Source organism: Pelodiscus sinensis, chromosome 1 (genome assembly GCF_052426305.1).
Source record: "Pelodiscus sinensis isolate ZL-2025 chromosome 1, ASM5242630v1, whole genome shotgun sequence".
Classification (NCBI taxonomy): domain Eukaryota; kingdom Metazoa; phylum Chordata; order Testudines; family Trionychidae; genus Pelodiscus; species Pelodiscus sinensis.
This window is the reverse complement of record NC_143052.1, coordinates 265,481,899-265,553,987: the sequence shown is the minus strand read 5'-3', so window position 1 is coordinate 265,553,987 and position 72,089 is coordinate 265,481,899. Positions and strand designations below refer to the sequence as shown.

Here is a 72,089-nt window from a genome sequence, read left to right as displayed (position 1 = left end):
AGTGCCTGAATCACTGGGCTAAAATTTAGAAGGTTACTGTCATCGGCCTTTTCCCTTCACCACTGCTTATTTTGTGAATAGTATTAAATCTTTATGGATTGATAGATTCAACAATCAAATCAATTCAGCAAATTCATATCAAATTTGCAAATAAGTCACAGGTCAACCAGAAAATTTTGTTGGTATTGTTGTGAATAAACTAGATGTCTGAAAAGTTTCACCCAGCTCTAATAACAATGCTAGTTGCTACCCTCCAGTCTTCTGTTATAATAGCTTCCCAGGAGATACAGAATCCCTTCAACTCCCACGGATTTTAATGGGAATAGATTAAATATCTCCGTCCAGTTTTAGTTATAGATCAGTACCAAGCTGGCAGTACCAAACTAACAGACTCCTTCCTCCAAGTCAAAAGTACCAAACTGATGCCTGTATGCCTTTGAAGTGTCATTTTAGCATAATATACTGTAATATATCTTTCACACTTCCTCTCTGAGCAAATAAACTCTCATCAGCAAACCCAGCAATAAAACTACCTTCAAAAACAAAAAGAGCTCTCCAGTGTTGACCTAGCAACAGATGATCAGCACTTCACAAACTTTTGCATAAAAACCATTCAGAAGAAAGGGTCTTAAGGTTCAATCTCCATTTCTGTGGGGCATCAATGCAGAAGATGTTAATTTGTAACTTACAATATCTCATCACTGGCATTAAGAGAGGATTTTCTGTTGATTGTAACAGAACCTGATGCAGATAGAACCAATCATCTCTTATTGAAAAGATTCCTATAGACAGCCCTAGCAGACCCGCTGAAGTTGAACACAGAAGTAAGCACATTTCTGAAAAGCTTTAAGAACTTGATCTATAATATGGAGTGTGGGATTTAAGGCTAGTGCTTTCCCATCTGCCCTCAGTTGTAATTTCTAATAACTGTTTTCTATGGCGTTCAAAAACCATGTTTCTGATTATGACAGCTTGATATTACATGGCATTGAGAAACCTCACATCATTCAGACAAGAATGTACAACTCACCTATTCAAGGGAAGGAATAAAAAAGGCTCCTCAGAACTGAATTTTTAAACTGTATTAGAAGAGATGACTATTGTGAAGTTACTCTGCTTTGTCATTGCCACTGCCTTAGATAACTATTGCAATACCGCTCCAGGACATGAAGATTTTGCTGATACAGAAATAAAAAAGGGGAGGGGGAGACTTCTACAATGTGAACCACATGAAATATCAGAAACATACCCTTACTCCATTTTCATATCAGCTTTGTTATCTGTTTAACAGCTTCATTGAAAATATCTGGGGATCATTTTAAAACATGCCCCGGGAATTAGGCATACAATTCTTACTATAGTCAGTGAAAGTGAGTCAGCTAATTCCCTACACACCATGAAGATAACCTTCCTCCTAAAGACCAGTTTAAGTGTATCTGATGAAGTTAGGTAGAAAAAATAGGTAAGTATTAACATTGCTGGCTTGCTGGCAAGCATCCAGATTTGTAGTTACTTGAATTATTTACATCTATTCAGCACATTTCTAAGTAATTCCCTCCATGCACCTTTTCCTGTCATTTTAGTCAGTGTAAGAGAACAAAAGGCACATAAAAATGTTCACAATGTGGTCTGATGCTTATGAAATGAATAAATACAGTTATTTTCTCAGTTATTTTCTGTGGCACAATACCAAATCAACCATGTTAAATAGTTTTGCATGAAAGACTAATAGTAACTATTTCTGTAAAGGAAAAATACATTACACACATTTGCAGTGGAGATGGGAATTGTAGAATATCAGCAGCATTTTCTCACTCTTGCTCTGTATTACTAACAAGCAGTATATGACCAAAGCAATACTGCTGATGTTGTTGATTTAATTCTTGTTGGCTTTATCTAGAGAAAGCTAACAATGGTATTACTCCGAGGCCTAGTGAAATTCTACAATTAACATCAATCTCTATTTAGCAGTGTACATTTCATCATCACTGGTGATTGTGATTCACCCATACTAAAATAACAAAATAATTACAAGTGAGATCACTAGATGCAATTTGCCCAAGAGAGAGACTTGATTTTCTACCTTATGTTCAATAGCTTTTCAGGGGGCAATTTATTTTACAAAGTGATTTACTTGCAAGAAACAACATGTAAATGACTGAAAGATCAGCTTTTAATAATACATTTTAAAATATAGCATGCTAAGACTGGATTAAACCTTTATTGTTATTGAACTATATTAGCTTTATTGGGTCTAACTGTCTGAGTAAGTGATCATGAGTATGAGCAAAGGTTGCACAATCTAGGCTTATCTAGGGATATATAGTTGTTTACTTACTATTTTCTTTGTTATGAACCTTTAAATTTTTAAGAGTCAACAGAGGCAGCAGCTCATCTGAAACACATATTATGGAGCATTTTGTAAAGACACACACTGCTTTCTCCATCATGCAGAGTTTATTCTTTTCTCTTGTTTTGTTGTTTTCTCCCACAATCTAAACTGGAAGTAATTCAAGCTAAAATCATATAGTTGAATTTTGTGCATGAAAAAAAACCCACCCTCCAATTTATGAAGAGAGAGAGAGTACAAAAAACGATATTAAGAACACAAGTCAAGCATCAAAAAGTTAGGAAATGAGAGATTTTAAGGGTTCTCCATTCACTCAATTATACTCCCTCAGATGCATGATCACAACAGTTTTCCTGTTTTCTTGAAATCTCCTTTTGTAGTAAATTCTTAATGACAATAATCTTGAGGTTAGTCAGAAGGGAACCTCATTAAATTAATAATTGTTGAGAGAGCTTGTATTGCACTGAAGGCTCCAATCTAGTCACTCTCACATCTTCTCTGAGCCAAGCTGCAAATAATCTGTTTTCCAACCACTTACAAATGTAAAAATAAAAATTTAAAATGTCGAGAAACCTCCAAAGGAACTCAGAGAAAGAAATGATAGATGGAATTAAGTTAATACATTTATAGTATTTGTAGTTCTGAATCCGGGAACACCTGTGGTGCTGAGGACAAAGTGGCTCTGTGTGCTACTGCTCCTGCTCCCTGCTGCCCCCAGGTTGGGGAGGGCAGTATTCAGAGCTGTTTCCCATAAGGCTTTTCCCAGCTGCTCCCATAGCACTGGGGGGTAGTGCATGGAAGTGGCGGGGAATACAGCACTATGTATGCTGCCTGGAGTAGGGAAGTAGGTAAGCCCACCTACCTACCCACCCTCACCCCCCCCCCCCCCACACACACACACTCTCTCATGTCCAGCAGGACAGCTCAGTGGTTTCAGCATTGGCCTGTTAAATCCAGGGTTTTGAGTTCAATACTTGAGGGGGTCTACTTAGGGATCTAGGACAAATCTGTCAGGAATGGTACTTGGTCCTACCATGAAGGCAGGGGACTGGACTCAATGACTTCTCCAGTTCTATGAGATAGGTATATCTCTCACAGCACTCATGCTGGCCTGGCAAACTCTTTAATCTGGCATACCATTTCCCAGGGTTGCTGAATTAAAGAGGTTCATGTGTACGTATATATGCATTATAGCTGATCAAAACCACAAGTAAAATATTTAATGAATTCTTGATTAATGTCTTGAAAAACTGGATCTTTTAATCAGCCATAATATTGATACAGAAACATGAAATTAAAATCTAAAGTGTTCTTTTTTATCATTGGATAATTTTAAGTGCAGGAAATGGTAAGCAGAAACACAGTGAAAGAATTTTTGGTTTTATGAAACACTAAGTTTGTGCCTTGTGGATTTTCAAGTCAGATTTCTGCGCTTTCTAAAACTTGCATTTAGAACTACAGTATAATAATAATAATTAAATATAACAATAATTAATAAATAGACTGTTCTATCTTTTCACAAGAGCTAGTCAGAGAGTGTTGTTTTCGTTCCACGGAACACTTTGAATTTTGAGCATGCTAATTAAAAAACAAAACCATAAATCAGAAATGCTAGTGCAAAGTCTCAGGCCCCATTCTCCACTAAAACATAGGGTGCAACAGTGAGGCTATGTCTAGACTACAAGCTTTTTTCGAAAAAAGTTGTCTTTTTTTCGAAAAAAACTTCACCTGTATCTAGACTGCCGCTGTGTTCTTTCAAAATTAAATCGAAAGAATGCAGAGGTTTTTTCAACAGCAGTAAACCTTATTTTACAAGGAAGAACACCTTTTTTCGAAAGAGCTCTTTCAAAAAAAAAAGGCATTCTTGACCACAAACAGGGCTTTTTCGAAAGAGAGCATCCAGGATGCTCTCTTTCAAAAAAATGGATCTTTTTTTGAAAAAAGTTGTGGCTGTCTAGATGATCTCTTTCAAAAGAAGCTTTTGAAAGAGGCTTGTTGTCTAGACATACCCTTAGATTATAACCCTTCTTGATGATATTTTGCAGGGCACCATGAGAGAGGCAATCCAGCCACAGAGCATGACCCATTCATGAGAATGGTAAAGTAAGGTATACCAACTACATGTCGCAGGAGGAACATAAATGAAGAATTCTCTAGATTTTTTTTCTTTTTTGTTTTCAGACAGAAGTTTAGGCTGCTTTTATTTTCAATTGTTCAGTTTTTCCACTAAAATCTGAAGTTTTTCATGGAAAAAATATGTGACTTGTGAAAAAATAAAAGATTTTCAACATATTTAATAAAATCCCCTCAAACTTTGTCCAAAATGAGTTTAATGGAAAGATTTTGTTGAACTTCACTTCAGCTTTGCTGCATTGTTGGGAGTTTTTTTGGAACATAACATCTTTGAATAAATGTTAACTAAGGATGTGTATAGACAGCACTTTCTGTCAGAATAAGCTACACAATTTGCACTATGCAAATTGTGTAACTTGTTCTGAGTCTAAATCGAAAGAACTTATTTTGAAATTTGGCTCTGTCTACCCAGAGCATTCGCCATTTCGGGAAATAGCAGGAGCTTTTAAAGACACAGCATTGCTACTTTGGGATATTTGTGGTATCCCAAAAGAGCAACACAGTCTAGACGTATCCTAATATTAGCAGAGATAAGTAGGGCTACATCTAGACTGCAGGCTTCTTTCAAAAGAAGCTTTTCCAGAAGAGATCTTCCAGAAAAAATTCTTCCTAAAAAATAGTGTCTATACAGCAAAAGTGCATCCAAAAAGTGATCTGTTTTTTTGAAAGATAGCATCCACACTGAATGGACACTATCTCGCATATAAGCTGTGATTATTATGGATGGAGTGGCCACTAGAGCACCTGTGCTTTTTCCTGGAGAACTCTTCTTTTGAAATAAAACCCTATTCCCCATTCACACATGCCTTATTCCAAAATAGATCTTTTGGAAAAAGGCTTCTTCCTCATAGAAAGAGGTTTACTGCTGTTGGAAAAAAAACCTACATTTTTTCAATTTTTTGTCGAAAGCACACAATTGCAGTGTGGACGAAAGTGTAGATTTTCCAGAAAAACTCTGCAGTTTGAACATACCCTATACAAAACTCACACAAGAAGAATAAAAAGCTTTCCATCTGTAGTTGTGGATATTGAGAAGTGATTTTGGATTCATCTATTTTCATATTCCTCTTGCATGTCTTTTCACAGTGATTCAAGTGCCCATCTCTGATTTTTCAGTTTACATACTTCCGTACATGCAAATTGTATATTTGAGTTAATATTACAAGCTCCCTCTGTATAAATAAATCACCTAACTCATCCAGTGTGACCAAAACAGTGTGTAATTATACCTTAAACTGAAACAAAATACAGGACTATGTAGCACTTTAAGGACTAACAAGATGGTTTATTAGGTGATGAGCTTTTGTGGGCCAGATGTGAGTGGCCATGCTTGTGGATGCTCAGGTAATCTAAGCATCTGGTAGCCTGCCAGTGACTAACCCTAATGAAGCACATGCAGCCTGCAGGCCAGAGGTTCCCCACTCTGGATTTAAGTAGTAAAACAGAAGGAATGACAGAGAATCCAGGTTCCTCTGGACTGTAACTTATCAAAGTTAGGATTCCAGGGGTCTCAAACTCATGGCTAGGGTATTGTGTCTATACCCAGACTCTAAGCCCTGCTCCTTGCCATCCCTGCCATGTCCTGTTCTTTCTCCTTATTGCACCCCTTCCACCAAGTCCCTTTCCCTGAGGGATGCAGCCTCAGGGGCTATCAGAGAGGCCTGGTGCCGAGAAGCAGTAGGGATTGCAAAAATGCTTGGGCCATATATGGCAGAAGGAGAATTTAACAATTACATTGATGCTTATGGGATACTAAAAACTGAAGAATTACTACTGAACCTAAGACTCAGTGTCATTGTAGCTGTGTTGGTCCTACGTATAAGTCATTTTGTAGTGCAAAATAGACTATTGTTGGGAATGGGAAAATGTTCTCAATGCAACATTTGTTCATTACAGATGCAGTGGCAGCATAGAGAAGATAGATTGTCAGTTGTAAAGGAAAACTAGGCATTCACCTGGGAAAACCATCTGAGGCACTTTAAAAATAAATATAGACTAGCATGGTGGAAACATGTTAGCAATGTGCAGCAGACCTCTGTCAATACAGCATGAATGGGGAAAGAAAGAGAATAAAATCAGAAGGATGGTAGACCAGTCTGTATTACTGAAGTGTTTACTCCATTGCTGTTCCTCAGTTCTCTAAAAATATAAGCTCTAAAAATAACCTCTAAAAGCATCAGCAAGAAATGTGAAGTTCTGGAATATTCAAGTATCCGCTAGGATATGAGCCATTCAGCACATTGTGTAACTGTAGCTGAAGTAAAAGACAGGACTATGCAGCACTTGAAAGACTAACAAGATGGTTTATTAGGTGCTGAGCTTTTGTAGGCCAGATCCACTTTATCAGATCAAATTGTGGAAGAAAATTGGCATGACCGTATTATACCCAAGGGATACAATCAAAAAAAGTGATTGAAAGTGTTTGAAAAGGTATCTCTACTATCCTTTGTGTTCTAAATCAAATAGGACTCTAGTGTGTTGCATATTTGAGTTCTACAATGAGTCAGTCTCAGATAGAACTATGTGTAGGCTTTCATTACTTTAGGAGCCTAGGACTTTTACTGGGAGGCTTCTTGGTGCTGCAATCTACTCTAGAGACTACAACTCCCATCATACCTTGGGAAAAAAGTAGGGGACTGTTATTCTCTTCTAGGCATTGCAGGGAGGGAGGTGGAGGGCTTCAATTTGGAGAGAGGAGCAAGCTTCCTGGTGTGAAGCCTTTTCCAGTAAAGCAGCTGCTACAGGAAGCTAGAACCTGCTGCTGAGAGCCTGCAGGGGCAGGCTGCTTCCAAGGCTATTGGGGATTGTCCCTGAATGAGAGAAACCCTGCCTATGCCTGTGACTGATAAGGGCCAAGATAGAAGGTACTGTGAGTAAATGGGAAAGTGCTGCCATAGAAGACAAACAGACTCTGGGTCCAAAGAGAGGCAGAGTGATCTGCCCAGTGAAGTAGAGCTGCTGGCATTGGTAGTGCCTGCCCCAGTGTCAGAGGAATTTTGCAATCTGTTGCTGCCTGGACTGACACACACACAACCTGCCTGCATAGTGCTGTTTCCACTCCAGTAAATTTATTTGTGTTTTTTTATAATAATATTAATATTCTGAAAATAGGTAGCTTCCACTTCTAGACACTAGATCTTAATTTATCTTTGTCTGTTAAATCAAAGAACTTGCTACTGTCCAAAATCTTATTATTATTTAAGAACTCATAGACTATGACCAAATCATTTATTAACCTTCTCTTGCATAAATTAAATAAATTGAGCTGTTTTAGTGCCTCATATTAAGGTATTTTTAAACAGACATTGTATTATTCTTATAGCCATTTTCAGAACCGTTTCAAATTTGTGAACATCAATTTTAAAGAGTGTTAAAGTATGCTATAGAAATGGTGCCACTAATACTAAATATACTCAACAAACATGATTATAGCCATATGTATGAAGGAAGTAACACATCCAGGAAAAGTTTCAATGGGACAAAACTAGGAGTCAGTCTACCCCGTAACTCAGATTGCTGCATATCCTAATTGTCGATCTTCTGCACCAGATTCACCAATGATTAATGGAGGGGAAAGATGGTCATGCTGTTAAGTTGCCAGAATGAGACACAGGAAACATGGGTCTAAATCCTAGCTCTCTGACAGCCTAGGTGAATAGTTTTGAGGAGTCATGTAATTCCACTGTGCTCCACTTATCCTTCTGTAAATTGGGGTAATAGTATTTCTCTCCATCACAAGGATATTGGGAGGATAAATCCATTAGTGTTTGGGAGGTGCTTGGATGTGGTGATTCTACGTATTCCATGAACTTCCAAAAGAACAATGAAACTCTTGACCAGTAGGAGAGCTGCCTCTCAGAGAGGTGCCAAACAAAATGTGGATGCCGGTCAAGTTAGTATTGAGAGAAAAAGTAGATTCCAGCGATGCAAAAACATTAAAAAATGATTATTGAAAATTGAAATCTATCCAAAAGATGAAAAAGTGGCCTATTTTGGCAGGAGGCCTGCAATAATTTTTGTTTAGTATTTAAGTTTTTTGGATTCATGCCACAAAATGCAATCCTGCATATGCTGCTGTGGCTGCACAAGGCAGGAATTACACATCCACCAATATCATACAAAATCAACTGCTGAATTAGCCAGAATGGTTAGCATGCACAAGGAAATTTCCTATCATTAAATATTTGATCAATTATCTGCATTCATCTACTTTATCTTAGAAGGCTATATTCAGAATCCAATGTATTGAAAGAATACACCAGTGTATGCCCAGAATAGCTTTTTCCAAATTTATTCCAAATAAGTAAAACTTTATTTCTGCTGTGGTAAAAGAAGACAGATTGCAACATGTTAAAAATCACAAATCAGAACCATGCTTTACAAAAAAATCTAATCTGACACTTCCCATATTATTTTATGGCCTCATCACCTCATCATCCCTGAAGGAATGTAAACTCGTACTGAGATTTCACTGGCATGGTCCACTGTGATGGCAAAGGAGCAAGCAGACTAAGGATTGGAGCTACCAGGCTCCTGTCCTGTACAGGAGTTCCACAAAAATGTTGACCTTTTAATGATGATGGAACTGGGAGTATGTCTACACTATGGAATAAGGTTGAATTTAGATACTAAACTTCAGCTATGTTAATTGCATAGCTGAAGTCGAAGTATCTTAAGTCGACTTTTGCCACTGTCCTCACTGTGGGAAGTTGAAGGCAGCACACTCTCCCTCCAATTTCTCTTACTTCTCAGGACTACCAGCACTGACTGAAATGCCCCTCTCAGTTCGAATTAGTGTGTCTTCAGTAGACCCGCTAATTCAAACCCTGATAGATCAACTGTGGCAACTTCAATCTTCTCTGTAGCGTAGACATACCTTAGATGTGCAGGGGGTGCTGCAGTGCTCTCCAGAGTGCAGTAGTTTCCCTTATAAACAGGGTTTACACTTTACAGTTTTGGTCAATCACTTTCAGCACTCCCACTACACGAATCGTCCCATCTGCCTGTGTTAAATCTTGCATTCCACAGGTGAGAGCGCAGTCTCAGAGAGAGGACTTGTGAGGGGTTGAGTAAAATAGTTGTTTATTTTCCCCTATTAACAAAGTATGCCTTCTCATAACCAGATGGCTAAGCAAAGAAGCTACAGGAAACAAGATTATTGAGCACATTTCTGCTGGAAGCATTCCTATCCTTAGTCCTGAAAAGATGTTATGTAGTCTGATTACAACATTTGATTTATATAAGTTTGATGATGAGTGAGATTAGTTGAATGGACTTTGGGAGAGGAAGTGAAGCTTACAGAATATCCTCTCTCATAAACGTGTGGAAAATAGTGATAATTTGATGCCATTTCAAAGGCAAATAAGAGCTCTGATCTCAGCTTCTTTTTTATGAGCCCAGGGAACAAAACGTATCTACTAGGGATGATTTAAACAATCCCTAAGGGACTTGGATGCAACAAACATAAGGAATTCATCCTGGTTTTCCTCCCCATTTCAGTTAGGTTGTAGAATTTTAACTAGGGTCTCATGAAAGCCCCTATCCAAGTGCACAATATGTCACACACATGAATCCCAAAAAATGAAAACATTTAAAATCATGGACTCCAGGAGAGCTGTGAAAGAAATGAAGGCTGACAAACAGAAGAATATATTATGTGGGCTATACCTGGGGTCTTTATTTATATGCTCTAATTAAACCTGTGCCTGTTTTAATGTAATTCAACATATTCTCCATTTCAGAGTTTTACTATTTCCCATTGTGTGTCATCTTATAGTGACTGATCATTTTCAGTTTTTATTTTGGTAACTCTGACAGCAGTGGCACTGGAATTGTTTTTATGATGGGGATGCTGAGCTGCATCCCCAATGCCACTATTCACACTCCTCACCATCCCTGACTGGGTTCACACCTAGAGTTGCCAGTGCTTCCAGACCAGATGGACTGAATGCTATTGACACTGTTGCTTAAACACAACGCAGAGTGAAAGCTTGTTTTCTTCCACACCACAAAAGGCATCCGGCACATCTGGTCTGGGAGCAACGGCAACATAGCCACAGCTGGAGGTGACTGCAGAGCTCCAGGCCCAGGCCAGGAGCAGAGCCCCAGGCTGGTGGCAGGACCCCAAGTGGCACGCAGACCTTGCCAGAGGCAGCAGATCCCATAGGAGTAGCAGGACTCTGGGGGCTGACAAGACCAGCAGGACCCCAGAAGAGCCTCCCAAAAGCAGATCTGGGGGGGAGGGTGCAGCACCCTTCACACTCCTCCTTCCTGCACCTATGACACAAAGTGTTGTTATTAATATTTAAAAGCTCTCCTGGTCTGTTTATTTGATAACTGTTGCCATTTACAGTTTTTAGGTCATTTTTTTTCTCTTTTCTGCAGCTGCTTTTGCAGGCTTGGCCACTCTGCTTCTGTCAGTGAGCACATGCAACAAAAATGGAAAGTGAACAATTCACTTTAACACCATCTTATTTTAATATGGGCATGTTGCCAGTCTCCTTCTCTCTTGCTTGTCCCACTTGACAATAGTTCAGTCTTAACATTATTAAGAAATAAATTCTGCACCTTAATTTAGTCAACTCGGCATTATGATCAAGCATTACTATACGGAAGCTATCACTGGACTGCATCAATACAAATTAATAACACTGACTTTGCCAGAAGGTGAACTAAGACTACCCATCACATTCCAGCTGAAGGGCTTAAAATACTCACTACTCTTCCTATTCTTGACGAAGTACCTATTGGAATAATCTCCCATTCCAAAAAATAGGTAATACAAACTTCTGCACTGTAGTAAGGGGTTACAGTTGGCCACTCAGGGTACGTCTACACAGTTGCGCATACCTCAAAAAAAGCTCTGGCTCTTACCTAAACTTACTTTCCTCCCCTCTATAATGAGCAGGACTGAGTTGAAAAAAAATCAGTTTTTTAAAATGTTGAGCTTTCTATTTGTTTTTCTCCACAGCCAGATTAATGAAGGAACTTCGGGACTTTTTTTATGACCAACATGAAAGTCTCTGCAGAATATCCTGGTAATTAGGGCCCTTACCTAGGAGGCTGAAAGTTCTAGCTTTAAGTTTCTGCTCTTCTCTATTCAGACCAGTATCCTGAACCTAGGACTTCCATGTATCAGGCTATGTCTACACTACGGGGATCTATCAGAAAAAGGTATGCAAATTGCACTCCACAATTTGCGTAATTTTTTCAAAAGAGGCTTTTCCGAAATTTGGCCTGAATATACTATTTGGTCAGTCTACACTGGGCCAAATTTTGGAAAAGCCTTCTCTTTCAGAAGAGCCCTTTTTCCTTGTTGGAGGAGGAAGCCAGGGCTTCTGAAAGAGCACGTCTGCTGTTCCGCAAAAAAAAGTGGAAGAGCAAACACATTCCCTGCACACGGTGGAGTTTTTCTGGGATACCTCTGGTATCCCAGGAAAATCCCATAGTGTAAACATATCTTAGTTGCATATCCTGACCAATTAACTATGCTGGGGTCTTATTAAAATTCCATTTTCAGAAACAGTCCTAACAATTGTTTAGTCAAAATAGATTTCTGCAAAACTTTTCCATTTTGACAATCATTATTTAGTTGAAAAACTTTGGGTTAGCACTAATAAAGGGCTATGCCAAAGCCCTGCATCTTATCAGTAAAAACTCCAGAACCAACGTTATATATATCTAAATCTCACAAGGATATCTCATGTTATTTGCTGTTCATCTTTATTTGGCTAGTCAACAAATCCCTTGATTGTTTCTGATCTCTTATGGCAGAACTGTGATGGACAGAGAACTTCTGGTGTGAAGTTTTAGAAAAACACTCAGGGCCACTGAATACAATCCTACATATTAGAGCAAACTACTAAATCTGATCACAAAAAATGTTCTCATTTTTCACAGCACTCTTAAGCCGTCTCTAAGGCTATGTTTACATAGCAGCATTATTTCAGAATAATTGACGTTATTCTGAAATAACATAATCGGTGTCTATACACAAGCAGTTATTTCAATATAATGTCAAAATAATGTCGAGCTGGAGGACTTCTTACTCTGACTCCTGTAACCCTCATTATACAAGGTATAAGGAAAGTCAGGGGAAGAGGGCTCTATCTCAAAATAACTGCTATGTGGACAGCACCAAAAGTTGAAATAAGCTATTTCAACTTAACCTATGCAAGCTTATTTCGAGTTTATCCCTGATGTGTAGACATGGCCTTACAGTTATTCCTACTCTTCTATTGCTAATGTAGACACTATCTCCTAAAAAAACAAAACTCAAAACCCTCTACCCCACCTATTTTCTACACATTATTTAAATAATCTACCTTGACTACAGTTCACTTTAGGACCTGTTCTCCTCTTAATGCCTGCAAAATCAGCAGGGAATATATTGCCTAATCCTATACAAGAAGAATAATGACCACCATTCTCATACAGTATTATCAACTGATAATTTCAGTATATTTTACAAATGTTGTAGCTACGCCCGATTGATATTTCTGTCAAGTGCTTCAAATTAAGCTTCAGAATAATAAGAAATATGATCATATTTATCTTCATTTTCTGAAGTCAATGAGCCTTTAGCTATGATCTTTGAAAAATCATGGAAGACAGGGGAGATTCCAGAAGACTGGAAAAGGGCAAATATTGTGCCCATCTATAAAAAGGGGAATAAGAACAACCCAGGAAACTACAGACCGGTCAGTTTAACGTCTGTCCCAGGGAAGATAATGGAGCAGGTAATTAAGGAAATCATATGCAAACACTTGGAAGGTAATCAAGTGATTGGGAATAGCCAGCATGGGTATGTGAAGAACAAGTCATGCCAAACTAATCTGATAGCTTTCTTTGATAGGATAACGAGCCTTGTGGATAAGGGAGAAGTGGTGGATGTCATATAGCTAGACATTATAGCTAGACATTATAGCTAGACATATAGTAAGGCATTTGATACGGTCTCGCATGATATTCTTATTGATAAACTAGGCAAATATAACTTAGATAGGGCCACGATAAGGTGGGTGCATAATTGGCTGGATAACTGTAGTCAGAGAGTTGTTGTTAACGGTGCTAAATCCTGCTGGAAAGGGATAACAAGTGGAGTTCCTCAAGGGTCTGTTTTGGGACCCATACTGTTCAATATCTTCATCAATGATGTAGATATTGGGATAGAGAGTACGCTTATTAAGTTTGCAGATGATACCAAACTGGGTGGGGTTGCAACTTCTTTGGAGGATAGGGACATAATTCAAAATGACCTTATCAAGTTAGAGAAATGGTCAGAGGTAAACAGGATGAAGTTTAATAAAGAGAAATGCAAAGTGCTCCACTTAGGAAGGAACAATCAGTTCCATACATACAAGATGGGAAGCGACTGTCTAGGAAGGAGCATGGCGGAAAGGGACCTAGGGGTCATAGTGGACCACAAGTTGAATATGAGTCAACAGTGTGATGCTGTTGCAAAAAAAGCAAATCTGATTCTAGGTTGTATCAACAGGTGTGTTGTAAGCAAAACTCGTGAAGTCATTCTGCCGCTCTACTCTGCACTAGTTAGGCCTCAGCTGGAGTACTGTGTCCAGTTCTGGGCGCCACATTTCAAGAAAGATGTGGAGAAATTGGAAAGGGTACAGAGAAGAGCGACAAGAATGATTAAAGGGCTAGAGAACATGACCTATGAAGCCAGGCTTCATGAACTGGGCTTGTTTAGTTTGGAAAAAAGAAGATTAAGGGGGGACATGATAGCGCTTTTCAAATATCTAAAAGGGTGTCACAAGGAGGAAGGAGAAAATTTGTTCCTCTTGGTTTCTGAGGACAGGACAAGGAGTAATGGGCTTAAAGTGCAGCAAGGGAGGTTTAGATTGGACATTAGGAAAAAATTCCTAACTGTCAGGGTGGTCAAATATTGGAATAAATTGCCAAGGGAGGTGGTGGAATCTCCCTGTCTGGAGATATTTAAGAACAGGTTAGATAGACATCTGTCAGGGATGGTGTAGACGGAGCTTGGTCCTGCCTTGAGGGTGGGGGGCTGGACTCGATGACCTCTCGAGGTCCCTTCCAGTCCTATGATTCTATGATTCTAATATATTGAATTAAGCATAGTTGTTATGCAAGGGAGTTGTATGGACCCAATGTAATAAACTAAAACGACTATATAATCTGAATATGATTTTTATTACAATGTACACTAATAACCAGTCAAGAAGTTTTGAAGAAATATTGTGAGCGATAGTGACTTTTATATGTTTATATAAATATTTGCTTATTTTTATAATTTTTACTTATAAAAAGCTATTTCTGGAAAAAAAATAATTTTGAGATTATTTTAATAAAATCTAGCTTTATAATTGGGGTAAACAGCAAATTTTGACTTTTTCTTACTATAGTACAAGTCAGACATTCTCTAATTTTGGTTATAATCACAAAGAACAGATGTCTGGTTAAAAGCAAAAATGTAATGTCATGCCATAGCAAAAACAGGGCAGTTTAAGAAAATGACAGCATCCCCATTCTGCTAGCAAGCACTAATAAGATCTGGCAACGTAACAGTTTGTGTCATTATACAGTGTCATCATGAAAAATTATGAGACATACAAACTTTTCAGAATGGTTGCATTTATTCAAGTCCCTACTATTTAATGTATTCCTTGTTTGGTTCCCTTTTGCAAATAAAGGACTAATTTGGAGCTATATTAAAGGAAGTTTTCCCCAGAATTTACACTGAGGACTATTTATTCTCTGTTCAATGCAGCATGTAGAAGTACAAAACTAGACCTGGGAGGGACAGTTTTCCCATCCCATGAAAACTGGAGATTTCAAATAATTTCACATTATACAATGGGTGGAACATTTGCATTTTTAAAGAGATTCACCCAGAATAGTCTCATGATTAGGTCTGCCCTCTAGCAAGTGAGATACTTGGAATTGAGACTCCGCTCTTCCTTATTCAGAGCAAAAAGATCTGAACTTGTTTGGTTCCCTCCCCCCCACCCCCTTCCTCAGCACATCTTTGCCCTGAGAGTAGGGATATTGGTTACTGAGGGTGAGGAGGAAGAATGGGTGAGTGTTCATTCTCTCTCTGAATTCCATATTGGACCCAAGAAACCTTCTCAACAAAAGTTCTTTTTAAAAAAGCATGACAGACTTAAAATTGATAAATGAGCATTTTGCAATTGGAAACGATATTCCCAACAAGCTCTAGACAAAACCATTTCAATAACATGGAAATAGGAGAAAGAGGCCATGAAGTATAAAATCCCTTTTTCACAAAGTCTGCATGTGAAAAACGAGAATCTTTAACCCCCACTCCCAACTCCTGATGACTTCCACTTATGCACCATCATTGACTCAACCCAAAGAGAAGAGAGAAAAATCGGACAAAAAAAAACCCAGGGGTTTTATTTCCTCAACTTCTAAACTTGTTTTGTACAGGAAGGATCATAAGGTCCTTAATCTTTAGATATTCTCAGGTTGCTATGTATGTCAGAGAGAGAGTCTGAGCACTTAATGTTATTTTAGGTGACACGGTACATGTGCACCTAAGAGCTAACAAAGAAATTCACAATACATTTTTACCTTTACCCCTGACACTCGTATGTAGAGAAAATATCTTGTTTACTTGCTTCTGTTACAGTGCTAGCTAAATAGCATCTCATTTCTATTTTCTTAACAATTCCGATCTGAAAGAGAGACTTGGAAAGATTTGTGTACAGTTTACTATATTATGTAGAGTACCTTAGCCTTCACAACAGATGCCTATTTCTAATGACATGAAAGGAAAAAGAAATTACAGGCAGTCTCCGTGTTACGTACAAGATAGGGACTGTAGGTTTGTTCTTAAGTTGAATCTGTATGTAAGTTAGAACTGGCGTCCAGATTCAGCCGCTGCTGAAACTGACCGCCAGTTCTGACTTACATACAGATTCAACTTAAGAACTCCAAGTCAGCTGCTGCTGAAACTGATCAGCCACTGATTCCAGGAAGCCCGGGGCAGAGCAACTGTGCCTCGGGCTTCCTGTAGTCAGTGCTGGTCAGTTTCAGCAACGGCTGACTTGGGGACGCCTGGGGCAGAGCAGCTGGGATGCTGCTGGGTTGCTCCAGTAGCGCCGCTCCTTGGCGCTACTGGACCAACCCAGCAGCACCCCAGCTGCTCTGCCCCAGGCGTCCTGATTCAGCCGCTGCTGAAACTGACCAGCAGCAGCTGAATCAGGACGCCTGGGGCAGAGCAGCTGGGGTGCTGCCGGGTTGGTCCAGTAGTGTCCAGAGCGGCGCTGCGGGACCAACCGGCAGCGCCCCAGCTGCTCTGCCCCAGGCGTCCCCAAGCAGACCAGGGGCACCGGGAGCAGCTTTTCTCGCCCCGGAGGTCGAGGTGGCTGACCGCTGCCTGTGAGCTCCGGGGCGAGAAAGCCCCATTCGTAAGTGTGGATCCAACGTAAGTCGGATCCGTGTAAGTCGGGGACTGCCTGTACTACTGTGTGCAAAGTACAATATTAGTATATAATTTCAGCAAGAACGGTCATCAGAAGATTTAAGAAAAACACTGTTCAACCAAAGAGTGAAGAAAACTGAAGTATGTCATGATTTGATGGACAGCACATGTCTAAGTAGTATTAAGCGTATCTCTAGTTACAGGGTTACTCAGGCACATTACCATCATTAGGTATATCTGGCAAAATATAATTCATTACTTATAATTGATATAATTCATTAATTATATCAATAGTACTGTTGGTCAAAATGTTATATCAGACACATGTTTTGAACTTTCTTAATTAGGCCAAATTCCATGGCATTAATTAGTGCAGAAGCATAGTTAGCACAAAGTTATAGTAACATTAAATTATGACAATCTTTGGCTGAATTAGGGATGTAGAATATGATGAAGCCTACAAATCATTAATCACATTAAATAAAGGAAACAAGAAAGAAACCTAGTTTCCTAAGTATTATTTTAATACATTGGACACAATTCTGAATGGCATCACCTCTACAGTGCAGAGCCAAGATATTTAGAGACTAATTTGAAGTGCAGTTGTAACCCACACACTTAGGGGATGTGTTTCACTGTCTGATGTAGTGACACTTAGACCACTTACAGTGGGAGAGAAGAATGAGTGAGCTCTACAGCCAGCACTCAGAGGTAATGGACTGTATAACTCAAGCTGTAGAGACTGCTACACTAAGTTCCAGAACTTTCAGTTTTGAATCTGCCTGGTGGCAGTTATACAGTGAAGCCCATTGACTTCAGTGGGCTTTGGATAAATCTTTTACACTTGTGAATGCAAAGTGACTACATGAGATGCAAAACAGGAAAAAAGCAGGTCCATTAGTCAGTATTTTTTTCTTATTTTTAAAAAAATAGTTTATTCGGTAAATACATTTTGAATCTTTTGAAAAACGCTGGCTACAAAGGAATCTAATGAGAAAGACAAACAGAAAAATAAAACAATAGTACCTAAGAGATAAAAATAAATTATACTTGAACCTCTTTAAGCTGACAACTTTGGAAAACAGGGTATACTGGACTAAACATTTTGTCATGCCAGGGCAGGTGATGCAAGTTCTGAGCGTGAGGGTGATGGGGTGTGATGCCCTGGTGCCCTGTTCCTGAGAGGCAGATGAGGCTATGCACTACCTGCCACTCCCAGACACCATCCTCTGCCACTATGGGAACATTGGGGAAAAACTGTAGGGGAAGTGCATCTGTGTGCTGCTATTCTCCTAGCTCTAGGGCAGAGGGAGTGGCAGGGTGCAGAGCCGCTTCCTCCTCCTTGCCACAGGTGTTCCTGAATTAGGGACATCCAGTGTACAAAGGTTCAAGTGTAGTACAAAGAGGTTATTTGAACAGAATATATAACATTAATTTAGGTATATGGAAGTAGAAAGATTGATAGATTACTACTGAGTAGCAGGAATGCTTTAAGGGGATAAGGAATGTGAAGACAAGAGTGGTGTTTATCTTACTGCAAGATAATACACTCACAGAAACAAAGAGTCATTGAAACAAACTAAAAATATGGACTAGATCCTGCGACCACTTACATGTATGCTTATCTTTAAACACCCAGGCCGCACAGAAGTCTTACACCTGCACATCAAAAGAAAGCTTAGTATATTAAGTGTCTACAATATAGGGCCTTGGACTGAACCATAGTCATCTGAGCGCTTAGAGGGAATTGAAAAGTGAAGCTGTTGATTCCCTTACAAAAATACACTTCTTACATGGTGTAAATTGTTAACAGTAAAAACAATTATGCATTGGTACAACTTACCAAGGGTTGTGATAGATCAAGTGGGATGTTCATTAAAAATATTCTAGGCATTATTTTGCTGATGTTATATGGCCTGCATTACACCAGAGGTCAAACTAGATGATCACGATTGTCCGCTCTGGCTTAGGAATCTATTTAAAACAATCTTATAATTATGTAACCAGGTTAATCGATCCGACAGAAAAGAAAGCTAAGCTTTTTGCTTGGTGATGAGAGAAGTGGAAAACACTGTGCCAATAAAGGGAAGTGGTGGTGTTCTCTGTGATTGTGCAAACCCTGGGAGATGAAAGGGTGACTAAGCCATTCAGACAGGGCATGAAAGGAGAACTTCTTTGTCTGAATGATCCCCTTGCCTCTTTTCTCTTTTGCTCTAAAAGCATTTGCTGAACTACTCTGGGAGGAAGCAAATGGATTTAGAAACACAGAAGAGGCCAGTATTTCACGCCCATTGCTACTGTGGAAAGTTAGCCTGCTATCATCTCACTGCACTTAGGTGCCTTCAATCCAAAAATGATGTATTAAAATATTTGGGTTCCTCTGTATTCTGGAGACCACTAGTGTGAAATAAACCGGATTAGTATACCCAAAGAGAATAGTGTAGTGTTATTGACAGGCTGAATGGTGTTACTCATCTATCCACTCAAAATCAATCTTCCCCTACTCTCAGTATTTTACTTTATAAATAAAGAGAACCTTGATTGTTGCTTCATCCATTACATAGGTATCAGAAGAGTATATGTACAAGTATCAGGCTAGTCATATTGCGTACCATGTCAGGAACAGTCAAAACCACATAGGGAGTTTGGTAGGTTCCCAAGTACCTTAACAGTCAGATGGAGGCACCACTACACAGCTAAGAACCTAGGTCATTGAAACTTTATGCAGCCGTAGCAGAGGAACACTGGTGATGGCTTCCATTGATCAACTGCCTTTCAGGGCATGGTGACCTATAACATCCCTTTACAATTAGAATAAGCCCATATGCTCGAGGGCTGAAGGTAGCCAACATCACATGTGTCACCTACGCATCCTATCAATTCTGAATCTTCAAATGAGTTGTAGAAAAAATAATCCTTTATTAGAGAGGTTCTCAAACTTGAGCAACCAGAGGGATCCCATTTGATTTAAAAGTTTTGGGGACTCTCTGCATCCCCTTCACTGAGATCCAACCTCTGTCCCACACCTCCTCTGAGACTCTGCTCCCCCACATTCTATCCTCCTCCCTCTGTTGCTTGCTCTATCCCACCTTCACTCACTTTCAATGGGTGAGGTAGGGTGTTGAGGTGTGGAAGTGGGCTGAGGGTTGCAGCTAGTGGTGTGGACTTTGGGATGAGACAAGGATGAAGGGATTAGGGTGTGGGAGGGGACTCTGGGCTGGGACAGGGGTTGGGATTAGTAAGGAAATTTGGTGTGCTGGGTCCTGGAGGCTGTTTATGAGGTTTCCAGGAAGTGGCTGTCAGACCCTGTGGTTAGTAGCCAGATGAGTGGCCAGGGAGGCTCTGCATACAGCCCTTATGCCCAGAGGTCCCAGCAATACAAATCCCATTGGTCTTACTTCCTGGGCAATGGGAGCTATGGAGCTGGCAGCTACACAGAGGCAGGATGTAGAGCAGGGCTACTCAACATGCTGCTGGCCCATTTGTTTGTGGTCCGTGGTGCAGTTTGAATTTACGTGAGGCTCAACACATGACCCGTGGGTGGGAGCCAAAACAAAAAAAATAGTCAATATAATGGTTTTCTATTGATAGGCATTTTAGTAGTTAAATTCCTGGACTGTCATTGCTCATTAAAAGTGCTGTCATATGGGTGGAAATCGGGTAAACATTGTGTTTTGTTAATATCAGAAGAACTGATTTAAATGGGGCCTGTATGTGGTGTAGTCTTGCTTTAATCTTTGTATTCATGCCCATCAGTGTGAAGGAAGCTATTTGCATATATATTTGCATGTATATGCAACCACACTTAAGTTGCAGCCCTTACATGTGCTGTGAGTATCATTGTGACCCCTGCAGCTTCGAAAATTGAGTAGCCCTGATGTAAAGTCTCCTTCGCCACCCGGATGCCTAGGGGTCATAGGGACCTGGTGTCTACTTCCTGGGAGTTGTGTTGGACCAGGGCAGGTAGGGAGCTTGTTTTAGGCATAAAAGGGGGAGGAGTTGATCAGCAAGGCCCTAGGATTTCAAGATATTATTTTAGAACATTCTTTGGAGGAGGATATGCAGCAGAACTAAACTCACAGAATAGGAGTATATTAAAATTCTGGGCCCAGATCCTGAGCAACTGCCAAGGAGTTCTACACAGAGCTGAAAATAGGCTAAGTGTGGTTCATACATGAAGCAGAAAAATGTATTCAGATTGCTTCTGTTATTCTTGTAGTTCCTCACTGTGGGGTGATAGTAGTGAGTGAGGTGTGTGGGAAAGGTATTCAAGAGTCAATACTTCTTGTTTATGATTAACAGGATATACAATTTCTGACCAATAAGAATGTCTTGTCCTGATCCTTTCTTTTATTTACTTTCTCTCTCTCTCCCTCCCCTTACTCCAATTATTTGTTTCCCGTTTTCCCTCTCCTTCCAGCTGTAGGGCCATGTCTACTCTACAGATAACATCGAAACAGCTACACTTGATTTTCTGGGGTTCAAATTAGCGAGTCTACTGAAGATACACTAATTCAAACTAAGAAGGATGCTTTGATTAATGCTGGTAGACCTACTTCTATGAGGAGCAAGTGAAGTCAAAGGGAGAGTATGCTCCCTTCAACTTCCCGCAGTGTGGTTGGTGCCAAAATTCAAGTTAAGATACTTTGACATAAGCTACACAATTAACGTTGCTGAAATTGTGTATCTTAATTCAGACTTATCCCCTAGGGTGTGTCTAGACTACATGCCTCCTTCGACGGAGGCATGTAGATTAGCCAGATCGGAAGAGGGAAATGAAGCCGCGATTAAAATAATCGCGGCTTCATTTAAATTTAAATGGCTGCCCCGATCTGCCGATCAGCTGTTTGTCGGCAGATCGGGGGAGTCTGGACGCGATGCCCCGACAAAGAAGCCTTTCTTCATCGGCACAGGTAAGCCTCGTGAAACCAGGTTTACCTGTGTCGATGAAGAAAGGCTTCTTTGTCGGGGCATCGCGTCCAGACTCCCCCGATCTGCCGACAAACAGCTGATCGGCAGATCGGGGCAGCCATTTAAATTTAAATGAAGCCGCGATTATTTTAATCGCGGCTTCATTTCCCTCTTCCGATCTGGCTAATCTACATGCCTCCGTCGAAGGAGGCATGTAGTCTAGACACACCCCTAGTGTAGACCAGGGATAGGATACACTACTGAACCATACTAAGAGGGTCAGGTAGCAGAGGCAGAATTGCCTGAAGTGGAGAAGGATGTGTAGCATCTGGACTCAATACAGTACTTTCTTTAACTGACTGGAGATATTGAATACTACTGAAACATTTCTGCATGAATCACTTGCATGTCAAAGAAAGAAAGAAAGAAAGAAAGAAAGAAAGAAAGAAAGAAAGAAAGAAAGAAAGAAAGAAAGAAAGAAAGAAAGAAAGAAAGAAAGAAAGAAAGAAAGAAAGAAAGAAAAGAAAGAAAGAAAGATGTTGTTAGAAGCAGTGTTCAGCTAGCACCCTGTGGGCCACACTCCCAACAGTTGGTGAGCCGCAGAACATATTTTGGCCAGATGTCACCTAAAGCATCAACCATAGCTCCTCTTCTAGTGTTAGAAGCCAAGTTGTCACAAACTAATTTAAAATGGCTATAGAAGATTATTGATGCACTTGCTTAAGAAAGTAGTAGCTAGCTATATCTTTGACCATTACAGCAAATCGTATGCCTTTTTCCACAGTCACATATGCTGCATCCTGTCAGGTGACAGCAGAGCTCTCTCTCTGTCCTGGAACTGGAGGTACTGAGCAACTCCATGATCTCCCTCCTCATCCCTATACTGGTGACTTGAGCACACATCAAGCTGGAAAATTTACAGTGCAGGAAGCAGGTTGACTGGAGTTTTATGGTGCTCCAGACCTACCACCACTAAGTGGAGCAGCAACAGGTATTCCCACAGCAGCTATTGATTCTCCCCACTCCTCCAGAGGTTGAGAGATGACAGAGAGCAATGATAGTTTTTATTTGAGTGAAGCATGTGTGGTGGGTCAGAAGGGACAGTTCATGAGGAGATAATGAAATGTGATTTAAATGTGATTAAAAAGCTTGATTTAAATGTGAAATAATGTAGTTGGAGTCAAAGTCAAAATTCAAAGTGGGGAAGAGAGAAGGGACATATGATTAGGGAACCAGGAAAAGGATGGTTGTTTTAGCACTTGCATGCTAGATTTACAGAAGGGAATAAATAGGAAAGCTTGGCAAGAATACGGAGAACATTGACTAAAACCAGAATCATAGCAATTGGGTGGTTGTGTAATCATAGTAATCAGTATGTTGTAGGACCATGATATATCTTAAATTATATCTTGCATTTTTGAGTGATTCACCCGTATCTCTAATTTTTCTCGTCAGGATTTTTCTAACATTACAAACCCTTTAACAGTTTTAGATCTCCCCTCTTAAAAGTTTGTTTACACTCTTAAAATGTGGTGCTGCCGTCCACAGAACAAACTTGCAGCTGTTCAATGCCTGGGATAAGCCAAATTAAGTCCTTTTTTATACCTCACAATCTTACAGCATTAAAGTCCAACACCTCCTGGCCCTGCAAGGACTGACAAAGGCACTTAATACCATTGGGACGGGAAGAGCCTTTGGGACTAGCACTCACTTCTAGCCCTCCAGAGCTGTGAGATATTGGACTGTAATGCTTTGACATTGTTCTATTTAGAAGTGCTATTTTAAACCATTTTATGAAGCTTCTGTGCTCCCTTCTGGACTCATGGTAACTTAATTGGATCTATTTTTGACTCTTAAAGTTTTAAAAAACTCTGAAACATTTGTGATCTTTTTCTCCCCCTGCAGCACACAGAATACCCAATAGAATGGTACAAAGATTACTCAAGAAAATAGAGACAAAAATAAATAACTCTGGACTTGTCCTAAACTCAACCCCCAAGATAGCACTTTTCAGAATCCTAGCACAATAAAACTCTCAAGTGTTGTTACTTCAACATTCAGAGTCTTCTTTTCCTCTATCTTTATTGGCACCTTTTTCCTTAGGTGGGGGGAGGAAACAGACAGTGGAGATCAACAACATCCAGAATTCACAGAGCTGCTCCAGAAAGATTCCCAATATAGATAGTGAAGTTTTCTAAGTAACTGTTCACCTCTCCTGACCTGTCCAGCAACCCATCACTCTTTTTCATCCACCTCCCCATTTTGTATCTCCAGTCTGCCTTTTTGTGCGTTAAGCTACTTCTCGGCCTTACTAATTAACACTGACCTCTAGCACAGAGTCTTAGACTAATATCCCAGGGTATGTCTACACTACCACCCTAGTTCGAACTAGGGTGGTTAATGTAGGCAACCAAAGATGCAAATGAAGCCCGGGATTTGAATTTCCCGGGCTTCATTTGCATCTTGCCGGACGCCGCCATTTTTAAAGCCCCGCTAGTTCGGACTCCGTGCCCGCGGCTACACGCGGCACTGAGTAGGTAGTTCGGATTAGGCTTCCTATTCCAAACTACCGTTACTCCTCAGGCTTCATTTGCAACTCCTGGGCTTCATTTGCAACTTCGGTTGCCTACATTAACCACCCTAGTTCGAACTAGGGTGGTAGTGTAGACATACCCCCAGACTCATAATACAACTTTATTTCTCTTTATTCCTGAAGGATCTAGTCCAGCATGAGCAGTATATTTCGATACTAGATATTACTGTCATTTGTTTGGAACAATCTCATTGGCTTCATACTCTTGCCATGTAACAATCCCTGGTGCCAATGATACAATCTTGCCAAAACTAATGAAGGGTCACAAAGCATAGGCACAAAATCTTGGTCATCTAAAAAAAAAAAGAAAGAAACTTGCTCATCACAATCAAACAAAATTTTTAAAATTATTCACCCTGAGTGAGCATGCAATTTATACATAATCAGCTGTACTAAATTTCAAATATATTTGCATATATTAAGTAATTAATATAAATCTATGCTAAGAAAAAAATAAAGGGAATTGTTGTTAAATGTTTGTCTGAACGTGTATGTTCCTTGACAGACCTCGAAAGAAGAACCCAAAGACCACAAGATCCATTAGGGTATGAAGGCACTGAGTCAAGTTTATTGTCAACAAAGCACAGTAATGGCACTTACATGCATCTGACGCAGTGGGTCTTTCCCCACGAAAGATTATGCTCCATTAAATTTGTTAGTCTATATGGTGCCACAGGACTTCTCATTGTCTATGCAGAATCCTTCTGTTATCCTTGGGAAATGTTTTTGTACCTGATTTGAGATTAGGATATTCTGGTGCCACTCTTCTGGAATATGTTTGAGTGATTACTCTGCCTAGAACTTCTTAGGAATGTGTTTCTGCAATATCAGCCCTATTCTTGCCAGATTCTGTTAACTTTCAAGTAGGCAAAGCTTGACATTTGCTTACAGCCTGACTTTGCTAACTTTGCTTTATATCAACAAAGCTTGATGACTATTTTAGCTCAGTCCTGATACCATGCCTCTGACACAAGGGCTTCTATCTCAGGCTCTCTTTCTAATATAGGGTTTATTAATATATACAAAATATTATAGACAGGTTGCCTGTTTCTTCCTATTGTAAGATCCTATTTTCAGTTGCATAAAACTTTGCCAAGCTTTAAGTCACACAGGCTGAATTTTGTTATGGCAGGTGTCTGCCTCAGGCTCAATATTTCTAGAAATGTTCCATAATCATGGTTCAGCTATTCCCAAGAATGAAGTTAAAGAAAAATAGATTGTTCTGAGCATGTTAGAAATACTCTTGTAACTGTTTTGTTGAAATCCCAAGTGCTTTGGATTAAAGAGATTTAAAATATGTCAAAGTAGTCACCATAGTGCAGGGTTAGACCTTTTGCGCTCCCTCTGAAGATACACCCAAATTTGTCCAAGATAAGTCTCTGAAAATAAGCTGTTCACACATGCTCAATAGAGACTTGAAGAAAAGCACTCAGTAACTTGAAAGCTTCTTTCTTTCAACAATAGAAATTTGTTCATGATGTCACCCATGACATCTGTCCAGTAGAGACTTGTCAAAGTTTGGCAGCTAAGTTCTCTGAAAATTCCTTCTGCACTGGATTTGCTCCATTCCTTTGAGCTTCCTTCATGCTATCTGGACTGTGCATGTACCTTCCCAACAAACTATTGAGCATGTTCAAACTGAGGACTTCAGAGGCCAAAAGGACTTTTCCTGCAAATGCTGGTTCTAGCTACACTGCAACTGAAAGTTCCTCATGAGATTGTCTCTTCTGTTGTCTATGTGACTCCTTGCTGGGACCTGGCTACCATAGAGTGAGAAGTAACAAATGTGGATGGGGCAAAATCTGGACCCAGAAGATGGAGAGAAATTATGACCCTACTCCTCAAAAAAGCGGGAGGGAGAAACTATAACCAAAGTCTGGGTGGAGGGGATGGAAATTAGGACAAGTTAGGCATGGAGCCTGGGGCAGAGGGGAGAAGCTGCAGAATTGGAGACTTGGACTGGTTAGGTGAGGAACTTGATACAAGAACAAGGAGCCATAAGTGGAGAAGACACAGAACTAGTACCAGGGCAGATTGAAGGGATTATGTGTGGGGTGTAATGGACAAAAAAAGAACCTGTGCTCTCATAAGTGCACTTCCCTCTAGAGCTGAGAATGGCACCCAGGATTCCAAAGACCAACCATGCTTCTGCTGTCAGCATATTCCTGTGAAACACACTGGGAAAATGTCTTATACCTGTATAATCCTGGTCAAGATACTGTTACACCTGATCCGCTGATAATGCCTTTAACAGCCCAGCTTCAGGCCAATGTGTTAATTATCAATATCAATTAGCCTAATTAAATAAAAGATAGATTGCAAATGCGACCCCAAATCCTGTATCTAATCACCAGGGTTTAGTTTCCTACCATGAGCGGAGACGCATAAATAAAGACTAGACAATTTGGATACATTTCATAACAACAAGACTATATTGTAACATATATCTATATCTCAAATAACCAAAAGGGGCAGTCCCCTTAAATACTAAGCAACATTACCAGAGTCTAGCGGCGCAAGGGGCGATGGATTACTAGCTGGCGACCTCAATCCTTTGGCTAATTTGAAGCCTCAGGATAGGAACAGCCAGGAGTCCCTCGGTGGTTGACGGCACCAATGCTGGCAACCTAAATCCTCAGGTCCTTCTGGGCCTTTGGAGAGGAACAACAAGGCGTCCCTCGACGAAGCCGGAATGGGAAACGACGACTGGTCTTCCGCGCGGTCCTCGTCCTTCTTCCTGCACTTCGGAGCAGCTGGACGGCGATGGAAGCTAGACCCTCTATTCTATCCTAACCTTAATATATTCTAAAATAAAACCTTATCTAATTCACGATGTGCCCACCGGACAGACACGACGGCCGACATGCATAGACCGACACTGCCTACCGGACAGACTCGACGACAAAATCTAATCCTAACTAAAACTAAACTAACTAAACTAAACCTAAAGGTAAAATTGTTAAAGAACAAGAACAAGCCTTCTGCTTGACTTGACTTTAAGATGAACTTAACCCTCACATCCGACCTAGGACAAGATACCAGACACCCTCTAATGCATACGCTAGCCTGACCTAACCTAACCCGACACCCCGACACAACAACAGCAACGGGCATTGTACAGGTTATAATAGGCTACACTCATGCATATGCATGAAGGTTTTAGTTTAAAATTATTGATCTAGTATAGGATGCACTATTAGCATTCTTCATTCTTATTGATCGATAAGCATAACACTTATTATTAATGAGATAGCAGACTCTTGCTATGAATATTCATGAAGGAACGGGTTTCACCCATGAATACTCATGTACACTTTCAAATTTGAAATGAAACTGTTACTATAGACAACTAATAAACAAAATCAGATGAGTTATAAAGCCAATGGTGTCATGACATAATACATGTGGTCACAGACATGCATAGTTATAATAATAATAATAATATATATAATGGTGCTAATACACAGGTTGCATTTAGGCTGATTATACAGAGCTTTAATAAGATGTACTTATGCAAGCAATTATACATATTTCAATAATTCTGCTTAACAATACAGCAAGGATAGGAGATCTCTGCCCCGTGGGCTGCATGCAATTTGTCAGGGTTAGCCTTAGGCAGGCTGCCAGATGCTTTGTTTACCCAAACATTTGCAGGCATGATCGCTGACAACTCCCAGTTGCTATGCTTTGCCATTTCTAGCCATTAGGAGCTGCGGGAAGTGGTGTGGACCAGCCACTACTTCCTACAACTCCTATTGGCTGGGAATGGCAAATCAGGGCCACTGGAAGATGTGAGTGGCCATGCCTGTGGTTGCTAAGGTAAATAAAGCATCTGGTGGCCCAACATCGGCTAACCCTGATGATCCACATGTGGACCATGGGCTGAGAGTTCCTTGCCCTGATATAGAGCATGACAACCACTTTTGCTGTGATTTACTCCAGTAAGGCTGTGTCCAGACTCCATGCCTCCGTCGACGGAGGCATGTAGATTAGCCAGATCGGAAGAGGGAAATGAAGCCGCGATTAAAATAATCGCGGCTTCATTTAAATTTAAATGGCTGCCCCGATCTGCCGATCAGCTGTTTGTCGGCAGATCGGGAGAGTCTGGACGCGATGCCCCGACAAAGAAGCCTTTCTTCATCGACACAGGTAAACCTGGTTTCACGAGGCTTACCTGTGTCGATGAAGAAAGGCTTCTTTGTCGGGGCATCGCGTCCAGACTCTCCCGATCTGCCGACAAACAGCTGATCGGCAGATCGGGGCAGCCATTTAAATTTAAATGAAGCCGCGATTATTTTAATCGCGGCTTCATTTCCCTCTTCCGATCTGGCTAATCTACATGCCTCCGTCGACGGAGGCATGGAGTCTGGACACACCCTAAGTGACAGAGGTCTGTGTCATAATTTTGCTGTTGATCCATGTCGGTGTCAAGATGATGCCACATGATGTAATTTGGGGTTGTTTTTTCAGTCTGGTTTTCTAAAAGTTTAGGAAATTTTGCTTAGTAAAATATTTCAAGAAAGAAAGAGTATACTACATGGTCATGGTCCTAAAGAAGAGTAGAATACATATACACAAGAGTTCTGAATTAAAGGTGGACAGGGAACCTTAATTCTGGTATTTTGTAATTTTTAAATGTTTGTTTTTACAATCTTAATTGTGTTATTCAAATACAGTGTTTTGTGTTTCTATCTGTACATATAATAAATAGATAAATATTATCTAAGTTAAGCCCTCTTCTTCAGCTCAATCAGATGATCTGGCAAGTTTTCAGTACAAAATAACTAATATCCTGAGCTTGCTGACACTGACCTTTACATTGGATGTAGTCCCAAATATGTACATAAGTGTTTGCAGGATTGAGGCCAAACCCCCCCATGAGTATGCTGAATATTTGTTGTGTAGCTGTATTTATACACATGTCTGGAATAATATCCTGCACGATTACAAAAATGAGATATATTTATGATTATTTCTTGCTTGTTTAGAAATGTTCTCTATATAATGGAAAGACTATAATCAGTTGAAGAGGTACCATGTTTTTTAAATGTCTCCACCAGATGTTCAGCTACAGATAGAACATACGTAACAATTCCCATTATGATGGTTTATATTTAAAACTTTTTTATTTTATTATTTTACTGAATACTTGCAGCAAATAACAGCAGTTTATTTTGCCATTGCCGCTTACTTCAGGGGGAAGAAAGCAAAGTAAACAACTTTGTGGCAGTTAGAAAATTAGTGCTGAGGGTATAGATAGCAAAGTTTATCCTCCACTATATGGTTCCAGGTACTTCAGTGGGTCAGCCCCTTTCTGAAAGCCTTCCAGTCCAAGGGTTGAACAGAGGTTCATAGAAAGTCAACTCCAAGCATATATATTACAATACCTGTGAAGATTATACATGAAATTAGATGTTATTTAATACAGCTGGGGTAAAAGGGTCCCCAAACCAATCACCAAAGCTCCAGCAAAAACAGTTAAAAAGACAGTTAAAAGAATCTTGCTGCATCCTTTTCAGCTACAACCACAGGTATATAGGCCAAATCCTCAATATATGCAACTAGTCTGGCTCAAATGAAATCAGTGGAGCTATGAAAATGTGTACCAGCTGAGGTTTTGACTCAATAACTCTTGTGTCAATACTTGAGTGTGAGAAAATGGACTACATAACCTCTTTAAATATTTTTTCATTAATTGGCAGAACTCCATACTATTAAAAGTAATTGCTGTAATTTTTTTTTATTTTGGTAAATGAAGAAAAAATATGTAGAACACATGCTGAAAAGTACAGACTCTGGTGTTCATTTATGTCTGCCTATGATTTGCTAACATAGGCAATTGAAGGTTCTTGATTGTGGCTGACACATTAATTTACTGTTTTCCAGGAGGGCGAGAGTAACTAAGTGTCAAATGATCCATTATCTTCCTTTTTAACTTCACTTAAGACTAGAGGGCTGTCTCAGGCACAAGTAACATTAGCAGTCTCATATTTTCTTTTGTCTCACATAAAAGGCATTGCACACCCTGTAGTACACCACTCAAAGTTATGGCTATATTGCTCGATACTTGCTTCCTAGGAAAGTGTACAACTTTTGTTCTGAGCTCCATCATAGTCACTCTTTTGTTATTTAGCTTATCCCTTTGTGCCATTGTGATATGCATTGGTCTTCCAAGTACCATTAGTAGTACTCTCATGTGGCACACATTTTGACATTTTCCTCCCCAGGCAGTCTTTATGGTTTTCAGATGCTCTCATTTTAATACAAACTGTCCCTTTAAGGGTTAGAAGTTCTGGTTATCATTTGTCTTTACATCTTTCTTTGTTTCAGGAATTCTTTTAGGTTATGCAAATTTATCATTATTATTATTATTATTTTATTTTGATGATGATGATGATCATAGAATCACAGAATAATAGGACTGGAAGGGACCTCGAGAGGTCATCGAGTCCAGCCCCCCGCCCTCAAGGCAGGACCAAGCTCCGTCTACACCATCCCTGACAGATGTCTATCTAACCTGTTCTTAAATATCTCCAGAGAGGGAGATTCCTCCACCTCCCTTGGCAATTTATTCCAATATTTGACCACCCTGACAGTTAGGAATTTTTTCCTAATGTCCAATCTAAACCTCCCCTGCTGCACTTTAAGCCCATTACTCCTTGTCCTGTCCTCAGTAACCAAGAAGAACAAATTTTCTCCTTCTTCCTTGTGACACCCTTTTAGATATTTGAAAACCGCTATCATGTCCCCCCTTAATCTTCTTTTTTCCAAACTAAACAAGCCCAGTTCATGAAGCCTGGCTTCATAGGTCATGTTCTCTAGACCTTTAATCATTCTTGTCGCTCTTCTCTGTACCCTTTCCAATTTCTCCACATCTTTCATGATGATGCACTGGATTGAATCAATCAGTGTGATATGTGCAGGAGGTGGAGAAAATAATTTTAATGTAGTTCCTGCTCTCTTTGGATTATCTTCTGAAGCCTGTCAGTACCAGATTATTATGGCCATTTCATGGTTGTTGAATGGGAGGGCTGCATGAAACTAAGGCATAAACTTTAAAGGAGAAGCTTAATTAACAGGGCTCAACAAACTATAGAATCTACTCGCCTGTGGCGAGTAGATTTAAGCCGCATGCTTCGTTTACCGGCGGCACACGCATGCACAATGCGACTCTTCTGCATGCGCAGTGCGGGGCTGGCAAGCGGCTTTCACTGCCATTTGTCAAACCCTGTTAATTAACAATTGGACAAATTTACCAATAATTAGTATGACTTCATTTCTGGCAATTTTATATTCAGGTTGGATTTTTTTCTCAAAGATACGCTCTATGAATTATTTTGGGGGAATTCTATGATCTTTCAAAAGAGGGATGTAGGTTAGATGTACCCTAGAAGGGTACAGCTGATAAAATCTACTTGTTAGATTTCAACTATTAGTTAGTAAGCTCTTTGAGGCAAATCTATTAGGGTCTGTACTAGACCTGGGTGTTATTTTTCAAGTGAATAGTTCACCACAAAATGCATTTTTTGGTCAACCCTAAGTATTATTATAAAGTTGAACAGCATCAACATGAAAGAGCGAGAGCAGCCCCCTCCCCAGAATAGCCATTTATTAGGTGATAACAGCATTCACATAAACACTGGGAAAACTGAATTCCACAGAATTCCTGCTCCAAATTAGAACCTTATCACATGCAAATACCCTTATCAATGTGCTAAAGATTACAAAAGGGGAACAGATGTGTGTGTGTTCTCATGATGAACTGAACTTTTACAAATTGTAAATATTTTCAATACCAAAGAGAACAGGACCTCTGACTTTCTTGTGTACTTGCCATACTAATAATACAAAAACAACAACAAAACCCAAACAATTATTAGTTCAGCACTGGTATGTACAATGCATTCTTCCAAAAGAATTTGATCCCATATGAAGCCCCTAGATGCTACTACAATATGAATAGTTCTAAATTAGTTTAGATTTTCATTTAACGTGTGCAATAGACACAGGGAATATGTTGCCTTGTCAGGCTTCATATCTAAGGAATATTACATCATATTTATGTGGAAAGGCAGCTTTCTGCATTCCTAACTAAAGCTTATCAAATCATACTTGCCAACAAAAATGTCAATTCATTTTAGCTGTTTTAGTTCTCCAAAGAAGTGTGACCCAGTATTAATGACTATTTTTGTATATACAGTATTTATAAATATTCACCAGGATTTTTGGATAAATACACTTCAGCATGTGGGTTGCTTACCAACTGTTTACTTGATCCCATGGTCTCTAATTTTATAGTGTGTAACTAGTCACGCACAGAAATTTCTGTGTGGTGGCAGAAAAGGAGTAATGAACAGCAAACAGTGTGCACAAAATACAATTATGAAAATGGTACAAGTTCATGAGTTTTTTAGGATTCACAAAATTTTCATGAACTCCTAATGGTCACCTGAATATTTATGAGTGAGGAGCACTATGATATCACATGCACCTGTTTATTTGCATATATATTATGGAACTAATGTCCAACTAGCCAAATTCCAATGCCATTACTCATGTCCAATAGAATCCCATTTGACAAGTGGCCCAATAGTGCCCATTTGGGCAGTAATGGTCTACTTACCCTAAGTATCAAACTTGTTTGTGTGAACAGAATTCCAGTTTATATACAGAACATAGTAGAGGAGTTTGCATTGAATTCAATGGGGCTAGTTTCTATATATTATTTAATATAACAGAAGAACAGCTATACTGGATCAGACCAAAGGTCCACCTAGTCCAGGATCTTGCGTTTCAACAGTGGCCAATGCCAGGTGCTGCAGAGGGAATGAACAGAACAGGTAATCATCGAGTGATCCATCCTCTGTTGCCAATTCCCAGGTTCTAGCACAGAGTCTAGGAACATAATTTAAGCCCTAACTCCTGCAACCCATGCCCTGATCTCCCCACAAATCCCACCCCCTGCCCTGACTCCTGCTTCTCCACCCCCTGCCCTGAGTCTCCACATACTTAATCCCCTGCCATGACTCCTGCACCACCCCACTACCTGCCCTGAACCCCTGAAACTTTTCCCTGGATCCTGAACCTCCCACACTATCCACCCCTGCCCTGAAGAACCTGTGTAATGTTGGACAAGTCTTCTAGTTATTATTTAAGCTGTAATAATGTTTGTACAAGATATGCCTTGTGAGGTATCTTTTAAAAACTCATGATCAACAATAGCTATCATGTCAAAATGCACTGAACAGAAATAAGGGTACCTGAGAAACTTTTACTGGTACAGTGTGACTTTAGGTGCTTAGAGCTTGGACACAACTGAGCAGAAATGTTATGGATTACAGTTGTGCCTGACTCTGGGATTAAGGAACCTAAAGTGGGATGTGGGCATCTAAGGCCTTTTGTGAATCTAGTCTTTGACTCGTACTTTTGTGAATCCCAGCCTGGGCTCCCCAGAGCCATCCGCTAGGTATTTCATACCTTCAGCTTTCACCTCTCTGAGGGTATGTCTACACTACCACCCTAGTTCGAACTAGGGTGGTTAATGTAGTCATTTGAAGTTGCAAATGAAGCCCGGGATTTAAATATCCTGGGCTTCATTTGCATCTTGCCGGGCGCCGCCATTTTTAAATCCCAATTAGTGCGGACTCCGTGCCCGCTGCTACACGTGGCATGGAGTATGTATTTCGAATTAGGCTTTCTAATTCGAACTACCGGTACACCTCGTTCCACGTGGAGTAACGGTAGTTTGAATTAGAAAGCTTAATTTGAACTACCTACTCCGTGCCACGTGTAGCCGCAGGCACGGAGTCCACACTAACGGGGATTTAAAAATGGTGGAGCCCAGCAAGATGCAAATGAAGCCCGGGATATTTAAATCCCGGGCTTCATTTGCAACTTCGAATGACTACATTAACCACCCTAGTTCGAACTAGGGTGGTAGTGTAGACATACCCTGAAGAAGCAATCTCTCAAGGAAAAAGCAAAACCCTCCCTCTGGGTTATAATCATGTGATACCTTGCCTTGACCCAACCAACCAGTCCAATCTGAAGCCTAAACTGTGAAGATGATAATTAGTCACAGGTGGGACTTAACTTTGTTTGATAGGATAACAAGTCATGTGGATAAGAGGGAAGCAGTAGATGTCTTAAACCTAGACTGTAAAAAAGCATTTGAGTCTCACATGACCTTCTTATAAATAAACTAGAGAAATCCAACATAGATCAGGCTACTATATGGTGTGTATAACTGGGTGTGTGTACACGCTTCCATATAGTGGTTATCAATGTTTCACAATCATGCTGGACAGGCATAACAAGTGGGTTTCTACAGAGATCAGTTCTGTTCAATATTCTCATCAACAATATAGATAATTGTATAGACAATACACTTATAAAGTTTGTGGATGATATCAAGCTTGGAGCAATAATCAGGACAACTGGAGGAATCTTCTGAGGAAAATAGGATACAATTCAATAAGTACAAATTCAAAGTACTCTGCTTAGGAAGTACGTCTATACTTGCTTAGTAGTTCGAACTAGGGTTGCAAAAGTAGGCGACCGAAATTACTAATGAAGCTGGGATTTAAATATCCCGTGCTTCATTAACATGATTTCGCCTGAGCGTTACTCCACTCAACAGCTGTTTCAAAACTGAAAGTGCATGCAGGGATTAGTTTGAACCAAACCCCTTGGTTCGAACTAACGTTACTCCTCAAAAAAGGAGTAACGTTAGTTTGAACCAAGGGGTTTAGTTTGAACTAACACATCTCGGCGTGCACTTCCAGTTTCGAAACAGCTGTTGAGCAGAGTAACGCACCGATGAGATCATGCTAATGAAGTGCGGGATATTTAAATCCCCGTTTCATTAGCAATTTTGGTCGCCTACATTTGCATCCGTCGTTCAAATTACGGAGCAAGTGTAGACGTACCCTCAGTTTCGCATATACAAAATGGGAAATGACTGCCTGTGAAGGAGTACAGCAGAAAAAGGGATCAGGAACCATAGTGTACCACAAGCTAAATATGGGTCAACAGTGTGACACTCAGGCAAAAAAAAGCAAACATTATTCAGAAATGCATTAATAGGAACGTAAGCAAGACACGAGAAGAAATCCGCTCTACTCTACAGTTCAGACACCACATTTCAAGAAAAATGTGGACAAATTGAAGGAGGCCCAGAGAAGAGCATCAAAAAATGATTACATGACCTATGATCTGTGAGGGAAGATGAAAAGAATTTGGCTTGTTTAGTTTGGAAAAGAGAGGACAGAGAGGGGACATGCTAACAGCTTTCTCAAGTTCCTAAAAAGCAGTTACAAGAATGAATGCTATAAATTATTCTCCTTAACATCTGATGACAGGAGAAGAAACAATGGACTTAAATTGCAGCAAGGGAAGTTTAGGTTGAACCTTAGGAAAAACTTTCTATCAGTGTGGTTAAGCACTGGAATAAATTGCCTAGTGAGGTTATGGAATTTCCATCATTGGAGATTTTTAAGAGCAGGTTAGATAAACATCTCTCATGGATGGTCTAGATAGAGCTTAGTCTTGTCATGAGTGCAGGGGATTGAACTTGATGATTTCTCAAGATTCCGTCCTGTTCGATTATTCTATGATTCTATGACTTGGTAAAATTCCTGTTAAAAAGTCAATTCAGCCCATGACAGAGATGTGTTTTTCCCACCACAGGGAATGCATGCTTCTGGAATACAAATACTGTTTTAGCATAATCATAAAGAATATCTGAAGTCTAATGCTCTGGTGCAGTAAAGTGGATAAGTATCTATTAATATATATCATGTTAGTTGGGATTTGCAGAATGGTTAAAGAGCCCGAGGGAATTTTAATAAATTAACATCATAATGATAAATTAAAGTAGACACACATTTGGTGTACTCGAGGAGAAAAAAATATTATTTGTTTTTTTTTCCTTACAGCCATCTTTCCACCCTCTTCCTTGCTTTACATTGTTGCTGTTGTTGTAAAAATATACAGCTGGTAAGTAATTTCAGTAAATGTATCTGATTTGCAGAAAACCACCTGCTACAAAAGTGAATTAATTTTACCACTGTGAATGCACCAATACCAGTAAGGAGTTGAATTAGTTCCTGAGCTTTTTGCTAAGAATAGATAATGGATAATAATATCTGAGATCTTGAAAGTACCCTATTCTGGCTAGTAAAGGCCTATGTATTTTCTTTTTCTGCAGGACAAAATTTTATTGGCTATGAGTTCTCCAATATCTGTAGAAAATTCTCATTCTGAAGATGGTTATTTTGCTTTTTTCTAATTTTTTTCACTACTTACCTTACTAGAGTTTACCTCAAGAACTGCTAGAAACAGAACGAATGCTGCTGAACAACTGTGATGTTACAAATCTCATTTTGATCATTGTCAATTTAGGATTGAGTGAGAGAGAATGACGGTTATCAGAATGAGTTGATTATAAAGCATAGGTTTCATCCAATTCATTATCCAATTATGTTATGACTAATATTACTTGGTGGCTTTGCTTCTGACATTTTTTAAATTAGCTCCTAGATGTTACTTAAAACTAAATAAGCTAAGTCAAGATTGGCCATTCGTTGTCTGTGTGCTCTAGAAATAGTAATTCAGAGGTAATCAGTCGAATGCCCTGTTTTCAGTTGCTTATATTTTTGTCAGTCTGATTGATTCTAGGGTTGCAGTAGGAAAGAAGATTATATGTCCACATAATTAAAAATATTATAATGCATATGCCCAAAGTTGCACACACACATCTATCTATCTATCTATCTGAACTATACCCCTGTGTCGGCAGAGGAATGTAAATTAGACGTATCAAAAGTGCAAATGAAGTTGGGAATTAAATATCCCATGCTTCATGTGCCTAATGGTGGCTGCCGCTTTTTTTCGAAACAGGGCTTTTTGAAAAAAAACCCAGCAATGAGGAGTACAAGATTTTTCAAAACAGGGCATGTCTGTTGAAGATGCCCCATCTAAACTGCTGGTTTTTTTTTTAAAAGCCCCATTTCGAAAAAAAGCAGTGGCCTTCATTAGGCAAATGAAGCACAGGACATTTAAATCCCAGCTTCATTTGCACTTTCAATATGTCTAATTTACATCCCTCTGCTGACAGAGGGGTAAAGTTTAGAAATAGCCTATCTATCTATCTATCTATCTATCTATCTATCTATCTATCTATCTATCTATCTATCTATCTATCTATCTATCTATCTATCTATCTACAGTGGTATGTATAAATAACCAAATAGGTAAGGTATATGCCCTCCCTGTCTCATCCTTACTTCTACCCCTGTGATCAATGCTGAATTGTAATGTATTTTATTAAATCAGTCAAAAGCTGTGTGCACTATTAGGGTATGTCTACAGTACAGAACTAATTCGAACTAACTTAATTCGAATTAGTTAATTCGAACAAACCTAATTCGAATTAGCGTTTTGCTAATTCGAAATAGCATGTCCACATTGAGTGGACCCTGAACCGAAGTTAAGGCTGGCTGGCAGGGCATCAGGTTAGGACTTAGAGTGTGAAGCTGCTGCCTCAGGCTAGCTGAGGGCTGTGCTTAAAGGGACCAGACCCCCACCCCGGACAGACAGTTCTCAGGGTTCACCACTTGCTCGTCTACCTCGATGAGGGACAGCAAAGCAGACCTGTCTTGGAGTGCCCTGAGTGCCTTGGCACATCACAGCACTTGGCCATCAGTCCGGCTGCACTTGCCACAGGCTGCCATCCGGGGGGTCAATCGGGGGGCTATCAGGATCCAGGAGGCCCTGCAGGAGAGCTTCCACTCCGAGGAGCCCACAGAGCCACCCAATCCTCCCCATCGGGGGCTCGTGCCCCATTCCTCCCTAACCTCTTTCTACTTACCCCTCCCTACCCCCCTTTCTTGATTTAAAAAATAAAGGACACGTGTGTTCAAAAATAGAAACTCTCTTTATTTAACAAAACTGGGGGGGGGGGGGATTAACCTCTGGGGAGACTGGGGAAAGGAGGTGGAAGAGGGGAGGAGAGAGGGTGGGAGGGAGAGGGGGAAACCTGGGAGGAGAGATCTGGAAGGGGGAAGCCAGGGGAAGAAGGAGGAGGGGAAGTATAAAATCATGGTACGCCATATCTTCAGTACTGTGTACAGATGTGGTCTCCTCACCACAAAAAAGATGTTTTGGCCTTGGAAAGGGTTCAGAAAAGGGCAACTAAAATGATTAGGGGTTTGGAACAGGTCCCACATGAAGAGAGGCTAAAGAGACTGGGACTTTTCAGCTTAGAAAAGAGGAGACTGAGGGGGGATATGATAGAGGTCTATAAAATCATTAGTTGTGTGGAGAGGGTGCATAAAGAAACGTTCTTCATTAGTTCCCATAATATAAGTACTAGAAGACACCAAATGAAATTAATGGGTAGCAGGCTTCAAACTAATAAAAGAAAGTTCTTCATCACAAAGCAAATAGTCAACCTGTGGAACTCCTTGCCACAGGAGGCTGTGAAGGCTAGAACTATAAAAGAGTTTAAAGAGAAGTTAGATACATTCATGGAGGTTGGGTCCATGGAGTTCTATTAGCCAGGAGGTAGTAATGGTGTCCCTGGCCTCTGTTTGTGGAAGACTGAAGATGGATGGCACGAGACGAACGGCTTGGTTATTGTCTTCAGTCCATCCCCTCTGGGGTAGCTGGAGTTGGCCGCTGTCGGCAGACAAACTACTGGGCTAGATAGACCTTTGGTCTGACCCAGTACGGCCATTCTTATGTTCTAAGCTCAGGGCTCAGGGTCAGGGGTCTCACTGGACCAACTTGATTTTCATGCAAACCTGATCCTGGGTTCGCATGTGGCCTTTGGTGGCCAGGCTGGCAGTTATCCTGCCCTAGATGGCTGCTTTCCTGTGCCTAGTGTGGAGATTGTGGACGTTGGAGGCCTCCCCCCAAACCTGGATGAGGTCCACGATCTCCGCACTAGCCCAGGCGGGCGCCCGCCTCTTGTAGCCCCGGGCAGGCTCCTGGGAGCTGCCACCCTGGTCCTGGGAAGAGGCGGAGGGCTGGGTGGCAGCGGGTGGCTGGCTCATGCCATGCCTGGTGCAGGGTCTGCTGGCTGGGTGCTGGCAGGCTTGCACCTGACACAGACACCGTAGCCAGACCGTGGCCCTTTAAGGGCTCCGGGGCCGGGAGGAGGGCAAAAGAGTTTCCCTGGCTTGGCCCAGAGTGGCCACCAGGGAAAGCTGGGGTGGGCTAGCCTCCCACTAGTTCGAATTAAGTGGCAACACAGCCCTTAATTCGAACTACTTAATTTGAACTAGGTGTTACTCCTCGTAGAATGAGGTTTACCTAGTTCGAATTAAGCACTCCGCTAGTTCGAATTAAGTTCAAACTAGCCATTTGTATGCGTAGCGCCTATGAAAGTTAATTCAAACTAAGGGCTGTTAGTTTGAATTAACTTTGTAGTGTAGACATACTCTTATATACTTGACATAAAATATCTGTGTGTAACAAAAAAATCATCATTTAAGTACCATTCATATTAAAAGTTTTACATGGAATGTGAGCGGGTTTAATCCATCTATTTAAGAACAAAAATTATTTGTATGTCTGAGTGACAGGGTCAGAACAAAGGCTATATAAAAAAGTGGTAGAGGGGAGATATATAAGCCTTAGACTGAGGAGATCCCTTTAACAGGGAGGGATTGGCTTAGAAGCAGTAGAGGCAATCAGGGGCAGTGGAACACCCGGGGCTAATTGACCAGGCTTGCAGAAGCAGGCCAGCTTAGGCCAGTTAGGATTCCTGGTAGTAATTAAGAAAGCCAGTTCAGACTAGCTATGAAAGAAACTTGCCTGCAGTTGAAGGGCACATGCAGCTGAGAGGAAGGTGGAGAGCGCTGCTGGGAGTAGGAGGAAAGGAGATCACAATTAGGTGGATGAATCTGAGAGAAAGAAGGTGCTGGGGGAAGGTATGGGGAAGTAGCACCCTGGTCTTAGAGCTGAATTATAGCAGGTATTGGGAATTCACATGAGCAGCTACTCTCACAGGGCCGTGGGCTGGAACCCTGAGTAAAGGGTGGGCCCAGTTTCCCATCTGAACACCCACCTTCCCATTTCCACTCAGGGAAAAGGACTGTGGAGTTTATTCTCTGTTTTACCATATCCTAGGCAATGATGAAAATATCTCAACAAACAGCAAATTAAAACCTTAGGGGCATGGTGCCTAAAAACTGTGGGCTGTTGTGAGCCTCTGTGGCAAGCAAATCCAACAGGAAGTGCAGGACCCACTGCAAAGTAATCCTCTACTTTGACTACTGTTCTAAATGCAGCCAAACATGTGTGCCTGCCTCCAAAAGCTCACAGTCCAAATAAACAAATGAGTTGTGTGCAAAGTAGGCATTGAAAGGGAAAGAATTTGCTCAAGGCCACAGGTAATACTAAAACCTATGTCTCCTAATTATTAAGCCACTCGTCTATATTGCAGACTCTGTCTACTTTCTTTGAATGCATCTCACACATATCCCTATTTGCTGCACCACCTGTAGGTGACAGGGATTTTGAAGAGGAGTGAAAGAACATAGCCAGAGCACTGTTGTGCTCTGACAATCTCCCACTTCCAAAATGGTCCCACAAGGTAGTCATCACAGTGAGGAGTAATTTAGAAGATCTAACTGAATTACTCTTGTCCTTTGAATAAAGGGCATTCACAACTCAAGGAATGTGTCTGTTACTGTAAAATAATTTTTGAAATAAGGGACATGCTATTTTGGCATCCCTGTAAACCTTGTTCTATGAGGAAGAAGGGATGTTCCTAAAGAGGCTTTTTTCCCAACATTTGGCCCAGTGTAGACAGGCCAATTGTCAGAAAATCCTCTTACAGAAGAAAAGCAGAAAAATATATGCAAATTGCAATTTGGGTATCTTTTTCCGATAGAACTCTGAAGTCTGGACACAGACATGGAGCCCTGAGTGTCCACAGACATGAGTGTCCACAGACATGGAGCCCTGCAGATCCCAGTGGCCATGGTTTGCCATTCCCAGCCAATTGGAGCTGCAGAAAGCAGTGGCCTGGCCTGCTATGGGCTCTGTGTGTGCAGATGCTCAGGTAAACAAATTATCTGGTAGTCTGCCGGCAGCTAACCTTGATGAACTGCATGTGGATGGAGAGCTAAATGTTCCCCACCCCTGCTGTAGAGCAGCAGTGGGATCAGTGTAGTATTAGAGGGGAATGTTTGTGTTGTCCATGGAGGTTTTGGTCAGCTGACTCCAGAAGGCACAGATCAGGCTGTAGAAAAGGCTGGGAGTGGCATACTGAGACAGATGCATATCAAAAATCCAGAGCTGAATATGAATGTGTTATGGTGATGGATTTTATTTGTTAAATTGTGAGAACTATTTTGAACTGGCCCCAGGACTGGGAGATAGCCACACATTTCTGTGGCTATGACAAGGGTCCTGAAGAAGAGAAACAGGCAGGCCCCTTTGGCACTGCCTTTGGCCATGGGGAGATGTTCAGAAGGTGGCTTCCCTGCTGCATTTTTCATAAATAGGAGATTATTAAAATTTAATATGTGATCAAGCTGATAATTTGTCAGGGTGCATTTTTTTATTTTAAATGTGTACTTGTGTTAACTTTTGTTTATGCAGAAAAAGGGGGTTCAGAATAAGTTAAGTAGGCAGGATGGAGATGAGAAATATCTGTGCTGAAGCTCTATGATAAATCAATGAAAAAGATTTCCATTGTGGCTAAATATCAAGAGGTGCTGGTCTCCACTGAGGAGAATCCCATTGGATTTCAGTTTTGGATTTGGCCAGGAATTGCTATCCTGATTTAGAGGGATAAAAAAGAAATTTGCTTTTACATTTCATAGGAAGAATTGTTTTGCCATGGCCCAGGGTTTGCAATAATGTCCCTATTTGTCATGCCCACATAGTCAAGATGTGGAATGGTATGCCTGAGAGGGATAATGTGATATTTTATGTTAATGACATACTAGTTTGCACTCAGACTACAGAAGAGAATTTGGAAGTATTGGATAGGGTGTTATAAAAGAGTCAGGAAACTGGATATAAAGTAAGCCTACAAGAAAGCTCAGTTGTGCTCCCACACAGTAAATTATCTTACAGTGATTTGGGAACATAAAGGGCTTTCTCCTGATTAATAAAGAGCAGAGCTGATGCTTAAATTACCAGCTAACTGCCACAGATGTCACAACTCTTACTTTTCTTCTGGAAATGGTTAATTTCTCCTGGGATTTTATTGTGGTATTAGAAAAATCAGCCCCACAGTATAAATTGATAAAAAGGAGGCGGTGGAATAGAGTTAGAGCCATTGGAAACAAGAAGCCAAGGTCTAGTTAAAACAAGCCTTGGCATAACCCAGCCCTAGTATATCCCAAGCGTAGGGCAATTACAGAAAGAAGAATAGAAACTGTTCTGAGTCAGTGCCTTAAAGCAGGGCTCTGCTTCCAAAACTTTAAGTGAAGTAGGAAGGTGATTCACACCCTGTGAAAAAGGAGGTTTTGATACTGTTTCGTCTTTGAAGTTTTGCAAATAGCTGGGGATTGTCCCCTGTGTTACTGAAAACAGACAGTTCCCAAGTGAAATATGTTCTCAATGGAAAGATTAATATTTGTCATGTATCCAGCAGCAGCAAGCCCTGAGCAAATCAGGGCTGATGAATTTCTGGAAGTCCACATTGGTTGCTCCAAGCACAGTCCAAAGTTAAAGAAGGGAAATAGGAGGAGGAAAAGGAGGGACTTTGGCCCAAATGGGTATAAGTTAATGTTTAATTAATTGTTTAAATGTATACCTCTGTCTACATAACGTAGGGATAGTAATTTGATAGGTTGGGTCACAGAGATCCCTTTGAGACTGTCACCTGATGAATTTGTCACCTGATGAATTCATCATATCCCTGAGGCTGCCTAGCTGCCCTTGGCGCATCCCATGACCCCATCCTGTTGAATCAGAACCTGTGGTCTTCCCTAGCAATGGCATAGAGTTGGGGGTTACAACTTTCATAGCAACACAGACACTGAGAATAGCTCAGCTCTAGGAAGGCCCAGTCACAGGGACATGGCATAGAATCCAGGTGCAATGCCCCAAATGGATCAAAATCCCAGATAAATCAGTCTTACTCTGTATAAAAGTTTTATAAAGTTTGCCCCTTTTAACAATGAAGCAGATATATGCACAGCTGTTGCCCCTGCTCACCACCCGCTAACAATAATTTACACTGGGTTTAATAATAAAATTTATTTTATTAATTATATAAAGTAGGATTTAAGTGGTTACAAGTGATAACAGGTATATCAAAATAAGTTACATGACTAAAAAATACCACAAAATATGTCAGCTAAGCTTAATGCATGAAGATAATGTGACAAAGCTCCAGTCATGCCTCGTGTATCCCATTCTTCTGGGTGGTTATTATGTGCCTCAGAGGCTCGCTGTGACTCTCCACACTGCCTCTTATATTTTCTAGAGGCCAAAGCCACAGCTCACTGAGCCATCCCCATCATTGGCAAAGTCAAAGAATTGGGGTGGATCCCCTCTATAATCATATCCTCCCTTTCCAGGAACAGATTTGTTTAGTGGTGTGAGGATGGTTGGGAGGAATCCAGGTCCACCCACTACTCCAAGGTTCTGATCAAGGGATGCTAGATAGTGGCAACTGGCATTTTTTTTAATCTAGCCACAATACAGCACCCTTTTCCCTAAACTCCCCTAGTACCTTCCCTAAACACTCCCCTATTACCTTCTCCTTGGCACCTGAGCAAATCTTTCCTGTTTCAGCCCAAATACTCTTTCCTTTTTGCAGTCCCCAGCAACATACTTCCTCCTCTCAGTCCTTCACTTTCTCCTTCCCCTTTCTTTATCTGGGGAGGGGAACCTTTTAAAGTAGCCCAGCAGGCCTTAATTGGCTGCAGGTGCCTGATTAGCCTGCTGCTTGAGCAAGCTCTTAACTAACCTCAGGTGCCTGCCTGCCTGCCTGCCTGCCTGCCTTGAGTATGTGGCTGCAGTCTCTGGCAATGTATTCAGGAAAACCAGAAAACCCATTACCCAACTCTTGATATGTCTGTTTTCCACCAAACTATTGTAGCCAGCTGCCCTGGATAAGTTGTGACAAATCATATATTTTCATCCTAGTTCTTATTTCAGGCAAAGTCTTTTTCAGGCCAGAGCTGCTCTTTTTTACATGGGTCCAGCAGCACATCTTCACTCCTGTTGTTAGAGTTCTTTTGTTTCCAGGTATTTTCAAGTATCCTCTTGGAGTGAGGAACAGTCTGTGAAGACAGCTGAAGGAAATCATTATTTGCTTTCCATTTCTTACATAGAATTTACCCAAGGCCAGGAAACCTTTGTTCAATTTTTCCCCACCGCCATGGAAAAGTACAAAATTTAAGACAGAGTCCAGCGCCAGGTGGTATGGTCATCTATCTTTGTTGGACCAAACACAATGCAGGCTTACAGGAAAAACAAGACTATTCACAGATCATTACCTTGAGCACTAGGCTATTAAGTTCCTTGAGTACTGTTAATGGACTTCATTAGCACATCTAGATATACAAATGGGTTTATATTTAATAATTTTAACTTCATATACAAAAATGATACATGCGCATAAGTAGAACATAAACAGTCAAGGGATTACAAAGTCGTCATGGATACGTTATGTACCCCAATTTGCATAATGCACACTTGAGTTATGCATATTCAAATTAAAAAGCATATTTCCATATACAATATGGGAAAATAGCATTGCAAGTAGATGTTTTGTTCTGCTTTGTAGTTCAGATTATTATTTACATAGATGCTGGAAAACCATGGGGATGATACATTTCTGTGCTCTGTTTTGGCTGGCATTTGGATTGCTGGCTGATTCCTCTGATGGTATGAATCCAGAACCTGTTGTGCCTGAAAGATGGAAAAACTTCCTGTGGATGACAGTGGCATGCAAAGTGAATGTTAAAGTCCAAATTTATGTTGATCCTGGTGATGAGAAAGAGCCCCTAGAATGGCTGCCAATATCTCCTGGACATGGATAAATATCAATGGTACAGAACTGACCCTCACCAGTGGCTATATTTACAAAAACCAAAATGAAGGGACATTTACAAGTGAAAAGAAAAACAAGCAAACAAACAAAAAACCCAAAATGCCTCCTGGGAAGAGGTTTACCTGGGTGGTCGACAAATGCCTTTGATGTCAACACTCACGCGTCCAGACTACCGCGCTGAGCCGACAAACAGCTGATCGGCTCAGCGCGTCAGCCATGTAAATTTAAATGAAGCGGCGATTATTTAAATCGCCGCTTCATTTTCCTATGCCTGGTAGCCTAATCTACATGCCTCTGGCGACAGAGGCATGTAGTCTAGACGTACCCAAAGTCTAATGGAGTCAAGACTATATATAGTGACATCAAAAGAGAAATCAAGGGTTTTTTTTGTCTTACATTTGGGAGGCCATATGGTCCTCAGGGCACTAATAACAGTTATAAGGGATGCTTGGACAATAGAGGTATGTCTATACTACATACCTCTGCCAACGGAGGCATATAAATTAGACATACCAACATAGTCAATAAAGTTTCATTATATCCCCCGCTTCATTAGAATAAAAATGACTGCTGCGTTGTGCCAGCTCAGCTGTTTGTCGGCACAAACCAGCAGTCAAGATGGGGATCGATCGACGAGGAAAGCATTTGCTGACCGATTCCTTATGCCCTGTGAAATGTAGTCTAGACATACCCTAGGTGATTAAATGATGCTTTGGTAAAATGGTTGTAAATGTATAGCTCAAAAAGATAAGAACCCAGTAGAGTAAAAGGTATAGAAGTGTGAATTGTGGAACTACCCGTAATTAATTTGATTGATGCAATCTCATCCACACCAATGTAAATAAGCATTGAGCAATGAATTAAAGAGTAAAATGAATTATAATTAGTGTGTGGATGTACAGTAAACACCGTGAAATGTGTGTAAAATCAGAAGATTATTGTGGACCTAATCTTAGCAAACATCTCGGAAATAGAATCCCACTGTGAAAAGTTTGTCTATTATATGAAAGTTGAAGTCACTGGACAAATCTTCATGACATACCCAGGCCCTATAAGGGCCAAAAGAAAAGGTGTATCTTTTGGAGCAATTGGTACTAGAGTAGGAGTTCTTAATAGTAGACATGAGGTTAAAATGAATGCAGTAGAGCAACATCTAAAGGATTTAGCAAAACCCTGAGGGTATCCATGGATCAGTTATGCTCCATACAAGATCAATGGGCACAAGTTTTAGTGAAATGGGAGCAACCCCATGACAAGGATCAGCTCCACCTCTTGAAGATGATTGGTGCCCTCCAGAGTAATATTCTTTGATGTTGGTAGTCAGGTGTTAATGGGATATTCCCACTAGAAATTAGCAGCATTATCTGGACAAATTTTACCCAAGCTGATAGAGATTAGGAAACCTGCTGGAAAATTATATATTTTACCTATAATAAAGGATTTAGAGAATTCACTGTACTTTTAATTAATGTCCAAAGTGACATTTAAGATTTTTAAGACCCAGTTTGACAAAGCCCTAGTCAGGATGATATAGTTGGGAATGGTCCTGCTTTTAGCAGGAGTTTGGATTTAATGACCTCCTTAGGTCTCTTCCAACCCTATGATTCTACAAGTCTATGAAAATAAGGTGGGTGTTCCTCACTGTAATCTTAGGCCTTTATATTAATCAAACAGTACTGGAGCCCATGTACCACAAGGACAGGGTAATAATAGAGGTCCAGAGCTGGAAGACAGTGGAATTGGGAGTCTAATTTTTTTTAAAAATTGCACCTGGAACAGCTTGCAATCACAAAATGTGAGTTTAGAAAATATAGAAAGTAGTTTTATGTTATTAATTCATTTGTAAATATATTTCTGGTTATGTATGTGGATGATGATTGTGTGTGATCTAGAAGTTGTTGCCTAGTACTCATAATTAATTATATGCATCATGTACTTCATAAGCCCCGTAAAGATAGCTATTTTGCTGTTTTGTTGCTATTAAAGGTGTGATTTAAAGTTTGAGTGCATGAAGAGAAATATAGTAATTAAAAGTGAACTGCATATTGCATTTAAATATAATATATGTACACATTCAAATGAATTTAATCATTTTAGCTATTGCTTCAGCATCCATTTTTGAGGAATTATTTATAAGTACAAAAACAGGAAAAACATGTTATGGCCAGTCTATCACTCTACCAGTGAGATTAAACACGTAAAGTGTGCAAGGAAAGACTGGAATACAAATTGTGGGAAATATTGTTGGGATGGTCCTGCATGGAAATGGGGTTGTTTAATTGTTGGGATTTTGGTGTTTCAAATAGTTCTAGTTGTCTTGTTCATGGTGCTGACATGCAGGATTTGAAAGAAGATTGAACCCCCCCATACAACTTGAGAGTACTGCTTCTTGTTCTGGCATCTGCCACTACTGAGAATATCATGGTTTCATTCTCTTTGGAATCCCTATTCAGGTAGTTGAAGGCTGCTATCAAATCCCACCTCATTCTTTTCTCCTGAAGACTAAATAAGAACAGTTCCCTCAGCCTATCCTCATAAATCATTCACCTGACCCCCATAATAATTTTTGTTGCCCTCTGCTGGACTCTCTCCAATTTGTGCACATCCTTTCATGTGGGGGTGCCCAAATTTGGATACAATACTCCAGATGTGCCCAATACTCTGGAGAAAGGGGTAAGCAGTGAGGTGGTAAAGTTTGAGGATGATACCAAACTCCTAGGATAGTCAAGACAGAAGCAGACTGTGAGGGTCTCCAAAAAAATCTCACCAAACTGAGTGATTGGGCAACAAAATGGCAAATGAAATGTAATGTGGATAAGTGTAAAGTAATGCTCATTGGGAAAAATAACCCTAACTATACGTACAGTATGACGGGGGCTAATTTGGCTACGACAAATCAGGAAAGAGATATTGGAGTTATCGTGGATAGTTCTCTGAAAACTTCCACACAGTGTGCAGTGGCGGTCAAAAAGGCAAATAGGATGCTAGGAATTATTAAGAAAGGGATAGAAAATAAGACACAGAATATCTTACTGCCCTTCTATAAAACTGTGGTACGCCCACATCTTGAATACTGTGTACAGATGTGGTCTCCTCACCTCAAAAAAGATATTTTGGCCTTGGAAAGGGTTCAGAAAAGGGCAACTAAAATGATTAGGAGTTTGGAACAGGTCCCATATGAAGAGAGGTTAAAGCGACTGGGACTTTTCAGTTTAGAAAAGAGGAGACTGAGGGGGGATATGATAGAGATATATAAAATCATGAGTGGTGTGAAGAGGGTGGATAAAAAAAAGTTATTTATTAGTTCCCATAATAGAAGAACTAGAGGACACCAAATGAAATTAATGGGTAGCAGGTTTAAAACTACAGGCAGTCCCTGACTTACGCGGATCCGACTTATGTCGGATCCGCAGTTACGAATGGGGCTCCCCCAGAGGACACGGACTGCGGGACCTCGCGGTCCTGAGGCCCGTGTACTCCGGGGCTTTCTCCGCGTCTCTCTGGTCTGCAGACCAGGAAGACGCGGAGCAAAGCCACAGGGGGGCTCGGGAAGCGAGGCAGCCCAGGCGCGCCTGGGCTGCCTCGCTGCCCGAGCCCCCCTGCGGCTTTGCAAAGCCTCAGGGAAGCCGGCAGCGGGACAGCCCAGACGCCCCGCAGCTGTCCCGCTGCTGGCGTCCTCAGAGGCTTTGCTCCCCGTCTCCCTGGCAGACCAGGGAGACGGGGAGCAAAACCGCGGTAGACCCAAGTGGCGGGACCGCAGTGCGTCTCGGTCCGCCGCCTGCGTCTTCCTGGTCTGCTGGGGTGGGGGGGGGGCACAGCTAGTACGCCCCCTCCCCCCCAGCAGACTAGGCTTTTCTCCAGACCCTGTGGCAGAGCAGCTGGGGTGCTGCCAGTTGGTCCCGCAGCGCCGCTCTGGGCGCTACTGGACCAACACGGCAGCACCCCCGCTCCTCTGCCCCAGGCGTCCTGATTCAGCCGCTGCTGGTCAGTTTCAGCAGCGGCTGAATCAGGACGCCTGGGGCAGAGCAGATGGGGTGCTGCTGGGTTGGTCCAGTAGCGCCGAGGAGCGGCGCTACTGGAGCAACCCAGCAGCACCCCAGCTGCTCTGCCCCAGGCGTCCCCAAATCAGCTTCTGCTGAAATTGACCAGCGCTGACTACAGGAAGCCCGAGGCAGAGTTGCTCTGCGCCGGGCTTCCTGGAATCAGCTGCCGATCAGTTTCAGCAGCAGCTGACTTGGGGATGCCTGGGGTTCTTAAGTTGATCCTGTATGTAAGTCAGAACTGGCAGTCAGTTTCAGCTGCGGCTGAATCTGGACGCCAGTTCCGACTTACATACAGATTTAACTTAAGAACAAACCTACAGCCCCTATCTTGTACGTAACCCGGGGACTGCCTGTAATAAAAGAATGTTCTTCTTCACTTTGCGTGTTGTCAACCTGTGGAACTCCTTGCCAGAGGAGGTTGTGAAGGCTAGGACTATAATAGAGTTTAAAGAGAAGCTAGATATTTTCATGGAGGTTAGGTCAATAAAAGGCTATTAGCCAGGGCATAGAAATGGTGTCCCTGGCCTCTGTTTGTCAGAGGCTGGAGAAGGATGGCAGGAGACAAAGCGCTTGATCATTGTCTTCGGTCTACCCTCTCTGGGGCACCTGGTGCTGGCCACTGTCAGCAGACAGGCTACTGGGCTAGATGGACCTTTGGTCTGACCCAGTACGGCCATTCTTATGTTCTTATAGATGTAGTCTTACCAGTGCCAAATACAGGGCAATAAACTTCTCTCAATCTGCTGGTAATGGTCCTATTAATGTAGCTTAATATGTCATTAGTCTTTTTAAGAGAAAAAAAGCTAATTGCAATAATGACTCATATCAAGCTTCTTGTCAACTATAATCCCTATGTCCTTTTCTGTACAACTGCTGCCTAGCCAGTCAATCCCCAGCCTGTAGTAGAGAAAGGGACTCTGCATTTGTCCGTGTTAAACCTCATCAGATTTCTTTTGGCCCAATCCTACAATTTGTCCCAGCAGTTCTGGACCCTGTACCTAACTTCCCATGTATCTAACTCTCCCCAGAGCTTAGTGTCATTTGCAAAGTTACTGAGGGTACAAATCAATCCATCATACAGATCATAAATGAAGATCTTCAACGAAACAAGCCCCAGGACTGAACCCTGGGGTACTTCTCTTGATATTGGCTACCACTTAGACATTGAGCCATTGATCATACTCGTTGAGCCTGATTATCTAGTGAGCTTTCTATCCACATTATAGTCCACTCATCCAGGCTATACTTTTTGAGAAATATCAAAAGCTTTGCTAAAGTCAAGGTATATCACATCAACTGCTTTTTTATATCCACAGAGCCAGTTTGTTAGGCATGACTTGCCCTTGGTGAATCCATGTTGACTGTTCCTCACCTTCTCTCATCCTAGTGTTTCAGAATTGATTCCTGGAGGACCTCCTCCATGATTTTTTTTTTCCAGGGACTGAGGTTAGGCTGACCTATCTGTGGTTCCCCAGATCCTCCTTCTTCCACATCCAATTATCTGGGATCTCTGACTTCTGTTAGCCAGTGTGGTGAGAGAGAAATTTACTTTTGTGGCTTATTTAATATGAGAGATAACCACTAGCATTTGCAGGTGTATCTGCCTTATTTCTCAGCAATGCAACTTGAATTTGGTGTTCTCGGTTGTGACGATCAAAATTATCTCTTGCATATGATGTTCAATTTAATAGACCTTTCCAAGTGTTAATGATGTAGTTCACTAATGACTAGAGATATAATGGAGATGCTATGAACAATAAAAATTAAATTATTACAAATATATATTCTATAAAACAGCATAATGTGGCATTCTATAATGTTACAATGGAAATAATGGTATTTTAATGTCAGAATTCAAATGCATATAACATAATGTTTTAACAGTTTTGTGTGAAAAAGAATTGCTGTGTGCTAAGACCTTGTATGTTAAGTTTCAGCCCATGACACTTTTTAAATAGCTTAGTTGTAAACCGCTGAAAATATGGGTTTTAATGGAAACATTGATATATTCTTATCTTTAGCTATGTGAATGGTGTCACTGTAACATAGTACTTGTCAGATAATACTGATGAGGTCAGCGTACTGTGGCAAAATAATTGCAAGTTGTGTTTCTGCTGACAAATTATATTCGATATATACACTCTTTGTACAAATCAAATGTGGTTCACTGCATTGAATGGAGCCTGTTCACTCTCAGTAAGCCTTCACTTACATAATACTCACTCAAAAAGTGCTGTTCTAAAAGCTTTTTACATCAGCCCTGTAAACAAGAATTTTATAAAGATAAAATAGGACATGCATATGTTAGAAGATGTTTAAAAATGTATGTGCAATTGCATGCAAAATGCACATGTGATAGCACACTCTATTGACATACAAATTAGGTATTGATCTGTATCTGTGTTTAGGGCATGGCTACCTCTGTCATATCCCTTGCTAGAAAGGCATTCAAATGCCAACCCTCCTTGCATCAATTTCCTACCCCATTGTGAGTCTCCTCAGATCATCATGAACAGGTCAGTACTGAAGATATGGCTTGATCTTCCAGCGTAGCAGAGGTCCAATAGAACAGTCCCAGAAAGCAAAAAGATTCTTCATCCTTTTGCTGGCTTCTCTTCAGCCCCTTCCTCTTCACAATGTCCTTCTGAGTTATCTTTGGTACAGACCATCTTGGTTCCCTTGGAGTCATTCTACTGGCTGTTCTCTATTGGCGTAGATCCCTCTTAACTTTTATCTGATCTCCCTTAATTCCATTCTTCACGCTGGGAAGCAATGAATGAAAGTTGGCACAGGAGCAACTGGCCTCTTCTCCCCTAAAAAGCCCAGTCATGCAGTGAATAACATGTACTTTTGAAACTAAATTACTCAATACTATCTTAGAACAAATCAGTGTCCATGCTTAGATCAATGTATTTCAACATCCAGGAACAAGTTTTGTTTCAAAAGTAAGGATGAGAACAACTGAAATCTGAGGGCCAGTTCCACAGTTTCTATACATTAGCATAGTTATACTAATTTCAATGGAACATCTGTTTACACCAGATCAAAGTTTGTCCTGGACAATCAAATCGTCTGACCTTGTCATAGGAAACCTAATAGGAAGATCTATCTACTGTTAGAAGGATGTGGGTGAATATAATTCCTACCTGGTAATGTTTTACATCAGGTGCTCACATATTATGATGATGATAGCTCATAAGCTAGTACTTTGCAATTATTGTTTAACTAGATGATCATTGCTCAGGTCTGTAACTGAATTATTTTTTTTACTGTGTAACCCCCAAGGAGATTACTTAGATTCCCAGGGCCTTGTCTGCTGGCAGCTCAGGGAGAGGTACTCTGAGTTTGCCTTGGCTCCCCCTTCCTACCAGGGCCAGAGTCCGCCCGGCAACCCATAGGGAGTGAGATGCCCCTCCCAGGGGGAAAGAGAGACCATAGTTGAGGGGAGTCTGGAGCCAGCCAGGGCAAGGGGAGGACTGGCTGTGTGGGAGCTAGCCTCTAGGGACCTGAAGGCAGGATCCCTCAGCTGGGTTTTATGTCTCCACTGTTGATTCCCAGTTTGTGGAGTTTGCTGGGAGGCTTCCCCAGCCAGGCTGAGTTGGCTCTCCAGCTCCCTGGGTGAGGCTATGTCTACACTGCATCCCTAGTTCATTTTTTGAGGAGTAACATTAGTTCAGACTAAGGGCTTTAGTCCGAACTAACGCGTCCCGGCGCACACTTCCTGGTTCGAATCAGCTGTGATTCGAACTAGCGCGCCGGCGAGATCATGTTAATGGAGCGCGGGATATTTAAATCCCCGCTTCATTAACTACTTCGATTGTCTCCATTTGCATCCCTAGTTCGAACTAGGGATGCAGTGTGGACATACCCTGAAAGAGTCACCGCATGGTCAGCTCTGCTCTAGCGGCGAGTTCAGGGCTGCTGCCTGCTGTGTGGGTCTGAATGCTGGGCTAGGAGGTTATAGTTTGAATTTTGGTGCAGTTGGGTGGCCTACACCTTGAGCCCTGCACCCCTTTGCGGTGAAGGGAAATTCTGGGACCGAAGCAGCCTGGTTCCTGCCTGAAGAAGATCCCTGCGAGAAGAGAGCAGCCCCTTTGCAGTGACTGAGTCATCTCTCAACCTGAGGCTCATTCATGGAGTGTGTGAGTGCACCAATTTTTAGTCAGTCAGGGAATTTGTTTGGGGATTTTATTACCTGAAGCATATTAAACCTGTGGAGGGATTTTCTGCCTTCTCCCATTTGTGAGTCCTTTGGGCTGTACTGGACCTAGTCAGCCCCACTGAAAACCACTGCAGAGAAGTATTTTGTGGTCAACAGTCATCAAGGGTCCCAACAAAGTATGCGTACCAACGGGACAGTGATCTTATAGTTGCTGGGCACCGGTGACCCTAAAAATAGTGTTTTACCCTGTTCTGTTATATTTGTCTCCTGTTTAATATAATTGTGTTTATTATAGTGTATGTGTTTGTGCTATTTTCTGGGAGTCTCCAACTATCTGGCAAATACGTGGGGATTACCCTGGGCTATAATTTTCCTCCCAAGCTGCCCTGGTGACCCTGCCAGGAAGGAGTGAGGAGGGTGGAGGCACCGCCAAATAAATCCATCAGAAAAAATAAAGTTGAGTGGGTTGCGGGATCCAGAAGAACCCAGACCTATCCATCAAAACCTGTAAGTAGATTGGCTTTAAAGAAGGTAACCAGGTGGAGAGGGGGCACTACAACTGGAAAATAAAATGAAAATGTGCATGCTTTATTTAAATCATTACTCTGCTGTGAGGCTAGGGATGAGGGATTCAGTGTTCAGGCTGTTCCAGAGAGAGAGGACTATTTCAGCTCCCTCTTACCCTAGCAGCTTGGGGCCAGTTGAGAAGCACCACTCCATGGCTGCTGCAGTTCTCATGAGCACATCCTAGTAGGGTGGATGTCCCCTAGCTGGGCAGATCCATGTTAATCTGTTCCCTGCACACCCCAGAAAGAATGATGAATGCAGCAAACTGTTCTTCCCCCTAGCCCCCGATGAATGTTTCAGCACCCTCTGTCCTCCCTACTTGGCATCTGGGGGATGGGAGGCTCGGATATGGGGCAGTCTCTGACAGGGAGGGGCATGCCCCCAGCCAGACCCTTTCACCTAATGGTGCTTCTGTCTTTTTTCTGTATGGTTTTATGAGAAGCAATCCCATTCCAGGCACATTTCATTTTCCTGAACAGTCAAACTGAATTTGGTGATCCTAGCTCTTACCGTTTAGACAATTCTTGAACAGGAAGACAGACAAAAAGACAAACTCTTGCAAATATATAGTAGATGATATCAGCTATGGCAGTGGTTCTCAAAGTCCACTACTGATCTGCAGACACCTCCCAGGTGGTTCGTGGCAAAAACATACCCTCCTCCTTCCTGCATGCTGGGGGAGCCCACACTGATGCTGCAGTCTCGTGGTTGTTGTGCAGCCACTAGGCTGCAGCACCAGCTCTGGCCAGCAGGGGAGGTGAAGAAAGCAAACTCACCAGCCCCCCACCCCTCCACCCAGGTTATGAAGCTACATGTGGAGGAGTGCCACTGCCATGGTAAGAGCGGAGCATCTCTCGGTTGGTTCCATGAGGCAGGAAGCAGGTTGGGCTGCGTGAGGCTCAGCCAGGTGGGATGGGCTCTCGTGGTGCACTAGTGGCTGGTGCCTCCCCTTCCCTGGCAGCAGGTTGGGTTGCACAGGACTTGGTTGGGAGGGGTGAGCTTTCATGGTGCACCAGCAGCTGGCACACCCCCCCTTCCCCAGCAAGGTTGCACAGCGCCCAGTGGCAGTGGGAGGAGGCAATGCTGGGACTGAAGAACTGCACATGCAGTATGCAGGTGGTCCTCAGGGCCATTTGGGGCTTTGCATGCACAGGGATTTGGTCTGGGGGGCAGGGCACCAGAGACTGGAACTCTGTGGAACCCCACCCCTTGCAAGGCTGAACACCCCAAGATCACATACCTGCCCACTCCGGCTTGCTGTGCATCACACAGCCTCCCCGCCCCTTCATTTCCCTGACTCCACCCCTGCCCCGAGCCACGTTGACACCAGCCCTTTTCCCAGGGGCACCCTGCCTCCCATCTCCCTCAGCCACTCTGCCCCCAAGCTTTAGCCTCAGGCACTCCCTGCCCCCATCTCCCTGCCCCTAGTAAGACACCCTACCCCCAGTCCATTTCTGCACCCTCCCTTCTGGCCAGAGTCTTCACCTTCACTCCTGAGGAGTGAAGTGTCTCATTAGGGGCCCACACCAGTGGGGGTTGAGGGTTTGTGGAAGAGGTTTTGTTGTTGTTGTTGTTGCTTCCCACTTGTGTGGTCCCCAAGTGATTTTTCTGTGGGTCAGTGGCTCCTGACACAAGAAAGGTTCTCCACACCTGCCATAAATAGAGGAAACACCGAAACCTTTTTTGTTGGACATAATTTAATATTTTACATTATTTAAAATGAAGTTTGATAAACTAACATGAGAAAGGTAAAGCACATAATTTGTTTAATAATTTAAATTAGTCTCCCTAGCAGCAGCACTAACAAAATAGCTCGGGCATAATTATGTAATTAATGGGCATTTCCGTTAGCAACTGGTAGTCTGTGGAAAGGTTTACATTGAGCCAGGTGGTCCACAGGCCAAAAAGTTTGAGAACCACTGAGCTATGGCAATATACAATATAACTAAGCAACATCTGAGCACAGGTTGTATCTCACTGGTCTGATTTGTTCCTTGGGACTTGACAGGACACAAACCAGGGAATTTCTCAGACCAGGAGGATCCATGCGGGTCCCTCTGCTACCAGTGGCTGCTGGGTTCTGCTTTGGCAGCAGCAGAGGATCTACCTTTGACCAAGAGGTGGGGTAGCATTCAGGGTAGAGGCAGAGTGGGTGCAGAGCCCCCAGCCAGTGTTTGTGGTTATGTGGGGCTCCACATCTACTCTGCTTCTTCTCCTGAGCATGCCCGGTCCCTGCTTCTTTTCCTCCTCTCTCTCTGAGCTTGCAGTGCACCAGAAGCTCTCGGAGGGCAGGGCAGTGGTTTCTGTGTGTGGGGCCCAAGTTTTTCCCATGAGTGCTCCAACCTAGGATCACCTACAGGGATGCTGTACCACAGATGATGTCAAACTATAGAAGTTCAGACCATAGAGGTTGAGGATATGCATATGAAAAACATAGTGTGAGGAATCAAAGATAATTCGGAGGTACTGAGAGGAAACATGTTCCAGTGTAATTGTGTGGGAAGCAGAATGAAAACCATGGAAAAAATTAGCATTACTGAACTTTCTTCATTCTGAATCTGAATTAAAAAATGGAAATGTAAAATGACCATTTTAAATTCTAATTCAAAATTTCTGTTTTGAAAGAACTAAAATGTGATGTCTTGATGATTTCTGGGCTGGCAAGCTGTATCTGGCTGTTCAGCCTTCTCCAGAGTTGGCTGGCTGGACAGTGTGGGAAACAGCGAAACCACCTGTCTTGTTGCCATTGAATATTTAGATGGTATCAATGTGTTCTCACAGAATGTTCCTTCTCACCTGTAAGATAGGGACTTTAGTAGTGCTCAGGGATGTTATATTTGTTATGGTAAACGAAACCATTATAAGTAGTTAAGATACACCAATGACAAAATGTTTTCTGTTTCATTGCCATCCCTTATCATTATGTAGTCAACAGTTCATTGGGATGGGGTTGAGATACACAAAAGCATTTATGTAACTTGTGCTCTAAATGCTGTAAACCCTATGTCACTTAGGTGCTCTTCAAAACCCACCCACAGACTGCAACTGAAAAGAAAAAAATGTGGTAGTAATTGTCAAGAGTTTGTGTTATGTTCATACTAAGCTTCACTTTGTGAAAACCTGTTACATTTATGATCATTAATATTTATAGACGTCTAAAGTTCCATGGTTCATACTGTACATTGTAAAGAAAGAGGAAATAATAATAAAAGGCTGTGAAGTGGCTGAGAATGCTAAGAATTTCCATCACTCACTGCACAGGAGAGGAGAGTTTCCAGAGAATTATAAAAATGAAAGAGCACCCTTTCAAAAGTTTTTACATGAATATGACTAGGGAGACAAATGTCTCTGTTCATTAAAATGGAATTTTGTGGCTTTTAGCTTTAGAAAGCAGTATTTGATTTACAGACATACAAAAGCTTAACAATAAATCGTGTTTTATAGCATGAGTGAGAGCTTTGAAACATTTTGTAAATAATATACTATGTGTGTGCACATGTGTATAAAAGTGGGTTTTAAAATTTGGTTGTTGTTCAAGGAACTTTCAGAATGTGTGTACCTTAACTGAATAACTGCATAACTTTGTCCTTATACTCACTTTCAACTATTTACGACTCTGGTTTATAGTTTAATATCTTAATTTAGGGCTAGAGCCTGCAAATAATCGCAGCTTCATTTAAATCAAAATGGCTGCCACGCTGTGCCGATCAGCTGATTGTTGTCTCAGCGCGGCAGTCTAGATGGGGATCTGCCAACCCCAGAAACCTTCATTGGCAGATCCTTTAAACCTCGTTTTGATGAGCCATGTAGTTTAGACACACACTTTGTGTTTCTGTGAAACATCTAGGATACTAATAATAACAGCAACCATATACTTTAATATTTGCAATATAGTGGAAATACCTTACAGTAGTTCATTCTGTAGACAAGTAGGAAACAAGCAGGAAATATTTGGTATGTCTACATTATAATTTTGCTTTGATCATTGTATACCTAAAGACCTATATCCACCACTGTGTGCTTTGTGTGGGTACATGGGTCCACCTATGTCGAGTTCATTGTTTTCTTTAGGCTCCAAATGCTGCCATTTTTCCCCAAATTCTGATTTATTGTCAGTAAAGCTAGCATCAAAACTTAAAATTTGACTTAAACCCAAGTACAGCTAAAGTATGTATATAAAGCGGAATAGCACAACTCAACATTCCTTGCACTCTCAATGTGGGTGTTCAGAATGTACAAAGAGTACTGGAACAAAAACTTCATGAAGGCAACTTGTCTATCACATTGCTTGAAAAAATGTTCATAAATGTGAGTAATCACTACGAACTCCAATTTCTGAAGAGTAGTGCCTGCTAAACTGGACTTTTTTGAAAAATGTGTACTGTTTACAGCATTTACTGACAAGACATTAGATGAAAGCAAGATGTTGAATCATTATACACGCTCTGAGTTTTTTGAAAATGGTAATGTATTCAATTGTTAGCCCTTTGCAAACTGAAAGGTAATTATCTTATCAAGTGTGTTCCTTTGATTTTGCTTATCTCTATTTTTTTGAGATTGACAAGTACCTTGCAACAATTTATAGCTGACCATGCTTCTGCATGTTCCATTCCAGAAAAATTACATAGAGAATACAGGTTTATAACAGCAGGCGAGGAAAAAAATCCTCTTTGGTTTAATCAGATTTTAAAAAGAATAAGTATAATCTATATTTTTAACCATCCTTCCAGATGTAATTAAAAATGGCTAACACAGAGGCAGTGGCATAAGTTAAAATGCTTACAAGAAACATTTACTTGGAACAATGTACTTGTAATATTGTGATGGCTAGAACACTGTATTCTTTAACAAAGGGTGGGATTCTCTTCCACTTACAGGGTAAGTCTAGACTACAGGCTTTTGTCGACAGAAGTTTTGTCGACAGATACTGTCGACAAAGCTTCTGTCGACAAAGAGTGTCTAGACTATATCCAGTTCTGTCGACAAAGCAAGCCGCTTTGTTGACATGACAGTGTAGATGCAAAGGACAGTGTAGATGCAATAACACCTTCTGTCGACAGAATTCTGTCGACAAAAGGCGTTATTCCTCATAGAATGAGGTTTACAGCCATCGACAAAACTGCTGAGTTCTGACATTATGTCGACAGAACTCAGCAGCAGTGTAGATGCAGGTATAGTTTTGTTGTCAAAAGTCCACTTTTGTCAACAAATCCCTGTAGTCTAGAGACACCCACGGTGATGAAAGTCAAGTAAACTAATAGAACATGGGAGGAAGATCAGTGTCTTTAAACAGGGATCTTAAAAAAAGTGATGATACCAGAGGGTTACTCAAGGGTGAAATCAACAGGAGACATATTAAGATCACTAAAGTAAAAGCAACATCAAGATTTGTGTTACCTTTTATTTTTATTGTGTTAAGATTGTCTGATAATTCCAAAATAATGTTCTGAATTTAATCAGTATAACCTGCTGGGCATTGAGTAGGATGGGATGGATGAATAATTACAGATTTTTAGTTCACTTCTCAGAGATTAAACTTGGTGACTTTTACTATACAGTGGGGAAAAATCCTTGATAGTGGTCTTAGAAGAGACCTGCTGCTTCTGATCCACTCACCTAAGCAAAATGAGCTATGCTGGCTGGCAGCAGAAGAAGAGCAGAAGTTTAGCACCACCCCCTTTACTCCCATCCTGTGTGATTTTTCTATTAATAGAGAATGACCTTTAAAAATGTTGAGTGAATATTGTGTATGAATGTACTTCAGTCATACCACTGTTGTTCTCAGTCTCCCATCTCTTCTGATTCCTCTTCAACATTCTAGCTGTCTCATCTCCCTTTTCATTTCTCTGCTGCAGACTTTTCTTCCTCTTCCCCAACTCTTGTTCCTAACTTGATATCTTCCCTCATCCCAGCTTTGCCCCCATTAAGGAATACACATACAATGAGAAAAAATTGAACTAACAAAATATATTGCTACCTTTACTCTGATCTCTTTGGACTAGACAGTGCAGCCTTTACACAAATAGTTTCATCACCACTAGTGAATAAGTGCTATCAATGATCATAAAATCTACCCAGCCCAGTCCTACTCTTGAACCCCATTTTGCATCCCATTCTACTATCCTGTCTGTTTTTATTTTGTCATGTTAGGGTGCATCTACGCAGCAGGGCTTAACTCAAAAAAAAGTTATGCAACTTCAGCTACATCAATTGTGTAGTTTATTTCAAAATAGCTTATTTAAAAATTGTGAGTGTCTACATAGCACTTATGTTGAAATGGAGCACTCTTCCGCTGACTTCCCTTACTCCTCATACAATGAGGGTTACAGCAGTCAGGGTACAGTTAGACAACATCTTTTTTGGGGAAAAAGATACGCAAAATGCACTCCACAGTTTGCATAGCTTTTTCCGATTATTTTGTTGGAAGAGGCTTTTCCATCATTTGGCCCATCTAGACTGGGCCAAATGTTTGAAAAAAAGCCCTCTTTCAGAAGCCTTCTTATTCCTCATGGAACTAGGAATACAGGAGCTTCTGAAAGAGTGCATTTGCTTGTCTGCAAAAAAAAGGCGGAAGAACAAATATGTTCCCTGGACGCAGAACGGTTTTTCTAGACGTGCCCTCAGAGTAAGAAGTCCTCTAGGTTGACAGTATTTCAACATTATTTCAAAATAACTGCCTGCTGTGAAGACGTGGGTTAATGTTGCTTTGTAGGCATACCTTTAGTATCTGTATATTCTAGAGTAGGACTGTATCTTTTTATGTTTTTAAGCAACTCCAAGCATAAGATAGAGTTATTTTTTATTTGGGTCTTGGATATTACTACTGCCAGAACACACAATAACATATTAATAATTGACTATTGTCTGAATGAATGTTCTTACTTTTAGAAAAAGTAAATGAGAAAAGCGAAATACTGCTAATTTGGGTTTAATTATCCCAGGTCCATGGGTGAAACATTTTAAGGAAATAATGGTTGCCGGAGATAAGCAGCCTAAGGAATTACATTTATTAGTACTAATTAATTAGTACTGATAAAACCTTTTCACTTTTCTACAAGACATCTGTGAGATCCAGATTTATTCATACCTGAATTCCTTCCTGAAAGAAAGCTATAAGACAGAATTGCCAGTTTAGCATAATTTACCTTCAATTATAAATTGTCACATGCACAGAAAATTACTATATTTTATATACATATACATTCCTGTTTGCAAACAGCAAATGATATTATGAAGTGTCATGATTTTAAAAAAAATTAAATAAAAATTATCAGGTTTCAAAGTAAGGTTTCCTTTTCTGTTTTTCTCATTCCAGCCCCTAAAGGTTTCTTTGGGGAAAAAAAAGATTGTTGGAAATGGGGTACAGAATATTTTAAAATAAAAGTAAAATAAATTTACTTTCTTTTCTTCATGGACTTTGAGCAGCATTCAGGGTAAACTTTTTTAAATGAAATGGTTCTTGGAAGTCACACATCTTCAAGCTAAGTCAACTTGTGTGTCAGGCACATTGGGTGAAATTTAGGTCCTAGTGAAGTCAGGGTATGTCTACACTAGCCCCCTAGTTCGAACTAGGGTGGCTAATGTAGGCATTTGAACTTGCAAATGAAGCCCGGGATTTAAATATCCTGGGCTTCATTTGCATGTTCCCGGGCAGGAGCCATTTTTAAATCCCCTTAGTTTGAACTGACTACCCATGGCTACACGCGGCAGTCAGAAGTTAATCTGAAGTAAGACCTTAGTTCAGATTAACTGTTACACCTCATTGCAGGAGGAGTAACAGTTAATCTGAACTAAGGACTTAGTTCGGATTAACTTCTGACTGCCGCGTGTAGCCACGGGCAGTCAGTTCAAACTAAGGGGATTTAAAAATGGCACCTGCCCGGGGAACATGCAAATTAAGCCCAGGATATTTAAATCCTGGGCTTCATTTGCAAGTTTGAATGCCCACATTAGCCACCCTAGTTCGAACTAGGGGGCTAGTGTAGACATATCCTCAGTGGCAAAACTCTTATTCACTTCAATGGGGCCAGGATTTTCCCCTTTCTTATAACTCTTTATGGGTATGTCTAAACTGCAGAGTTTTTCCAGGATACCGGAGGTACCCCAGAAAAGCTCTGCTGCATCCAAGGAACACATCTGCTTTTCCGAAAAAAAAGTTGGAAATGTGGAAGCATTTTTTCAGTATCCCTGTAAATCTCATTTTACGAGGAAGCAGGGATGTTCTAAAAGAGAGGTTTTTTTTCTGAAATTTGGCCCTGTGTATATGGGCCAAATTTCGAAAAAATCTCTTTTGGAAGTAAATCGGAAAAATATATGTAATTTGCGTACCACAAATGGCATTTCTTTTTCCAATTGATCATTGTAGTCTAGACATAGCCTAAGACAGTCAAATTAACGACCAAGAAGCAAAACTTCATTTAAGTTGGTAGCAGACACTCAGCAGTTAGCTATCTCCACTTTTCCTGTTTTGATTTTTCTTTACTCTGAAAAGATTTAACAATATTACTTTCAAAACCCTGTAAGCACTGAAGAGGAAATATATAATTTTTTTTAAATTTGTTACCAATCTGTTAATCATGCGTCCTTCCTCTTTGAATGATATATCTCCCTACCTTGCCATATTAAACTTTTTCTTCAAAGAGCCATACACAAGTCTATGATTTATCATGATCAATTAGTTTGTACTAAAATGCACAAAACAAAACAATGATTAATATATTCTTATCACAGAACAATAAATGGCCAGGAGTAATGGATCTCCCTTCACCTGGGCCAGAGGAGTCCTTCAGAGCTCTCCCATAGGTAAGCAATGGCCTGAGCCAGGACAATTTTTTTTACTTGTTCAAATTCTGAAATTGTCAGGCAGGGGACATGCATCGTTGTGGAGGGCAGTGGTATTGAGCAGTGGGCGCTTGGGGAGAAAGGATGTGGAGGGAAGAAAGGAGGCAGAGGGAGGAGGGACGTGGTGGCAAGGAAGAGAGAAGTTATTGGTAGGATAGGTATCAACCCTTTTCAGTCTCAGCTCTTTTCATTGGTTGGGAGATTACATTTGCCTGCTGAGACCAGGGTTAGGGATTTGGTTCCTTCACCTCTGGGGATACTGGGTCTGCCAGTCTGGTACATAAAGCTGGTACCATCATGCTGCCTGAGTGGAATATTTTGCCTTCTTGGTTCTGTGAGCTGAATGGGGGCTGTTTCTTGTTAAAGCAGCAGCCAGCTTCTATTTTACTGGTATATTCTTTAGCAATTCTTATTCATTGTCTGAGGTGCTTATTTGCTGTTGAGACAAGCAACATAGGAAGCCCTCAGCTGGTTTGTATGAAGAAATGAAAATGAGGTGGCAACTTTTGCAGTCTGATTCTACTCATTTTCTTCCTGTCAGGGGGCAAATGCAGCATAGGGTGAGGCCTAACACTGTGTTTGATTATGTGAATAAAGGACAAAGATTTCTCAATTAGCTTAAACTGGTGTTTGTCATTCTGTGTTCCCCAGTATCAATGAGAAGAGTCTGGGGCATTTGCAAACTGCCTGCCTGTCATCCAGTGTTTTCCCCAGGAATTAAGGAAATCCTGTACTGAATTAGGTGGGTGTTCAAATTTATGGGGCGGGGTGTCAGGGCCGATGAGGGGTGCAGTGGTCAATTGCGGAAGAACTTTGTACGTGTTAGTTTAGAGGTGGTGAGGCCTGCATTCTTTCCCCCTTTCCCTTTTCCCTACATCCGATGAGCCAGAAGCAAGTCTTTGGGAACATACGCCACTTAAGATAAGCATTGTTGCCAGTATAGCAAGAACAAGTATGAGATAAGGGTAAAGGGCAAGAACACATAAACAATTATGTTTACCCTAATGTACTGATCATGTAAACAGGGCCAAAGAACAGGAAGATCCAGATCAGAACCAGATCGATAACTAACAGCTAAGTTCTACATCAGCACTAATGAGTAAGCCCTGGAAATTTCCAAATTGCCAAACAAGGCAGGAAAACTATATTTAAGGCTTCCTCAGAGCCTAGGAAATCGGACCTCACCACTGGGCTTTGGGTACCGGTGCCTTGGAAGCTGAGACAACCTCCCACTTCATCCACAGCCTACCCGGGGTCCCAGGCTTGCAGGAAGGGACGTAAGATATGCCGCTTCTTTGTTATGTTGTTCTTCCATTTATGGGGCACAACTGTTAGCAGTCAGGAAATAAACTACTTGTGTTTGACAGATACCTGTGTGGCGTATTTTGTACTTTGGGAACCCAGTGTCAGACCTTAGACTTACTCTGACCAGCTACAAGGGGTGAGACCATGAGGGCGAAGGTGGGCTGTATGGCACCATAGTAAAAACTGAAAAATGTTTCATGACCATTTTATTTGATTTAACTCATGTTTTAAAATCACACAAATTAAAGTTGGCTACTCATGCCTTCTATGAAGCACTACGTCTACATCCTTCTTGGTTTCTTGTTATAATTTTTCATGACTCTGATAATGAACTTCTCAAATGCAATGTGTTCATCTTCGGTGGCTTCTCGTGTGTCTGGTACTTCCATTCCTTCAATTGATATGCTCATTAGTTCATTCACATGATCAGGCAGAAGGAGACTTCTTTCAGAACACAAAATTCTATTCAATGATGAAAAAGAATGCTCAACTGTAGCTGTTGTGACTAGGAGTAGCAAGAGATGAATTCCCACTACTTTCATCCCAGGAAACATAGCACAAAGATCCGGTCAAGCCACTAGTGAAGATAAAAAAGAAGTTGAAGTCAAATCTTCATTAATTCGTTGTATGATATTCAAATATTTCTATCTGTATTCAAATTCTCTATTCTGTCCTGAGCACATGGCAGTCCCATTGCTGGGAGTGCCTCACTCCACTCAAGTGTTGGTGTTTTATAGAACAGGCATCTGTAAAAGCTACGTGGAGGTTGAGTAGAATCTAGAAGTTGCTGTTGTAAATTTTTAAGAATCAAGTCTGTGTACTTTTTCAGTTTTCTTCACAAATACTTCTTCTCCTCTTCACTTAAGGTTTCAATATAAATGCCTTCATTAGTAAACTTCTGGTCTGAAATCTTTGCTTCTTCCAGTACTTTTTCAATTGATAGCTCTTTGATTGATCCAAATGTAGCTTTTGTTGCTGGACAAAGATCTACTACTGTTGTAGCAGATTCCTGGATGTCATTGTTTAATGACCCAAGTGGTTTCAACAGTAGATTTACAAGAGAGAGAATGGCAATAGTCTTCTCTGAACATAGTAGCAAAAGTAATACACCAGCCTCACTACTTAAATCCATCCCATCTTGGTAGATACTTTTCAAAGCCAGTAATAACGGCTGGAGTAATTTTAAGACAATAGCCAAGAATCGCTCATAAGAAAGCCAGGTTGGACTAATTTGAACTTCAGTCCCAGTGAATCTTCTATATTTTCCAAGATATTCAGTTTTTTTGGACTCTTGCTGACAAAAGAATATAATGAAGACGTTAAATTTATAGCTTTTTTAATGTCTTTTGATGATTCTGTAGCTCGTACTAGTGCTAGTTGGAGTAGGTGGCCTCTGCAGTATGTATAGGAGAGATTAGGGTCACACTTTTCTCTGAGCAAAGTTTATACTCTACCATGTCTTCCAGAGAAGTTTGCAGCTCCATCAAATGCACAAGCAACCATCTGTTTGGGGGTCCAATTGGCAAGCATTTAACTCTGCTAAGATGTGGGTTGTCACAGTTGCAGCCAATGTGTTTTCTATAACTTGAACATCTATAAATGCTTCTACTGGCCTACCACTGACATCAAGATAACGTACACAATGACTTAATACTTGATGCCCATTTGCATCAGTGCATTCATCAGCCATGTATGCAAATTTTTTAATGTGGTGAGAGAGTTCTTCACTTTTTCAACTGTTGAGTCTTTCACTGTTGTACCGCATGCTAGTCAGTCAGTTGAGTTTCTTGCAGAAACATAGTGAGCATTTGCTGGCTTTGTTCGCAACCAGTGTTCAACTTCAGGATGAACAAGTGACAATGCACTTAACATTGGCCTCCAGTTTGTAGTGTGTGGTATCGCTTGCTTAAATAGAAAGTATGATGCCACAGCCATGTTTTTTCGCATGAACTGTGTTGTGTCTCCAGCATTCTTAACAGCCTCATTAAGTACTTCTAAAATTGGCTTTGAAAGTGGGCTTATAAGGCTTTCTACATATTGATGCAGTCCAGAAGCCTGGTGTTTTGCTGCCTTTTCACGTAGTTTGTCAGCATTGGCTTTGCTGATCGGTCTGACAAATCAAGCTCCTCCACTTTTACCAGTTATAGCATTGGAAAGATTTCCTTCTTTGTAAGCTTTTTTTGTAAGAGGTGCACCAGTAGCCATCTTTTGTAACTTTAATATATGGGAACACTATATATATATATATATATATGATCAACAAACATTGGAAACTGCCTTTAGGTTTTGGAGACATTGTTTCTTCAGTAGGTAGTTGTATTTGTGCTTCGGGCTGGTCAGATGTAGATACGCTACTTGACTCTTTAGGTGACATGTTGATATATTCTTGCCCAACATCACCAAAATGAATGCACTGACATTATCATAAAAAACAAAGCCATATAAGGATAGTCTATGTTCATACTTTTCAAATCTATTATACTTTTTCAGATGCACATATCTTATCATACACAGTACATACTTTTAAAATGTGTATTAATGTTTCAATTTCAATTCAAATTTCCAAACAATCACTAAATTGGCATGTAACTAGTTCACAAAACTGGGAGGGTTGTTGGAGAAATTTGGGGGGTATATACTCCCATAGCAGGGGTGTAGAGAAATCCCTGCTGTCATCTATGAGGGTATGTAATAAACCTATGACTGACATTTCTTATCAAAAATTTAGTGCTGTCAATTAGGTACCTTCTGCATACCTGTCACATGGTACAAAACATGCTCCATTTTGTTGAGAAAGAAACTGCAGAAAAGTAGAGGGTTTTTTCAAAAATAATTTGCTTGTGTTCAGGGATTTTACTGGAAGGGGACAAGCAAACAGTGAGTGGGAACACAGGATGTGTGGGGAAGAGAGGAGGGCAACAGTGGAAAGGGAATGGAGCCTAGGCTGGGAAGCTACTGCCTCTCCAAGTGGTAGCTTCACCAACCACCCATGTTGATGGGCATTCTATTCTGAAAGAAAGCTTTGCTGAATCCTCTTTCCTGGACTATAAATAAAAAAAAAATATCTCCCAACCTTTCCAAATATAGCATCAGAAGCAACTCCTCACAGACCAGGACAAAACAACTCAAAGAGGCATCAGATCCAGATGGAAAACATGCACTCCAGTACTGTAGTGATCAACAGAGCATCAAACCAATCTTTCAGGATCCACAAACCCTTCACATGCCTATCACAACTATTTTGAAATGGCTTATTTCGTCATTTGGTGCTGTCAAAATAAAGCACTATTCCAAAATGCCCCTTATTCCTCGTAGAATGAGGTTTACAGGGACATTGGAATAGTAAGCCCAAAATAGCAGGCTTGCTGTGAAGATATGGGATAGCTATTGCGGGATACTCTGGTTTCCTGAAATAGATTTGCAGTGTTGACATAGCCCAACAGAAGTCAGTCCAATAAAAAATATTACGTCAGCCACCTTGCCTCTCTAATATCCTGGGATCAACATTGCTACAGCAACACTGCATAAACTATTAGCAGAGCTAATATATTGGCACAGGCTATAGATAGGAAAGGATATATTTGAAAAGAAATAAAATATTTTAGAAATGCTGAAGAAAGAGTATTGAGGATGTAAGTGGAGAAGGAAAGATGATCCAAGAGGATACATGGGTAATAATGTCTTGAGACAAGAATTTTGATGATTTTTTAATTAACTGGGGAGATACTTTAATTTGAAGTAGTCATTTTAATTTCACCTGCATTTTCTCTATGGGAGGCCTACTGGAAAATTCCTCAGACCTCAGAGGAAAGTTACTTTGCATCAGAATCTCAGTGGGAGATTTCACAATAGGTCTCTTGTCTTTAAATGACTGTCAATAGCTTTTCTGATTAAATATTCCTATGAAAATTACTCCTTCACATGAGAAGCAGATGGACAAAAAGTTGCATTAGGAGACCTCTGTGACCTATAACTACTTTCATAATAGATAATGATTACAAAAACTGCTGTGTTTCATAAACAATGATAAAATGTGTTATACAGAAAAGATTTATATAGATGCTAATTTTTAAAATGAACTATGGGTAAAGTTTTAAGTCCTGATCTTGTAATTTGCTACAACCAGGAATCACACTGACATGCAAAATTGTTAGATTGGGGGCATAACTCCTGTTACAAAGTACTTATGATCTGAAACTTTTATTTACTCTGATCCATAAACCCAGCTACAGTAAAATAATATTTGAGGGGAAAAGGTGCTATTATTAACAAAGTGTTAGTACTGCATTAGTCTAAATTGTTACTAATATCATCTTTAAACCGATGAATATAGAACTGTAATGCAGCTTTGTTTCCATTGGTATGTTATGTCTTGGAAATTTGATACCAGATAATTCAAGGAAAGACTTTATATATGCATGGGGAAAGAAAAATATAAAATGCATTGCTATAATAATAAATATAATCAACAAAATATGGGCATTAGATATTTATATATAATGGATATACTCAGTTTAACCCTTAAGAACTTCATGGTGAGAACAATAGGACTAGTCTGACATATGTGGGTTCACAAGAAAACACAGAGTGCCTTGAGACTTCTCACTTGAAACTTATGGACTCTGTAACACAAATCCCGCATTCAAATGATTGCAAGTCAGTCAAATATCCACAAAGGGATGCACTGCACCCATAGCACGAAATAAGGTATACAATTTGAGCTACACAAATTGTGTAGTTTATTTCAAGTCAATTTTGAAACAGCTTATTTCAAAATTTGGTGCTATCTACACAGCACTTATTTTGAAATAAATCGCTATTCCAAAACATCCCTTACTCCTCATGGAATGAGGTTTACAGGGATGTCAGCATAGCGAGGTTTACAGGGATGTCATTATATTTTGAAATGACGAGACCACTCAAAAGATGAGAAATAGAGCTTTAGTGCAGATGTAGCCAAAGAGAGCAGCAGGGAGTTGAGATGATGATGATCCCATATATTCTCTGCACTCTCCACTGGAACTCATTGGCCAGTAACTTGATTGTTCATCCTGAATGCAATAAAGTTTCTGGAGATGTTGTTTCTCTTCCCCACACACTGATGAGAGCTTCTGTCAAGTGGCTCTGATCTGGCCCCAATACACAACAGTGGCTACAGCATGAGGCACCATCCAGTCCTTAGCATACAATAACTGAAGTTGCATGATGACTCTCTTTACTTCTCTTTTGACCTTCTTGTTTCTATATCCTACAGCAGAAACAAACTTTTGAGAGTTCTTTCAAACTTTATATATTATTAAAAATAAAACTAAAAAAAATCAGCTAGTTTTCCTGTCAGTGATCTAGGCAATTTCTCCAAAGCACAGAATGAAGAGTGTCAGATATATGACGAAGCCTGTCTAGGGATTCTATTTGATAGAAATGACAATCTGTGCTACAGCCTGTTCATGTACTTGGTTTGGACTGTAGTCAATTTGTTTGCTATCGAAAGCGAGTCCTTACACATAAATGCTATAGCTATGAAACCCCATCAATATGTTTATATGTCCACAAATTTAGCAGTATGCTTTCCCAATTTGGATTGTGATTCACTGTTGAGTCAGTGTCATGAAGGGGAAGTTCAGATGACTTGCACATATTACCTTCTTCTTTGTTCCTTGATTTTGTATTTCTTTTTTTTTTTTTTTGTATTTTAAAGGAAAACAGCTATCTCCAAGATAAGATGTAAGTCTTTTTAAAGTGTGCCTTAATTCTGAAGAGTAAAAAATAGAATTCTGTGTATGTTGTTTCTTAATGATTTACAGTGGTTTTTAGCCATCGGCTTTGTACTCATGGGCCACATGTACAATCAACACTTCTTTTGGTAACATGTAAGGTTAGTTACACACCACAGTAAAATACAGATTGTATCCATGCTGTACTGTGTAACTATATGTATCAGTGAAAGGCTCTGTTAGTGCAGTCACTGGGGGAGTTGCAAGGGTCTTTCCCTGCTGTTGAAGCCTTTTCCTGAAACAGGGAAAGACTCCAGCAGTGGGGAAGCATAGAGCATAGGGACTGCTAAAAACAGCAGCATGGACAGGGCGACATTATGTGGGTGAGTAGAGATACTCTGAAAAGGTACATACCCACAGCATTAAGGAGAGTTCTTATTGTGTTCCATTAAATGGTGCTTCACCATCTATGTTTCTATTTATATCCATGCTAGGAGAATATGCAATGTATGTTTCCTACATGATGCTGAAAGGAGCACAGACTGTAAATGCATGCTACAGTGTGAAAATCAGTGTGAGTTTTATGGCTCATGAATCACCAAAAAAAATAGAATTTATTTAATTATCTACTCAAAAGATGCAAGTCATACTAGAATCCAGCTTGTTTACCTAGCTGCATTGGCCTGGAACTACTAACAAAGAGTAAAAAGTAGATACACAGATCAGACATATAGAATGCTACCATTTTAAGCTTTCCCTTTTTTATGAAGGTTCCATTTATAAATAGTGTATTGAAAGATAATAAATTATGTTATGAGCATAGTATAGATATGAGCAACATGTATTATAGATGATATAAACATACCAGAAGAAGGTTTTATAAATAATTATAGGCCACAATTATAAGGAAGCTATTTGTGTGTTGGACTTTAAGGATACATATTCACTGCCTTTGGTAGACCAGTTATTCGATTGATTACTTAAAAATTCCCAGCTATTAGTTTGAGATTTAACATGCTCTTGTTGGTATATATAAGATTAATAGGGTCCTGGGACAGCTATACATTAGTGTTAGAGGTCTAGCCAGAGCAGGCATTATCCTTTGAACATGTTTTTCCCCCATTGTCCTTGAACCCTAAAAGGATAGATAAAGGATCTGGCCAGAACAGGTACTGTCCTTTCTGATGAATAATTATGCTCTTTCCCTTCATCCTTAGAACCTAGAAAGATAGTTGAACTAAACAGTGTCTTCTTTGTTTTGTCTTCTCACTTGCTCTGTAAAAGTATTTTCAGGGTCACATTCTTTGTAATCTCTGTAACCTGAAGATTTGGAAAGTATGTAATGTAGGAATGTGCTGATCTAATTACAAATCCTGTAAACTGTAAATAGGGGTAGGTATAATAATATTCATCACCTGCCTATTAATATTCATTGTATAAGAGTAAACACTACTAATGAAGGATTTAGGGAAATTAGTGATAGACATGTGACTTAACATACTAAAATGGATAAAAGAGTATAACTGGTGCCAAATCATTGCCACTCAGAATGTTGTGTTGAGGGTCCAAGGTAAACATGTGTCAGCAATAAAGTGGTCTGTTTAAAGTTCTTCTCACTTGATCAGTAAGCGTGCCTGCAAAGATGCTCTTCCCTCCATTCATTAGGTGGATCTTGTCTCTTTCTAGCAATCCTTCTTCACAGAACAACATCCTGATTGAAGAATCTAAAGCCCTGTCTCTGAAACCACGTGCACAACGAAACATTTACTTGCATAATCTGATAGTCCATATGTGGGCCTTTTCCTTTACTAGGGTGGACAAACAATAAAATTGATGCCTCAATCTCCTTTATCCTTCTTCCCAAAGCCACATAGTCTGCAGTGACCCCCTCAAAGTAATTTTTGGCAGTATCCTTGGTGTCCATGTGGAGAAATAGGACCAGGTTGCAGTCCAAGAGTTTTATCAGTCTTGATAAACACGCTGTCACATCCTGAATTTTATCAGATGTGATCTGAGCA

General features: G+C 40.7%; 1 long non-coding RNA gene across 1 annotated transcript; it reads left to right on the top strand.

Moving 5' to 3' along the window:
- Positions 1–36,343: 36,343 nt before the first annotated feature.
- LOC112544044 (uncharacterized) lies at positions 36,344–64,396 on the top strand. Its single transcript, XR_012901495.2, has 3 exons — positions 36,344–36,408; positions 62,942–63,013; positions 64,078–64,396. It is a non-coding gene; the product is annotated as an uncharacterized LOC112544044 (long non-coding RNA).
- The last annotated feature ends 7,693 nt before the right edge of the window (positions 64,397–72,089 follow it).